Genomic DNA, 68,367 nt, shown 5'->3' with positions numbered 1-68,367 from the left:
GACAGTGTCAGTGTGACCCCCCAGAAGGTTCTGTGCCTAGAAGAGCATGTCTGCAGGGCCATGATGGAGGTGGCAGGTGCTGGGGGAGCAGGAGCTCTGCTCTGGTGTCCCCAGGTCAGACCTCGCCCCTGCTATTTACTATGGGACTCTGGGAGGGATGATTGCCTCTAGGCCTCAATTTCCTCATCTGTGAAATGGTGATGAAAACCATCAAGTGAGTCAGTATTTGTCAGGGACTCAGTGCTTGGAACATTTCACACGTGTCAGTGCTCATTGAAAAATAAACATTTTCTTCTCTGTTTTAACTTACATGTATAAATAACTTGCATTATTTTGCCTTTTCAACATAAAAAAGTTTAGAAATCTTTCTGTGTCAGGCCCCATAGATTCACCTGACTTTCTAATGGCAGAAAATTAGTGCAGTGTCTGAGTGTCTCAAGATTTTTAGTCCAATGTCTTTTGTTTTTTTAAATATATTTCAAAGACTTTGGAATGACATGGAAAATGTTCGCAACATAGTGTTAAAGGGAAAAACACCCCAAAGATACGTAACTGCATACACAATTAGCCTACTGTTTTTTAATTGATTTTAGAGAGAGCCAGGAAAGGGGAGAGGGAGAGAGAGAAAGAGAGGGACAGAGAAACATGGATTGGTTGATTTCTGTGTGCCCTGACCTGGGAACGAACCCCAAACCTTGGTCCATTGGCGTGATGTTCCAACCAACCGAACCACTGGGCCAGGGCAGCTCAGTTTTTAAAAATGCGTGGCGTGTACTCCTGGTGACTTGGTTTTTCTTTAGTGCCAACCAAGCGGAGACACTGCCTGACCCCACGGTACTTCGATGACAGCCATGGAGCTAATAAATCTATGGCTGTTTTTTTGTTTTGTTTTTTCAGTGCCTAGTTTTAACTTTTTACTATTAATATTTTAAAGTAAAATTCACATAACAGAGTTTTTGATTTAATTCTTTTAATCGGTGGGTTTAAGTGTATATATTTATAGTGTGCAACCATCAGCACTAATTGTAAAACATTTCCTTCGGCCCAACAAGAAAGCCCGCACCCATCAGCAGTCACCCCCAAGCACCCTTTCCCCAGCCGCTTCACAGCCCCGATCTGCTGTCTCCGTGGATTTGCCTGTGCTGGGTCATTGTGTCTTCCACTCAGCTTCAGGTTTTCCAGGTTCCCCGGGTGGTAGCATGCATGGGCGTTCCTCTCAGTGGCAGTCACGGTTCCCGGTGGTTGTGCACGTCTGGTTCACTCCCTGTGCTGAAGGTGGCTGGCATTAAGCTTCCGATTGTATTGTAAATGCCTGCCGTTAAGCCGAGTCGTCATATCAAAGGCACCCATCTACAGGAAACAAACTGCCAGAAGAATGACACAGCTACTAGCAAAACGAGCAGATAAGGAAACAATAGCTCACACCCATCACTTTTCCCTCTAGAAAGTCCCAGGGAGCCTAGATAACTGACAGCTTGGTGCCCCGTGCGTCCCCTTTCTGCACTGATTCCTGCTCTTATGCTTTAAATTCGCCAATAAAGAGTGAACCCTCCAAACCCTAGACACCCACCCCTGGACTCTAATAAAGGCTGAACCCCAGGTCCACGCCTCCCCCCGCACTCGCTGTGTGGCCTCTGGCATGCCGTGCACCCTCCAGGACCTGTGAGTAATCCATCTTGTTCTTAACAGTTCTCTAATGGTTTTTGCTGAGCCGTAACCTGCAATCATAACTCGAAGGGGGGGGGGGGGGAACAACATGACTGCAGTGGAGGAAATGTCTACGGCGGTCGCCACAAGGAACAGTGGCCCAGGCGAGGGCCCCAGCATTCCCACCAACAGCGGAGGCCCACACACTGCCACTCAGCAGTGGACAGACGTTTGGGTCACTGCCCATTTTAGCCCATTAGGAATAACTGAGCTATGAACGCCGTGTACAGGTGGGTGTGAAGAGGCCTGTGGTTTCCACTCCCCTCCCCTAATGACTCAGCATGTCCATCATCTTTTCATGGCCTTGGTGGCTGCGTGTATATCATCTTTGGAGAAATGTTTAAATACTTCTCACCAAGAAAACCCCAGACCCCATTGGCATCGTTGATTAACTCTTAGAAAAGTTTAAGCATAAAACTGAGATGGGCAGGCCCCTCCCCCTAACGCCTGCCCTAGGCCTTAGGGCGAGCAGCCAATCAGCGGCGAGGCTGACGGACCCTGCCCTCCACAGGATTTACTCCGGGGGGCTTAGTTCCCCCCCCAGCAATGAGCACTATCCTTTGGGTGACCCTCTCACATTTAAATACTAGAACACACACCCTTGGGTGGGTACTTAATATGCTAATAAGACAAGCCTGGCGAGAAGCCTGTGGTTACATTGAGGAAGCGCCCGAAGCCCCTGCCTCTACATGCTTAGGTGGGAACTTTTCCCGCCTAAACTTCTTTAAATTCTCCCCAAAGGTTAGAGGGCCTCTGACGGGAAGCAGCCAGTCTCCTTTCCCTTTTGGCACTGGCTTCCCTGTGCAGGAGCTTAAATAAACCTTTGTCTCTATGGGTTTCAGGTGATCTCCCTTGGTCTCTATCCTGGAAGATTGCAGGAACTCAGGGCACCTGTACCCAAAGCAACACTCTTATACAAACTGGAGCAGAAAATGGGACGTGAAGGAATGCGCCAAACATGAACCTGATGCTTCCCAGCACCCTCACCTGCCTCCTGCCCACACCCACCCCGTTCCTCAAGCCTATCCCGCAGTCCCTCAGACACCCACCTCTTTCCATGGACCCACAGGTCCTCCCCATCACCTACCATGGCTCCCATATTCTGCTTCCCACGGCTCTCCCATCCCTTCACTGACACCCAGCCGCTCTCCTCCTCCAGGGCACCCACAGTAGCTGGCAATTTTTTTTAGAATGGAAAGTGAATGAGTATCCTGGAAGCACCGAGGTTTCTAAAAGCGATCCAGCTCCTGTGGGAGGCTGAAGGCAGGCCTGGCACCCAGCCTGGCTGTCTCTGCTGGGAAGAGGGTGAGGTGGAGCAGGGAGCCAGGGTCAGAGAGAGGAGCAGGAGTTGAGCTAGAGTTTCTGAGAGGACCCAGCCCATTCTCCTGGCCTGCAGCCCGGTCTCCCAGAACAGCTGAGTCAGGCCCAGGGGCAGGCCAGGGCGGGTGGCCTGGGAGGCTGGGAGGGTTGGAGGGCAGCGGCTGGTCCCGGGGGGTGTGGGCACCGAGAGCCTGTAACTCAGCAGCTTGAGGCTTTGGGGTCGGAGGGCCCAGGTTTGAGTCCTACCTCTGTCTCCCCCGAAGGTGTCAAAAAATACGTGCCTGATATTTTCACCATAGTCATCTTGCTGCAAGCATTTTTGCTGCAAATATTTTTGCCCCATAACTAATTGGCCTTAAGGCAATTTTGCTGTAAAAAAGATAAAAGTCGCCCAGCTGGTGTGGCTCAGCGGTTGAGCATCGACTTAGGATCCAGAAGGTTGCAGTTCAATTCCCGGTTAGGACACATGTCTGGGTTGTGGGCTCGATCTCCAGTCGGGGGCGTGCAGGAGGCAGCCGATCAACGACTCTCTCATCATTGATGTTTCTCCCTCTCTCTCCCCCTCCCCTTCCTCTCTCTGAAATCAATAAAGACATATTAATATATATATATAAAATCATGAAAAATAAAAGAGGGACATTAAAAGGGACATGAATTTAAATAAACTTTATTTCAAAATACAAAATATTTGAATACAGTTCAAATATGTGTAGGTTCCTGGCAATACTGAGCGAATAACTGATTTTATTTTGTGGCTTGTACCTACACAGTTGTCTTGGCCCCATGGGAAATGTGGGTTCAACTCTGGGCCCTCAAAGAGGACATGGCCTCGCTTCTTCCTCCCAGTGTGTAGGTTACAAAACAAGAAATCAGGGAAGATTTGAGATTTTGGTCCCTGGCATCTGTTGTCAGTTTGTCTCAAATAAACTCTCATAAAAAAATTAAGAAGAGATCGACTCTTGGGAGACAAATCATTGCTGCCTGAAAGAAATGCTAACTATCTAAAGACCACATCACGTCTATATGTCCATGTAGACCATTATGAGGGCTAGCTAAGCTTTATTAGTAATATAAAAATGGGAGCACCTGCAGGAACTTCATCAATGGAGAAATGAAACCAAAGAAACAGACCTCCTTTACAGAGCCCTGTTCAACGCCCTGTAATCAAGAGGAAGACTCCCTTTTTGCTGTTCCATTGAGAGCTTTCAAGGCCCATGAGCCCTCCTTCAGCACCACATCTGGGTCAGCCTCCCCTCACCCCTAAGGGAAGTTCCAACCATAAAAAGCAAGATCTGCCCCAACTCCTAGTCAGAATAAAAGCCATGGCAACCGCCCTGCTTCCCCTCACTTCACTCGGATGAAACCTGAGTCCTCCTTGGGTAATCCCAACCCCAACATTGTCTCCTGTGTGTATAATAAACTTTATTGCATATAAATTAGTGCTGTGTGATTCTTCCTAATATCCATAGAAATTCCCTCCTGAGGGGTTGTCCTGTATCCAGATAGGTCCCTAAAGACCCAAAACCACCACCAACAACAACAAAACTCCAATACCCAGCCTCCTCTGCACTGCCCAGTCTCATGGTCACTGTCTGGGGCCAATCGGCCTCCTCTACTGGACTTAAAGCTCTGTGATGTCGGGGACCAGAGCTGCCATGGCCACAGACAAGTGCCCAGTTGTTGGGGACACTGTATCTTCCAAAGACCAGAGGACACTCAGGTTCTCATGGGAAACAAGAGCTACTGAAACGCCTTTCATTTCATTCCCTCCGCCCAGTTCCCTTTATGTGAGGAGGAGCCCACCACGAGTCCCCTCTGCAGGTTACAGACGCGGCTTGGGCTGGACTCACACACCCAGCACCAGCCAGGGGGCTCCCCCAGTCCGAGGCCCAGCCCCTCGGGAAGGGCAAGCAGGCCTGGTGTCAAAACCCAGGTGGGACATCCCCCAGCTCCCAGGTGCTTCCAGCAGATCTGTGTTTCTGGAAACTGAAACAGAAAAGGAGATGGGGTTTCCTCCTGTCACAGGTTTCCCCTGGCTTCCCCGGTGACCCAGCAGCTAAAGAGGCTGAACCTCCCTCCTGGCAGCATTGGGGTGTTATTTCCACCTGCCTGGGGACAGGAGAGACCTTGGAGGAATTTCCTGTGCTCCAGGAATGTCAGGTATGCAGGCGGGGTCTGCCCAGTGCCACAGGCCCGTCCTACGTGCTGACTGCATGGGGAGGTGGCTCTTTAGCCCCACCTGCATTCTTCAGGGAGTCAGGCCTCATGCCAGTTACCGGCAGCAGGGCTCTCAACGGTCACCACCTGGATAACACACCACATCCTTTCCCTGCTTCAAATGCTCGGCCGCAGGAAACAGAAACCACTGAACCCAACACAAGAGGGGGTGATGGGGCTGATAAACTCTCTGGCGGGCTGGACATGCTCCATGCTGAGCCTCCAGACATGCCCAGGTATGACACTGTTGAACTGAAAAGATTTAACATTTTCCATTTAAAAAAGTGGACTCTATCCAGCAAAGGCATGGAGAAGTACCCAAGGAATGAGTCATCCCACCTTCCCAGTTACATACCAGGCGTGGTAGAGGATTCCCCAGGTGGGGACACTGGGGTGAAGGGGTGTCCCATCCTTAGGCACGTCTTGGAGGTGGCCACATTATGCAGATTCAGCTGATGTCCACCGTCCCTATAACCTGAACTCAGCCCCAGGTCTGTGCAAAGAGAGATCCCAAGCCCCTCCTCCTAGATGGACATAGGGAAATACAACTAGGAGGTGACAGTGATACAGAAGAACCCGGGTAGACAATGACCTTGAGTGTTTCACCCCAAATCCTCCGCCCTTTGCTAGGTGGCTCAGATGGTTGGAGAGTCATCCCATACAATGAAAGGTTGTGGGTTCGATCCCCAGTTGGGGCACGTACCGGAGGCAACCAATGGACATTTCTCTCTCCCCCTTTCTCTCTCTCTCTAAAGTCAATAAGAACACATCCTAGGTGAGTATTTAAAAAAATAAATGGTGAAGGACACAAACAGTCCTTTAAAGAAAATATAGAAATGACCAATCAGAGCACGAGAGCTCATTTTTAGTCACTAGGGGGAGGCAACCAGTCAATGTGTCTCCCTCACATCAATGTTTCTCTCTCTCTCTTTCCCTCCCTCTCTGCCACACTCTCTGAAAAACAATCGGGGGGGAGAGGGGGGCTGGAAATCCTAGGCTGAGGATTAAAAAAATTTTTTTTAAATGGCCAAAGAGTGAAAGATATATGTGTGTAAGTTTAAAACAAACAAAAACCATTTATGTTTCAATAAACACACAATGTTTCATATACTCCAGGCATTGGTCGAAATCCTTTACAATTATGGATTAATTTTATCTGGTTTTCATCATTTTCCAATTCAGGAAACTGAGGCACAAAAGCAACCATCACTCCCAGCATCACCCAATTAAACAGCAGGGGCAGGGTCTGAGCTGGGGGCCCCAGAGCAGAGTCCCTGCGTCCTGGTCACCTGTTGCCGCCCACCTCGTCAGTGCAGACATGCCCGTCTCAGCACAGGGCCTTCTGGAAGGTCACACTAGGCACGGTCCACTGTGTGTTTTTTGAGAGGAAGACAAGGGCCGAGGATGGGGAGGAGCTTTGCTTTAGATGTTATTTATTCCGAGCTGCCTATAGTTACAATGTGTCCTTTGTATATATAAAATCAATATAAATCCAAAACAAAGTAATGGAAATTATCAGCTATGCCAATATAAAAAATGGAAACATTCGAAGATTAAAAATAAAACTTTATATCTAGTATTTACATTAATTACTAACAATTACAAACAAAAAATAAACAGATCCTTAAACCAAATATCGCATTTCCCATCCTCGATGCAGAGAACTCTGAGTCGGCCAGGTTGAATAAAATATCCAACCTTCATATTGTTTGATGGAGGCCAAAGGTCAGTCTCTCTGAGCACCTGTCAGGATGAGGGACACTTGCTGGGGTGACCCTGTACCCTCGTCACCTGATTCCTTATGTGACTCAGTCCTGAGTGACAGAGGTGGGAGCTGAAGACCAGGACTTTCACGAATTTACAGAGTCACCACCTGCCCTGGGCTCCCAGACCCAGACCTCAGCCAGGCCCATGGGGCCCCAGGCTGGGGACCATCCCTGTCTCCTCCACCCACTGTCCTAAGAAGAAGAGGCTCCCAAACGGGCTTAAATCCAGTGGGCAGATAGGAGACAGGACAGACCTAGCCTATGTGCTGGCTCCAATATCCGCTTCCTGCCCACTTGCCTGTGGGCCTAGTGGGATGTATTTGCAGAAGGTACACAGGCCTTATGTGCGGGACTTCAAGGCTTGCGCGCCGACTGCGGGTTGGTGGGGTATATGAGCCCACGTCAGGAAAACAGGGATGTTCTGGGCAAAGGGTAAGGGTGATGTTTATATATATTTAGTTTAGGATGTTATTTCTTTTTTTTAATCCTCACTCAAGGATAAGTTTATTGATTTTAGAGAGAGAGAGAGAGAGAAACATCAATCAGTTCCCTCCCATACTGGCCCCATCAGGAATTGAACCTGCAACACGTGGTTACCTGGGTGTGGCTGTGCTGCTATTTTTGGAAGAGAAGAATTAGCATTTGAATCAGTGGACTGCCCTCAGGAATGCAGGCGGACAGAATCCAATTAGTTGAGGGGCTGAGTTGGTTAGAAAGCAGAAGGGCTAGTTTGTTCCCTCTTTGTCTTCTTGGGCTGGAATGTTCATCTTCTGTGCTGGGACGTTGGAGCTCCTGATCCTCTCAGGCTTTCAAACTTAAACTGAATTCTACCCCTGGCTTTCCTGGCTCTCCAGCGTTCAGAGGGGAGATTGAGGACTGTCATCCAAAAAATATAAAGAACTCTTAAAACAACAGTAATGCAACTGATAGTCAACAGTAAACACGTTTAGGGTTTAGATCATGGAGTCAGGTGATACAGGTATAGGCTCTAACCAAATGTTTCAATTGCTTTGGTTGTCGAGTAGCTTATAGTCAAAGATTAAGAAAGCTTGTCAGTCACTCATAGTCCGAGATTATACAGTATGGCGGTCGTGTCCCGAAGGCCTGCCTAGGAAGCAAGTTCCAGGAAAAATGTTTAAAAGTACACCTTGCTTGAAATAAAAGAAAAATGTAGCAAGTTAAGGACAAAACAATAATAGCTTATATAATAACAAAGGTCACGAGGTGTTTAGTTTCTGCCTGTTTAAAAATTGTTTTTATAATTGATTGAGTTTGAGAGAGAGAGAAATGCCGATTTGCAATTCCACTTATTTATGCACTCATTGGTCGCTTCTTGTATGTGCCGCGAGCAGGGAAGAACCGAAGACATCAGCTTGTTGAGAGGACTGAGCTGCCCTGCCAGGGCCTAATTTCTGCCTTTGGCTTTAAAGATAACATCACTTGGGGGGGGGAGTGAGGAGAGGAGGTGATTGGGGGGGAAAAGGGGGACTTCTGTAATACTTTCAACATAAATTTAAAAAGTAAATAAATAAGTAAAATAAAATCAATAAAGATAACATCACTGATGCACAACCCTCAGATGTCCTGCAGAATCTTGGTTCTTCAGCCCAGTTAGATCACCTGTGACCACAGCGACAAAGACACCAGACAAGACGACTTCAGGAACTGATTTCATTGGCCTTTAATCTTCAAAAGTGTGAAGACTATGAAAGTTAAAGTTAGACCAGACAATGAAATGCCATGTGTGGTTCTGAATTTGGCCCTTTGCTTCTAAAGGCAGCTTTGGGAACAGTTGGTGAAAGCTGAATGAGCTCTGGGGAGGAGATGACGGTGATTATGTTAATTCCCCATCTGGGACTTGGTTGTATAGCGAGGTGCCCTTGTTTGCAGCAATCGCACAACTTATTCAAAGGTGAGCTGATGAGGCATTATGTTAGCCACTTACTTTTTAGGAAACAAAAGTGAGGTAATAATATTTATCTTATAGGATAGACGTGAGGATTAAATTATACGGTGTGACGTCTTACAACAGTTCTTGGCACATAATATTTCAATGAATTGAAGATGTTATGATGTAAAATCCAGACACTAAAAAGTGTAACCAATGTGACCTTTGTAAGTAGCTAGTTTTTCACAAGCAAATACACGCACACTTTCACTTGTGTATGTTTGTGTGCGTATCATTGCAACCATCCTAATTTGTACCACCAGAGGGCGTGTCAGGCTTAGGTTAGGGCTCGACTGGTTTTAGTTGAAATAGACCAGTGGTTCTCAAATGTTTTGGTATCAGAACTCCTTTATGGTCTTAAAAATTGTTGGGGACCCCCAAAGAATTTTTGGTTATGTGGGTTATATACAGTAAGGGGTACTGATAAATCAGCTCTCTGAGGGATAATTAACCCCAAGCTATAATGTTTCTGTGGTGAAAATAGTCCCACCATGGCCCATTTCAAGCTACCGAAGATTTAATAACTGGCTCACATGCTTAAACATTGAATATTTGGCTCTCTGCAGCCAGTAGGGGCCGGCACCAGAGCACCACTCAATAGCTATTCATATTTACCTTAAATAAATTCAAACTGAGAAAATTTAAAGATTATTTTTAAAATCCCAATAATAAATCCATTACATGTTAATATCAGAGCGATGACATCATCACATTCACCTGGCCTCTGGAAGACTTCACCTTACACCGGGAGAAAGATTAAGGCCAATAACCTCTCACTATTTTTATGAGACTATTTTGACCTTGTGGACCTCATGAAAGGATCTCATGACCCCCAGGGGTTGGCGACCATACTTTTGGAACCACTGGCTTTGAATTTCTGCCCTTAACTCTCTTCAACCTAGTATCTTCCCTTTAAAAAAAATAAATAAATGTTTTACAATATTCCCTTCATTGTTGTGAAATGAAATTCACACACAGCGTAACTTGCTTGCACTGTTATATAATTTCTAATCTCAAAATCATTGCAATATATTATCCATAATATAGAGGAGAAACAGGAGAAAAATACCATCTACAGTCCTTTACCAGATGTGCTCGCTGGGGCTTTGGAAAGGTGGCACGTGGGTGTGACACAGATGATAGGAAAGCCCAGCTGGACCCAGGGTGGCTCCTGGCCTCAAACGCTTCATGTTTCTGCGGGAAAGAGGAGCTCCTCACATCTAAAGCTAATATAATATTGAATGTGCACTGTAAGTTAAAAAACTTTAATAATTAAAAATGAGCAAATGAATGAATGAGTGAATGGTGTTCAATATTTTGAACTCCCCAGGTTCCAAGGGCTATACTAAGCACTCACATGCCTGATCTAATTAAATCCATACCACAGTCTCTAAAATGTAGGGAGTTTCATGACACCCACTGTACAGAAGAGGAAAACTGTATCACTGAGATACAATGTAACTTTCCCATGCCATACAACATGTAAATGGCAGAGCCTGGATTTGACCCAGGTCTCCCAAGCTTCAAAATGAGCATTCTTTTTTTTTTTTTAAAGCCCGTTGTGGATATATATATATATATTTTTAAAATATATCTTTATTGATTTCAGAGAGAGGAAAGGAGGGGGAGGGAGAGAGACAGAAACATCAATGATGAGAGAGCCATTGATCGGCTGCCTAGCCCGCAACCCGGGCATGTGCCCCAACCGGGAATTGAACCCTGATCTCCTGGATCCTAGATCGGCGCTCAACTGCTGAGCCACGCCCAGCTGGGCAAAAATGAGCATTCTTAACACAAAGAGAGTGGAGATTTGGAAACAATAACCCAACATACTACAGGGGATAGTATCTTTTATCAAATGCATTTGTCAGAAATGACTCTGTGAGTCACAGAAGTTAAGTAACGTGCCCATGGTCACACAATCAACGAGTGATGGAGCCAAGATCTGAGCCCCAGCAAGCTGGCTCCAGGGCCCTGGATCAGAACTGCTGCACTACAGGACAATAGTGGAGCTCACCCAACAGGGCCATCATGATGTCCCAGTAAGAGCAGGAATGCAAAGGGCTTAGGACAGCACTTGGCACACGACCCATGCAAGCTGCTCAGGGCTCGAGCTGTTTATTTCCATCACCTAATTCCAGGTTGGCCTTGGCTTGAGTTTGGAGGGATTTTCTGCCCTTGGCAGTGCTCCAGGAATGCCAGCTGGCCCTTGTAAATGCATATTATGAGCAGTCAGGGGAAGAGAGAGCAGAGATAAAATCAGATCAGAAGAGGTAGCCGTAGATAGGTTTGGAGAAATTCCCCCCAACCTTTGGCAGGAGGGAGGGCGAGTCATACAGAGGTGAACATCAGCAGGTAAAACGTCTGAGCAGATGTCCAGGAGACAATAACCAGAGCCAGTGACCTATCAGAACTGGGTGTGTGCATGGTTCTGGGTTTTTTTTTTTTGCTGAACTCTCTTTCCTGTTGATAAGTGTTTCTTCTTCAGTATCCCAAGGCCAAAGATCCACCTCCACGGTACTGCTCATAGGCAGAGCTCCAAGACATTGTCCTATTAAGGGTGTGGCAGATAGTTCTCCAAAATGGCCACAGTAATAGTTCTGGTCTCGCCTGTGCTTCCTCTGGAAACTAGCCTCCCCCTGGAAGCTGGGCAGGATGTTGTGATTGCCTTTTACAAAAAGAATGGAAGTGACACTGCATGACTTCCAAGGCTAGGTCGCAAAGGAGACACGGCTTCTGCCTGTCTCCCTGCTCCCTTCCCCTCTCCCTTGGGACCCAGCCACCATGATGTGAGGAAGCCCAAGCAGCCACACAAAAGGTCCCAGGCAAATGTTACAGCCACAGCCTCCAGGTGAGGTCCCAGCTGACAGGCAGCATTGACTGCCAGGCAGGTGAGTGAGGATGCTCCAGATTATCCCAGGCCGCAGCCTTTAAGCTGCTCCAGCTGATGCTGAGCAGAGATGAGCTGTCACCACTGAGCCCTGCCCAGATTGCAGGTTCATGAACAAGATAAATCTTCTCGTTGGGGTGGTTTGTTTTGTAAGCTAGAGACCTTCCTGTTCTTTCCCACCTGAGGGGGCAGAGGACTTCATTTAAACTCAACTCAGATGTTACTTTCTTGCTCAAAAGCCTCCCGTGCTCCCATCTCCTTCAGGGTGGAGTCTAATGCTAACCCAGATCATAGATGTCTGGTGCATTCGTGTGTGTGTGTGTGTATATATATGTCTTAGTCCTGCTTTAATGTGTGTGTACCAAGCGCCAGTTTTCCTTGGGCACTGCAAATCCCTCAGGTTGGCTACCTGCCATGACTGGATAGCCCCTGCTTCCCAGAATAGCGCACCGCTTCCCCTGCAGCCCTTTCTAATTTGGGCCTCTCATTTTCTCACACTCCACATGCCCCACACAGAGGCTTGGGAGAGATTTTCTCTGTTTATCTCTTGGTTCTTTTGGGTGCAAGCAGATGAAATAGGCTGAAACTAACCTAAGCACACAGTAAATAAGTAAGGCAACATTTATAAGAAGAACAACAAAAACAAACAAAACAAAATATCATAAAGGTTCTAAGAATTAAATCGGAGTTCAGGTATGGCTCAATCCAGGCTCCCCAGTGCTGGTGTCAAGAACGTCCTGCACACACTTTCATTTCTGCTTTCCTCTGTATTGACTTTCATCTCATAAATCCTCTCCCTTCTTGGTGGCAGGGGAGCCCCATCAGCTCTGGCTCGCTTCCCACCAGCTTGGCAACCCCCGCAGAAATTGGAAACCTCTTTTCTGATAGTTGCATCAGATGTCTCAGGGTCGGTTCTCGCTGGGCTGGGTTAGGGCACATGCCTTCCCTGAACCGGTCACTGTACCCAGGGAGAAAGAATAAACTGATCGGCTGGGTCAGGATCCTATGGCCCTGGAGCTGGTGGGGCTGTGGCCCTATTCCAATTACACAGACTGACGGGGAGGGAACGGGTTCCCCAGAAGAACACCGGGTAGGAGGCTGGGTGGGCAGAATCTACAGATTTCTGCTATAGTGTCCCCTTCCCTGCCGCAAGCTGCATCCAGAATATTGGTCAGCCTCAGATCACACACACACACACACACACACACACACACACACACACACAGGCGAGCCCCAACACCCTGCTTCCTACCCAATTGCAGTTCTTTCCCCGCTCCTTGGTGACCTTGCACCCTCTCCCTCCTTATTTCACTGGCAGAAAGATACCATTTCTCTGCTCTCTTAAAAAGTGGGTGTGATTGCATTTTACATATTTCCTTGCCGTGAACTTGACACTGAGCACTGGGAACCTGACAAGGGAGGTAGAGGGGCAAGCGGGCAGGGCTGGGGCTGCAGAGGAGGCCGGCCGGAGGAGGGGGCGGGATGGAGGGGTGAGGGCGGAAGGCAGAGACGGGACGAAGGCGCAGTGGTGAGGCACAGACGGAGAGTCTGCAGAACCGGGGTGCGGTGGGGGTGGCGGGGAGAAGTGGGGGCTCCCCAGTGCTGGTGGGTAAGGAAGGGGAGACAGGAGGCAGAGCGGGGGCCACTGGAGGGGGTGGCATTGGAGATCGAAGGGGCCCAACCGGGGGTAGGAAATGGAGGGGTGAGCGGGGGTGGGGGTTGGAGGGTGGGGACTGGGGTATGAGGAACAGAATTAACTGGGTGGATCTGAACGTCGCGAGAGAGGCCGGCCAGCGGCCAGGCTGGCGACACTGCTGAGAAAGCAGGCGGCAAGGGGCGTGGCTGGGAGGGGGGGGGTGTTCCACGGTATCCCCCCTCCCCCCCGGCCTTCCAAGTCTTCGTCTCTGGTCCCGCCTCTCTCTCGGAAGTGGCAGACGGATAGGCCAATAAGAGCCGCGGACCGGGTTCAGAGCAGCCAATGGCGCGGCGGGGGAGGAGCTGGGGAGGGGGCTCGCCAGGCCGGGGAGGGGGCTCGGGGCCTCCGAGGGCTCCCGAGCCGCGACGCGCGAGCCATGGCGCTGGGGTTGCAGCGCGCAAGGTACTGGGGTTCAGGGGCAGGAATGATGAAAATGGGGGGGTTCTCTTTCTAGGAACCCCTGACCCGGGCGGGGGATGCTTGGGTGCAAGTCAAGGACGCCCCGGGACGGGCGTTTGGAGGCACGTCTCTGCCGCACCCTCCACTTTAGAGAGGTGTCAGGGGTGCAGGGTTTCCCCAAGTCCCCGGCTGCCCCACCTCTCTTGCCAGGAGCGACTGCAGAGTCGCGATCCTCGATTTCTCGCTGCTCCGGATTCGCTTCCCCTCCTGGTTGGGCATGAAACTCGGGGTCCCCAAGGAATTGGGAGTGTTGCGTTTGAGCTGCCCCTGGGCTTCTCGGGAGGCGTTCTCCCTCCACATGTTGACGTTGCTGGCCGCTGGACCCCCAACGCTGAGGTTGTTCTTAGCCACCAGACCCCTGAGATCCTAAGAGCTGTGGGATACACCCAAGCCGAGTGTTCCCAGATATAGGGAGTCCCTTAGAACAGGGAGCCAGCTCCTGAGTCCAAGAGAAGAGAGATCCCCTTTCATCGGACCCTCTCTGGCACAGTCTCCCAAACTTGGGATCCCTAGAAATACTCAGAGGAAGTCACCTTTCCAAAGCTACCCACGACCCTCCCCAGGGGCCTTTCTGTATCCTTTTGAAAGGCAGGGAAGCCCCCTTCGTTACCAGGGGAACAGCCTCACCCACTTGCCAAAGTCTAGGACCTTATGTCTCTCTCCACTTCACCCAGTCCCTGTGACCATGGGCATGGGGGCACCAAGACTTTTGGGGGGAAGATCCCAAGGAGGGTGCTGTGTCTGATTTAGGAAGCCGTGATGGGTGCACCCTTGCTGCAGTGCCCAGCCAGTCATCCTGGGCAGAAGGAGGTTTCTGTGTTCAGCTCCCGGCAGGTGCAGATGTGTTGGGGCTTTGGGAGACTGTGCTCTGGGTCCGCTGCCAAGGGTTCTATCTGGCTATGTTTGCGCGGGGACCCCAGAAAGTGTCCCAGGCCCTTGGTTTCCCCTATCCAATCTGAGGCATCCAGGAAGCCTCACCCCCTCCCTCCTCCCTGGTTTCCCAGGTTTGACTGGATCCGTCCACACTCCCATGTTTTTCACCCCCCCCCCAATCTATTCCAGTCTCTGGCTCTGGGCCCACCAGGGAACTCCATTCCATCCCTTCTGGGCCGCCTGGGCCCAACCCCTCCCAGCGCCCCCTCCTGACTGGGTGGGGGCCCCTCCTGGCTTAGCAGGAGTGCTCTCCCCTCCCCACCCAAGGCCAACCCTTTCCTGTGGTGTCATCCCAGCGCCGCACACCACCCACTCAGAACTCGTACCCAGATCCGGGCCACGCTCCATCCCCTCCTGCACCCCTAGGATGGCACTTGGGGCAAAGAAGGCCTAGGCGATGGTGAGTGGGCCCCCTTCCTCTCTTCCAGCTTGGGCTTGCTGCCACCTCACCCTGATCAGGGGTGTTCTTGGGAAGTCCCTGATGGACACAATGCCCCCAAAGTCCTATCTTCTTCTGGAACTCAGGTCAGAGGGTTCCCAAAGAAGATAGGACTTGGTATGAACACCCAACTGGATGACCGTGTCCCTGAGAATGAGTGAGTTGGGGAGCAGGGAGACTCCTCTCGGCCCACACCCCAAATCCCTTCTCAAATCCAAACCCTGACTCTGGCCTCTCAGGCCACCTCTGGGCAGTGCCAAGAGGGTCCCTGCCCAGATGCAGCCTAAACCTCCCAAATCCTCTACACTTCTTGCAAGACCCCCCAGTACCCAGTTTGGTGTCAGAAGAGAGGCCTTGGAGCAGCCCTGAAAGTGGGCCAGGGTCCCCCCATTTTCTCTGGGCCTTTGCTCACAGGTGGCCAGCTAGCTCTTCAGGACAGGGAAGGAAGTGGGCTACCCCCTCTCCTGGTTGGGGGGGGGTACTGGGCTCTAGTCCCCGTTTTCAGGCCTCACCCTGGGGCCTCCAGGCCTTGGCCCCGCCCCCTGTTCTCTGCTGGAACAGAGGAAAGGTGGCAGGGTTCCAGCTGCACGTCCTGAGCTGGGCAGAGTGCCAGGAGGCTGGAGCAGGGCTGGGCACCGGGCCAGCTGGGGAGACTGTCCAGCTGGGGAAATCCAGAGGCAGCAGGGATGGGACAAGGGGAAGAGACTGAGGCCACTGGGCAAAGGAGGGGCAAGGCAGGGGTCCCTTGGGTGGGCACACCTGCCAAAGCATGGCATTTAAGAGCACAGGCCCCTAAGTCAGGGCTCAAATCCCAGTTCACCCGCTTCCTGGCTGTGTGGCCTTCTGCCAGTGACTGCCTCTCTGAGCCTGTTTCATATCCTGGAAAAATAGCGGCCATGCCTTCCCTCCCCCACCGACATCAAGTTGAAGAGCAGTGAGGGAACAGACCTTTGGGGGCAGGACACCCCATTGGTATGTAATAAACCATGTTCAACTCAGACAGGGCTCCAGGCGCAAATAGACAGACCTGGTTTTTAACTTGGCGCTGCTGTTAAAAGCCATGTGGCCTCAGGCAAGTTCCATCACCGCCTCTGCTTTCTTTTCAGGAAAACAGGGAAAATACTAGTAGCTACATTGTCAGACTAAGTGAGATGCCTTGAACATGGTTGGGTGTTGGTGGGTGACCTGGGATTTGCAGCTGGTCACCTAGGCCGGTGATGCCACCATAACAGGGAGATCACTCTGCCTGCTTCACAGGGTTGTTGAAAGGATTTCATGGGGTCCTTAGCTCCATGAGTGTTCACTACAGTGACGCTATCATTATTATTACTATAGCTATTATTTAGTTTTCTTCCCAAAGTGCTTGTATAAAAGTAGTGTAATTGCACATACACCTCACCACAGAATGAACACCAGAGCCCCCAGTTTCTCCAGTGCCCAACAGGCTCTTAACCCTTCCATCCCTGATGTGGGCAAAGGGGGGGGGGGGTAATAAATATATATATATATATAACCTTTATAGAGCACTCACCAATTGCCAGGTCCTCTTCTAAGCCTTTGATATATATTAACTCATTTAATCTTTAAAAGAACCCTGTGAGGCCCTGGCTGGTGTGGCTCAGTTGGTTGAGGAGTCCCATGCACCCAGGTAGCCAGTTCAGGGCACATGTGCGTGTTGCGGGCTCCATCCCCAGTAGGGGGCGTGGAGGAGGCAGCTATAGATGTTTCTCTCTCTCCCTCTCCCTATCTTTCTTAAATCAATAAAAACATAAATAGATAAATAAATAAATAAATAAATAAATAAATAAATAAATAAAGAAAGAAAGAAAGAAAGAAAGAAAGAAAGAACCCTGTGAGGTAGGTGTTTTTATTATGCTCAGGGAGGCTGTGCAACTTATCCAAAGTCACACAGCAGATTAGTAAAGGAGTCGAGGCTGGAACCCTGAACCAGAGGAACTAGCCCCCACTCTGTTTAATGGTAAAGGCCGGAGACCCAACTGTTTGTGAAGCCAGCGAGAGGCCCACACTTCCTGTCAGGGAACAAGTTGGGAACTGGAAGGAGGGTCTGCAGGAGCCACCAGCTGGTTCCTTCTATGGAGGGAGAAGCCTGCCACAGAGAAGATTACAGAGCCCAGCTGCCTGGGAGGTGGGGGCCCCACCCCTGTTCTTGTTCCCACTCCCTGTTCCCTCTGCCCAGGCCTCCAGCTCAGTGGGGCCCGCCCACCCCTACCCTCTGGGCAGGATGACAAACAGGGCTGGAACACAACCAGAACAGGACAGGACGGAATGTCCTCTGGGCAGAGCTGGACTGGAGGCCCCTGCTCCCTCCAACCCTCCAGCCAGGAGGGAAGGGATAGGGGCGATCTCTAGCTCCCTCCACCCTCCACCCAGCCCAGTCGAGGAGTCTTTTTTCCTCTGCAGCCTGACAGGACAGTCTCCTTCCCCTCCCCTGTTGTGTCTGTGGGTGGGGCTGCAGGTCTCCTGCTGGGGAGTGAGGTCAATGCCACCCCCAGAAGTGGCCTCTGGTTTCTAGAAAGGGACAGCTTCCCCTCTTAGAGTCCTGCTTCCCTGGGGTGGGTCACAAGGCAGGAATTAAAAGCATGAAGGCTTTGGAACCTCACTGCCTGAGTTCAAATCCCAGCTCAGCCAGTTACTGACTTTGTGACTTCTTGAGGGGAGGACTTCACCTCTCAGAGCCTCAGTTTCCCCACTGTGAAGTAGAGGTTTAAACTGCCTCCTGCCTAGAGCTCCCCTAGGATTGAATAAGTGCTCACAGACAGAGTACTTAGTAGAGTGCCAGGCACATAAATGCCTAGCAAATTATAGCTGCTTATTACTAATGGTTTTATCAATAGTATAAGTATAGATAAAATTATAGATGCTATGGGTAATATACTCTACGACTTAAAAGAAACCACAACTATAGAGTTTGGATTCAGACAGACCTGGAGTTTGACTTTTAAGACAGTGGAGTGTCGTCCCCCACACCAAAAGGTGGCGGGTTCGATCCCTGGCTGGGGCCCACGGGGAGGCAACTGATCCATGTGTCTCTCTTGCATCCATGTTTCTCTCTCTCTCTCCTTTCCTCTCTAAAAATCAATAAAAACATATCCTCGAGTGAGGATTTTTTTAAAAGTGCTAGAAACAGGGGGAAGCACTAAAACCTGGAGATAAACCCAGAGCCAGAGAAACAGAAAAAATAAGTGTTCGAACCCTGGCTTCACTGCCGACGGGCAACCGCTGCACGGCTCCATGGGGTTGTCTGAGCTCTAAGTGGGCTGATGTGACTCGCATAGGGACCGGCGTCGTAGTAAAAGCTGAATAAGTGGCATATAGTTCTGACAAAATGATACTCATCCCTCTGCCCCCAACCTGACCCACAGAACTCAGGCATTTGAAGCGCATGAAAAGCCGGGTGAGTGTTCAGCTGTTGGTTGGCTGGACGGGTTGGTTTGTTGTGTCACCCTGGTGGGGCCCCTGTTGGTGGCTCCTTGGACTTTGAGATCTGTGCTGGAAGATTCTGAGGACTCAGCGCAGCTAAGGAGGGGGAAGGTCAGGAGAGGGGACTCCGGGGGGGCTGTAGGGCAGGGGTCCGGGAGGCTGCAGGCGTCTTCTTCAGGCCCCTTCCTTCCCTGGCTCCGGGCCAGCTCGGCCCGGCCCCTCCCAGCAGGAGGCTCCCTGTCGCCCTGGCCAGGAAATAAACAGCAGGTAAGTCAGGGAGGGGACCAAGAGGGCAGACAAAACGCGAGGCTAGGAGCGGCTCCGGAGTATGACCCTTCCAGGCCCCGAGTGCTTCTAGAACCGGCGCCGGCCACACTGCGAGCCCGGGCCCCACATGGCCGCGCCCCGCGTGCTTGTCCCGTCCACCGCTCCCCCTTCCCGGGGGCCGCCCGTGAACGCTGCCCCTGCCCGCAGGTCGAGCACCGAGCTGCGCAAGGAGAAGTCCCGGGATGCGGCGCGCAGCCGGCGCAGCCAGGAGACCGAGGTGCTGTACCAGCTGGCGCACACGCTGCCCTTCGCGCGCGGGGTCAGCGCGCACCTCGACAAGGCGTCCATCATGCGCCTCACCATCAGCTACCTGCGCATGCACCGCCTCTGCGCCGCAGGTGAGCCCGCCCCTGGGCCCGCCCCCCGCGAGGGCCCGCCCTCGGAAACCTACACCCCAGGGAGGCCCCGCCCCCGGGAATCCGGGTCCCGACAAGGCCCCGCCCCTGCCGGCTTCCCCGCGGAGCCCCGGCGCCCCCGGAACCCCCTTCCCAGGTGAGGGCCCGCCCCTTGGAGCGCACCCCGGGGAACCTCTGGAGTAGGAGGCCGGCTCCCCCCTAAAGCGCCTCCACGCTTAGCATGTGGTCCCGCGGGAGAGCTTCTCGGCCAGGCCTCCTCCCCTCGTGATAAATATCACGGGGAGGCTTCTCTGCCCAATTTTTAATTACTTGAGAAAGTCCCCCTGCCCCTGCCCAGCTCCCTAGCTCTATTTCTTGTCCCCTTAAGTAGCCATCCCTTTGAATTCCCACGCAGAATCCCACCCTGCAGGAGGCTTACACACACACACCCCTTGGAATCCTAGGACCCTTGAAAAGATTGTATTATATGGAAAGTGGAGTCATCCTCTCTCTGGCTCTGCTCGTTAAACTTCCCAGTCTCAAAGAATTTTACTTCTCTGGGAGGCTCTGCCCCTTAGAATTCTGTCACCTGGGGCTCTGTTTCTTTAGAATTCTGCCCATCTGGAAGGTCCTGACCAAGAATTCGGAACCCCTGGGAGGCTTGGCCCCCTTAGAATGCTGACTGCCCCTAAGCCCTGGCCCCTTAGAATTTTGACCACTGCAGAATTTCATCTCCTTAGAATTCTGTCCTAAGAGTTCAAGTCCCTTGGGAGACCCCTTCCACCTTAGAATTCTGTGGCCCTGGGAGGCCCTGCTCCCTCAGAATTCCAATCCTTGGTGGCCCTGCCCTCTTCCGGGGATTCCAAGGCACTAGGATGTATCCCCCTCACCTGGGGTACCTATAATTTCCTCTGAGTGAGGGAAGGCCAAAGGGAGCCAGCCAGTGGGGCCATGGCTGACTAGAGATGCCCCACCCTCGCTGGCCTGGACACCAGGGGAGTGGAACCAGGTGGGAACAGGGGGCGAACAACTGGATGCCTGCTACCTGAAGGCCCTGGAGGGTTTCGTGATGGTGCTCACCGCCGAGGGAGACATGGCTTACCTGTCGGAGAATGTCAGCAAGCACCTGGGCCTTAGTCAGGTGAGAAGAGCTGCCTGCTTTGTGCCTGGTCTGTGCGGGTGATGCTGGGATACAGAGGTGACCAGGACCGCCTTAGCCCTGCCTTTACGGGGTTCACGGTACAGAGGGCCCCAGGCGTGTTGCCAGACAGGAAGACCCAGAGGGCTCAGGGCTGGGATGGGGCAGCCTAGGGGGCTGCGCAAGCCCGGGGAGGGTGGCCCAACCTGGGGGGGAATTGAAGGTTTCCAGGAGGAGAAGACATCTAAGCTGAAACCTGAAGGGCTTAGCCAGTCAAAAGGTATGGAGAATGGATGGGACCAGCAAAGACTAGGAATGTAGATAACTGCGGGAACAGAATATCCAAAGACCCAGAGGTGAGGTAAAACAGCATTTTGGGAAAATAAAGACATTTATCCTGGTTGGGTGCAGAGTACAATGGGAGAAGGTGAGAGAAAAAAAGCTAGAGAGGCCAGCAGGGGCTAGAGAATTAGGGCCAAATTAGAAGGTCTATCTCTAGGGCACTGGAAAGCCATGGAAGGATTTTAAGCAAAAGAGAGGTTGTGTTGGAGAGAGGAGATCAGATTTACATTTTGAAAGATCCCTCTAAGTGCTGCACAGAGATAGAATTAAAGGGAGTGAAAACTAGAGGCTGGGAGATCCTCAAGGAGATGGATGCAGGGCCTCAGGTGGCAGAAGAAGAGTTGGAGTAGGGAAGACAAATAAGAGACATGTAGAGAGTAGAACTAATTTCAGCTAATCCTTATAGCAAGCCCCATGAGAGAGTTACCATTATTTTTCCCAGTTCACATAAATGGGGTCCAAGTTGACCTCTGTTCCTTTTCCCTGCCTCGTTACTCCGCTCTGGGTACCAATTTGTCCTTCAGCTTGAGCTCTTGGACTCAGAGAGGTGAATGTCCCAAGGTCCCAAAGTTACAAAGTGGCAGAGTCAGGATTTGAATCCAGCAACAAGGGGTGCTGTCAGAGGAGGGAGATCTCACCCTTCCCCTGTTCACCATCACCACTGGACTGTGAGCTATGTGGGTCCCCTTTCATCTGTGCCCCTTCCTGCCAGTACCAGGCTCATTGCCTGAACTGAAAAAAGGAGTTGAGTCCTTGGCTTGTGGGCTTTGAATGGGGTATCACCTCAGGGCCTTTGCACTTGCTGTTCTGCTTCCCAGAACACTTTACTCCAGAGAGCCACACTTCCACCTCACTAGCTTTGTTCAACAATTTGTTTAAATGTCACCTCCTCAAAGAAACTGTCCCTGACCACTGCCTCTAAAATAGCATCCCTTCATTGCACCACCTTACCCTGCTTTAGTTTTCTTCATACATGTTACTATATTATTTTATAAATATGTGTTTTGTTTTGTTTTGTTTTGTTTACTGGCCACCTTCCCTCACTAACCAGTAAGCTCTGAGAGACAGGGGCTTTGTCTTGTGGTCACTGCTGTGCCCATACTATCTGGACAAGGGCCTGCTAACTAGTATGCTGGGGAAGGAAGGAAGGAAGGAAGGAAGGAAGGAAGGAAGGAAGGGAGGGAGGGAGGGAGGGAGGGAGGGAGGGAGGGAGGGAGGGAGGAAGGAAGGAAGAGACTGGTAACAACCAAGGCTCCTGAATTAGGGCTGGGTGATGAAGCTGGGATGGAGGAGATGGACCAGAGGCCTTGGTCAAATGCTTTCCCTCCAAGACACCCCCTGCTTCCCTCTCTCACAGCTTGAGCTCATTGGACACAGTATCTTTGATTTCATCCATCCCTGTGACCAAGAGGAGCTTCAGGATGCCCTGACCCCCTGGCAGAGTGAGTTCCCTGGATGCCCCTGTCCCCAAATTACCAAAACCGAGGCTTTGCCCTGCCCTCAGCATAGCCCACCTTCCTCTGGAATATTGGATTGAAAACAATGGGAAGAGAAGGCTGCGGCCCTGCCCGGGGGTGTCTGCAGGAGCATCCCCTGCCCCATGGGAGAGCCTCTCTGGGTCCAGGTCTCAATCCTGGGGATGAGGCTGGGGAGATGTTAGTAACCGGGATGCTGGAGGGAACTGGGCCCCATCCCAAGCTGCCCGGTGACCTGCTTCTCCCCCCGCCCACCCCTGGCCCTCCCCAGGCTTGTCCAAAAGAAAGCCGGAGGCCCCCACTGAGCGGTGCTTCTCCCTGCGTATGAAGAGCACTCTCACCAGCCGGGGGCGCACCCTCAACCTCAAGGCGGCCACCTGGAAGGTGGGCAGGGCCTGGCCTGGAGGGGGGCCTGAGCCTGAAAATTCTTGCTATGGGTTGGAGTCCAGAGGTCTCCTAGGCTGGGGATCCTGTGGGGCTTTCTCAGGGTGGGTCTGGTGGGTCCCTTGGGTACCTAGGAGGTTGGGTGTCTGTGGAGATGGGGGGCTGGGAGTCCTTGTATCCTTTCTTAGCCCAGATCTCTGTGGGCCTGTGGGGTCCCAGCCTCCTGGGCCTAGAGTCTCCCTGGGGTTGAAATCTGGGGTCCTCAAACCTCCCGGAGTCTTAAAATCTGGAGATCTCAGAACCTCCTTAGGTTGGGTCTCTGTGGGGTTGGGCTGGGGGTCCTCAGAGCTCTCTGAGCTGGGTCCCTGCAGTCCTCAGAGATTTCTTCATCTCAGCTCCCTGTGGGGCCCACGGAGACCGCCCTGGCAGCCCCATGGTTTCCCCAGGCCCGCCCCTCCTCCATCACGCCCTGCCCTTCCTCCATCAGGTGCTACACTGCTCTGGACACATGAGGGTCTACAAGCCCCCTGCACAGACTTCCCCAGCCGGAAGCCCCAACTTAGAGCCCCCCTTGCAGTGCCTGGTGCTCATCTGTGAAGCCATCCCCCACCCGGACAGCCTGGAGCCCCCTCTGGGCCGGGGCGCCTTCCTCAGCCGCCACAGCCTGGACATGAAGTTCACCTACTGTGACGAGAGGTGGGCAGGGGCCCCGCTCTTCCTTTCCTCCCAAGTTACTGAATTTTCTGTGGGGCTTTTTATCTTGGACTCTCTCTCTTCCCCTCTCTCTCCGTTTCTCTCTCTGTGTCCTGCGGGGTGATGACAGCCCGCTGTGAGCAGGTGTTCTGAGCACTCAGGGAGTTGCCTGGTACAAAGCACCACAGACATATGTATTTTTAAAAAAATCATTAACATCATTCTTACTTTTTATGTCTTCTCTCTTTCTGATCTTTCTTTTTGTGATTTCCTTTTGTCCCTGCTCTTCCCCCTCCTATTCCTTTCACGTTCTTCCCCCCCCATCTTTTCTTCGCTCTTCCCATTTCCACCCTCTCTCCCCCCCTTTGTATCAGTTCCCTGTGGCTGCTGTAACAGCACCATGAACACAGTGTCTCCAAACAACACACATCCCTTCTCTCGAGTTCTGAGATGAGGAGTCGGAACTGAGTCTCGTGGAGCTAAAATCAAGGGCTGCCTTCCTACTAGAGGCTCCGGGGGAGTCTGCCTCCTCGCCTTTTCCAGTTTCTGAAGACATTCTGTCCTCCTTGGCTCGTGGCCCCTTTCTCCATCCTCAAAGCAGACTCCCTCCACCTTCACATCTCCCGTTCTCAGGCCGATCTCCTGCCTCCCTCCTCTAAGGCCCCCTGTGGCCATGTCAGGTCCACCCAGATAGCCCGGGGTAATCTCCCCATCTCAAGACCCTTCGCTTCACACCTGCAAAGTCCCTTTTGCCGTGTCGCAGGTTCGGGAACTAGGTCGGGCAGCCTACCACACTCTTTTTCTGTTTCTTACTCTCTCCCTTTCTCTCCTTTACAACCCTGCCCCTGTCTGTCTTGCCGGCTTGGTCCCTGGGTCCCCCTGCCCCTTCCCTCCACCCACCCTCGCCTCCTCGGGTTGAGCTGACCAGGCTCCACTGTCCCCGCCCAGGATTGCCGATGTCGCCGGCTACAGCCCCGACGACCTGATTGGCTGTTCGGCCTATGAGTACATCCACGCGCTGGACTCGGACGCGGTTGGCCAGAGCATCCACACCCGTATGTGTCCCAGCTGCCTCCCCGGCCCGAGCCTGCCCACCAGCTAGCTCCCTGCTCCCAGACCCCCAAGGACCCCACCTTCCCTGGCCCCTTCACACCTAACCCCCTGCCCCCGGAGCCTTCTCTCCCCAGTTGCCCCTTCTGTGGTCCTGAGCCCTCGCCGTCCCCCTCCCCAGTGCTGAGCAAGGGACAGGCGGTGACGGGGCGGTATCGCTTCCTGGCGCGGAGTGGTGGCTACCTGTGGACCCAGACCCAGGCCACAGTGGTGTCAGGGGGCCGGGGCCCCCAGGCTGAGAGTATCGTCTGCGTCCACTTCCTGATCAGGTGAGCGGGAGGGGCTGCGGTGACTGTACCCGGGTCTGGTCAGCATGTGTGTGGACAGGTGTGTGTGTGTGTGTGTGTGTGCATGCACAAGTACAGATGTATATTGTGCACACATGGGTGAGAGTATGTACATATATCCATGTGGAACATCTGTGACTGAACACACATGTGTGCATACGAATGTCATCAGTATGTATGCTGTTCATTTACATTAGAAGGACTACGTATATTCAAATTAAAATAAGAAATCTAGCAGATTTATGGGGACTTGTTTTGATTTTTTAAAAAATTGAGGTGCCATTTACACTTAGAACATGCATTCTTTTTGGAAAATGGGTCTATGAGTTTTGACAAATGCATGGAATTGTGTAACCATTACCACAATCTTCACCCCCAAAAATTCATGGTAAACCCCACCCCTAAGCCCTGGCAACCACTGCCCTGTAATCTGACCCTACAATGTTGCCTTGCCGAATGTCGTGTGCGTGGAATTGTGCAGTAGCCTTTGGCGCCTGGCTTCCTGACTTAGCGTAACGTATTTACGGTTTCCGTTGTGGCTGTATGACTAGCCCCTTGCAAATGCTGAGTCGTATTCTGCAGCTTGGTTCCCAATGGACCCCAGTTTGTTTATCCGTTCACCAGTTGGAGGACACTGGCTGTTTCCTATTTTGGGTGATGACCAGAAAAGCTACTGTAAACGTCCTCACACAAGACTTTGGGAAGACTGTGTTTTCATTTCTCTTCGGTAAACACCTAGGAGTGAATGAATGGGCCGTGTGGTCAGTGTATATTTAACCTCCTAAGAAACCACCCAGCTCTTTTTCAGCAGTGTCTGAGGGTTCCGGCTTTATCCTTGACAGCAGATTGTACTGTTTCTTTTTGTCTTATTTAGTTTTATTTATTTACTTTTAAAATATGTTTTTATTGATTTGAGAGAGAGGAAGGGAGAGGGAGAGAGAAACATCGATTGGTTGCCTCCCAGACACACCCTGACCAGGGACTGATCCCGAAACCCAGGCCTGTGCCCTGACCAGGAATCTAACTGGCAAACTCTCGGTGCACGGGACGGCACCCAACCAACCGAGCCACCCTGGCCAGGGCTTGTTTGGTTTTAATTTTAGCCATTCTAATGGAAGTGTAATGTTAAACCATAGGCTCCCCACCACCCTCTGTAACAACATGGTGACAAAGACAACAAATTATCCCATAAGACAGAGTGACAGCTTTTCTTTGGCGATTACCTTCTAGGACATGGCACCAATTTCTAAAGCCAGGAATTTTCCCAGATCTTTTTGTCCAAGGAGAGATTCTATTAGAAAATAGAAATTGGTAACAGGAGTATTTGCACACGTCTTGATATTGCACAAAAGACCAAATCGATCACCTTTTGAATGTTCTCACTTCAACACCTTTTCGAATCAGAATCTTTGAATAACTTTTAGACAATGGAAGTGAGGGCGCCTGTCTCCGTCTCTTCCAGAAACTGCTTTTATTCATTGTGAAGATTTGCCTTTTTATGTCCAGTAATTCTTTGTACTCTAAGCAAGGAGTAGATTTCAGTTTTACTGGCAGAAAATGGGTGAGGAACGATAGGAGTTGCTTAGTAACAGTGAGTGGAGGAGCATATGGTCTTAATCATCCATAGTGCTGTGTACATATTGTGCAGTGTGGGGCTGTGGGGCTCTTGGTGTGTGTTCAGGTGCTTATACTTTGTAGAGTCTACTCCCCTCCCCTTGTACATATATTAACTCATTAAACCTCATGGCAACCTGAGGAGGAGGTACTATTATTATTCTTTCTTTACAAAGGAAAAAACTGAGGCCCAGAGAGGTTTAGCCACATGCTCAAGGTCACACAGCTCATAAGTGGCAGAGCTGGGATTTGCACCGGGGCCACACTGGCTGCAGAGCCCTTGCTCTTAACTAGAAAATGTCTGTGGAATGAATGAACTAGTGAACTCCACGCGCCAGCCGAGTGCAGGGAGCACGTGCACTTCTGTGTCCCGCATATTCACGGGTATACATGAGTGTTGCCGTCTGTGCCTTGTGCACCGAGTGTGTGTGCATGCGTACTGTGTATGCCTGTGTTTTTCAAAGGGGATCGGGTGGCTTTGGTCCAGCCTAAATTGGGAAGTTTCCAGCCCAAAGGGGGTTTGGTAAGGGTGGGAAAGGATCATAGCATCTCTAAGAGCTGGCAGGAGGACCACCCACATTCTGTCCTGGAGGGTGTTATGCAAATGAGATGCAAATGAGGGCCTGGTCCTCAGTCCCAGACCAATTCTCCAAAAGCCAGTTGGCTCAGGAACGTTTGGGTTGTCTCTATAGCCAGAGACTTCGGGAGGGGAGGCGGGGGACGCAGGAAGGATGTATTTATAGACCCATTCCCTTGAATGTCTATGAATAGAATCTTCATAAATAAAATGTTATTCGTTAAAACATATCCCTATGAGTTCATATTTGGTAACATAGGAATGTTAAATATATATTCTTTATTAATACATTTTTATGAATATTTATGAGTATCTATAAAGAGAATATTTTGTTTTCACACCTTTTACTCTCCCCACTCTGCCCCTCAGCTCCCCACCCCTCAGCCTCCCCTCTCCACCCAAGCTGTGCTAAACGCCAACTCTTTTTTCTGTCTTTCCTTCCACAGAGGGAGCTTGGGAAGACACACTTAACTTTCTTTTAAATGCTATTCTAATCAAAAGCATTCAAGAAAAATTAAATCCTTAAAAGAAACAAGTAAACGTGGCAAATTATTTTCTGCACGGTGTCCTGCTGGCCCTGGATGGGATTGCCTCCTAGGACAGGACATCATCTGAGGGGGCTGCCTGGGCCAGGGCCAGGGCCAAGGACCCTTCCTGACTCCCACTCCTCTTTCTGCCCTGTACCCCAGCCGGGTGGAAGAGACTGGAGTGGTGCTGTCCCTGGAGCAAACGGAGCGACACTCTCGCAGACCCGTTCAGCGGGCCACCCCCTCTCAGAAGGACACCCCTAATCCTGGGGACAGACTTGGTATGGGGCAGGGCTGGGGTTGGGAGGGGTTGTGTCCCCAGGATGCTTAAAGGAAAGCCCAGTGCCCTAACATGGCTCACCCTCCATGACCTGCCTCCTGCCTCCTTCCTTTTCTGAATCACTCTGAGCCACACCAGCTTCCTTGGTGCTCTTGGAACGTGCCACCTTCATGCCTCAGGGCCTTTGCACATGCAATTTCCTCTGCCCAGAAAGCTCTCCTCTCTTCTGTGCTCCCTCTTTTCCTGTGTCTCTGGGATGATTGCTTTAGTCTTGCTCTCTGCTCTGAATCCTTCTGTGGCTCCCCATTGCCCCACCCTTCAGTTTGCTCCCTCCTCCTGCCTCACTGCTCTTTGGCTTCCAGTAATCTTGACCCTCCCAGATCCAGTTCCTTTCTGCCTCTTACTTCTCCCCACCCCATGTTCCCCAGTCCTGGACAAGCTTCCCTCACTGCTCTTCAAAGCCTCACCTTCTCCGAGCTGTTGCTGGCTATGTTCCTGGGTATGGTGTGGGGTTAACAGTATCCTTTCCTTTTCTGGTTCAGAACCGGCTTGGGCCATGTCTTGACCTGCAGGGACTTTAGAACCTCTTTGAGGGCCATGGGCCAGTCTTTTCCCCCCAGAGCCAAATGGCTGGATGCTGTTCTGTGCTGCTGGACAATAGGGTCAGTCATGTGCCCTGGTCCAGCCATGTCGATTTTAAATATTAAAATATTTCCCCACCACTGGGCAACTGCTACTGTCTCAATCCTACTATGTGCTCCCCTCCCCATGTTGTCCTCTCCCATAGGACCCTCCAGGATGGCACCTGGCACAGCTGGGGTTCTCCAGGTTCTCCCCAACACTGTGAATGGTGCCCACCCTGACTGGCTATGGAAGATGCCCACCCTGGGATTGGCATGCAGGGCTCTGCCCCTCAGCCCTGGGTGACCATCCTGTGTCCTCCCCATCTCCATGTGTCCTGCAGATGTCTCTGTTCCCAGGATCCTGGCCTTCCTACACCCCCCTGCCCTGAGCGAGGCCACCCTGGCCGCTGACCCCCGCCGTTTCTGTAGTCCTGACCTCCGTCGCCTCCTGGCACCTATCCTAGATGGGACTTCAGTAGCTGCCACCCCCAGCGCACCCCCAGCCACAAGGCACCCCCAGAGCCCCCTTCCGGTAAGCAGTCCCTCACACTGGAGCCCTCAGGATCCAGGCTGCTTCGCCCTTTGGCTTGACTCTTGCTGTTCTCTGGGCCTCAGTTACTCCATCTATGTAGTGGAAAGGTTGGGATGAGTCGGGGCCTAGAGTTCCTTTAAGACTTAGATTCCAGATTGTTCAACTGTTATCTGGACCAAAACCTGGGGTGTTTGAGATTGGCATGGGTGACCCCCTCCTGGCTTGTGACCAAGCACCCAGACTCTGAACTCTGACCTTAAAGAGTCAAGAACATCTAATGCCTTAAATTACACAAACCTGCATTCATATCCTGACTCTGCCACTTACTAGCTGTGTTATCCTGGACAAGTGTGGCCTCAGTTTCTTCACCTATAAAGTTAGGATAATAGCAAATAGCCACCTCATTGGTTATTGTGAAGGTTCAATGAGATTGTTCACAAGAAGACCTTAGTAGGAGCCTGACACATAGTGGGTGCTCAATAGACTGTAGCGGTTACTATTTTTACATAAGAGTCCAGATAGTCTGACCTTTGACTCAAGGGTCCATATTATCTGCTATTGACTTTCCTCATCCAGACCCTATGCCCCCCTCCAATATCTTCTCTCCACCAGAGAACTAGGCTGTGACCTTTGACCTCACCCTTTACTCCTGGGATATCTGGACTCTGCATGGTTTTTCCCCAGACTCCAAGACCTTTAACCCCAGAGGGCCTGAATGTCTTGGCCTCGAGCTCTGGTCTTTCAAACCTTTGATGTTTTTTCCTATCGCTCTATACCCTGGCACTCTTTGAACACAAGTTCAGAACTCATTTGCATTTGCTATTTGACCCCATTGGTGTCCAGCTGTTTGACATTTGACCCTCGCCTCTACTCCTGAGCTCAAATGTCTAGACTGTCTTACTGTTGACATCTCCCAGGTTCAAGATTTCCTTAAGCCTCTACTCTGTCTCCTCACAGGCTGATCTCCCAGATGAGCTACTTGTGAACATGGAGAATGCACACAAAGTCTTGGCTTCTGGGAAAGACCTTGAAGCAGTGGAGACAGATCTAGATATAGCTCAGGTAACTGCTGCATGGGGGCTACATATCTGGGCTTTAGTGAAACGTAGGGGGATGGTTAAAGGAATGAGTGAATGGACAGATAGACGGACCATTGTATTCATTACATGGATGGATAGATGGGTGGGTGACATTTAGATAGATATTTGGATGGATGGAAGGATGGATGGGATGTTCAGATGGGTAGTTGAATAGATAGACCATTGGTCCATTGGATGGGTCATATAAGAATGGATAATGTTTGAATTATTGATTGAGTGTATAGATAAATGACAGTGGCATGATGTGTTAATTACCTATTGCTGTATAACAAATTATCCAAATACTCAGCACCATTACAGCATCAGCTTGAATTCCAGAATCTGCTCACCTAAATCAGGTCTGGGTGCAGTGAAGCTCTTCAAGTACAGTCCATCTCAATCAGTTGGCTTGTGTACTGAAGAAACAAATTATCTGCCACCCACATACCCAACATACAGCATGGGAGAGGCATAGAATAACTGCTATATGTACTCCTATTCAAAAAAGGTGAAAAGAGGATACACGTGTGTCACTGGTCCACAGCAGTTTTGAAATCCAGTTGAGAAAATACTGGAAGTTCCTTGATCAGAACTCATTTCTACTACTTCCCAGGAGTTTTTCTCCATGGTTCTTGGCTCTGTCCTTTGGGCCCTTGGTTCCTCACTCTCGCCATCTTTCCTTTTTCATAAAATGCAACATGTGTTCGCAGCTAAGTGATTTTCACAACTGGCTTCCTGCTTATAGATCTTTGGTGAACAGCAAAGACACACTATCACTCAGGAAATTCCATTGGTTTAGGTGGTACCTCCCAGGAGCCAGGTCAAAGGCCAAACTTCTTTTGGGGTAGGGTTAATTCTTCAGTACACAGAGAGATTGAAAATTCTCAAGACTTTCACGTTAATTCCCTCCTGCCCTCTGCAGGATGTCGATGCCCTGGATTTGGAGATGCTGGCCCCCTACATCTCTATGGATGATGACTTCCAGCTGAACTCCAGCGAGCACCTACCCAGGGCCTACCACAGACCTCTGGGGGCTGTCCCCAGGCCCCGCGCTCGGAGCTTCCATGGCCTGTCCCCCCCAACTCCTGAGCCCTCCCTTATGCCCCGCTGGGGTAGTGACCCCCGGCTGAGCAGCTCCAGCCCTTCCAGAAGGGACACCTCAGCCCCATCCATGGCTGGGGCTCGGAAGAGGTGAGCCACAGTAAGGGAAGGGTATCAAGGGAGTGTGGAGAGGGTCCCTCACCCCCTGTCTTGCTCTTGCCTCCCATTCCAGCCTCATTCTCACCATCCCTCTCACACTGACTGCTGTTGTAGCTGTACCCTCAGTGTCCCCCACATGGCATGTTTGTTCCAACCTCTATGTCTGTGCCTAAGCCATGCCTCCTTCTGGAGTGCCCTTCACTGTTCTCACTGTTTAATCAAATCCCACCAACCAGGGCCCTCTGCTTTGGAACTATTTATATCTGGCCTAGCGACAGTTTTGGTCATAGTTAAGAGGACATTGCCATAATATCAGAGAAACTGTCTAGAGCTAAGTTTCCTAATACCTTTGAGAATCTGTTGAAAGCTATGGATCCTTTCCCAAGAAAACTTACACACACATAGAAACACACATTTTGCATGTATTTTCAGATGGCCCGTGTCCCTCTTCCAAAGATGTTAGATTCCTAATACTTAAGTTTTTGCTCTCCAACTTGTGGGCACGTGCCTATTCAGAGTGATCTCTTTACTGTCCGTGTGAGGCTTTTATGCAGACATCTCTGTATTCTCCAAGGCTCCCAGCTTGGTGCTGGGTATAGAGTGGGTGCCCAGTAAAGACTTGTTAAATGAGAGAGGGAGGAAACTAATGAATATAGTAGGTGGAGGGGTGGACAGATGATAGATGGATGGCAGGTGGGTGGAGGTTGTATGGGCGGGTGGGTGATGGATCATTGGATAGATGAAGGGAAGACAGATTGTTGGGTGGATGGATGGATGGATGGATGGACTGGTGGATAGATGAGTAGGTACCTAGATGCTTGGGGGAGTGAATGACTGCTCATCAGCTACTCACACTGGTGCCCCCACCTGCCCACATTTGCTGTGTTCTGAGGTTCTTGTCTGTTTTCCTCCAGGACCCTGGCCCAGAGATCTGAGGATGAGTCTGAGAGGGTGGAGCTACTGGGGATGAGACCCCCCAAACGGCCCCCTAGCCCAAGACCCGCAAGCTTCCTACTGCCTCCTCTCAGCCTGGTACGTGTGGAGACTTGTGGGGTTCTCTGACCCTCAGAACCCAGCAGACTTAAGCTCACTGTTTAATGGATGGGAAAACCAGAGGGGACAGGGGATGGCTGACGGTCAGATGGAAGGTCAGTAATCCAGCCGAAGCTAGGACCTTGATATTCTAGCTCAGGTAAAAGGTGTGAAAGGGCTTTGGGAATGTATGTAAGTTGGTGGGAAGTCAAAGAAGAAATTTAAGCTGGGGAAGGGGAGAAATGACAAGGGTTAGGATCTGCTCCCGTGGGCCCCCTTCCAAACCTAGAACAGGTCTTGGCCTTGGATAATTAGTGTAGTGTTAAGAGTACAGATACTAGAGTCAGATTGACTTGGGTTCAAGTCCAAGGTCGGCCACCTAGTAACTGTGACTTTGGGCAGGTGATGTCACCACTCTGAGCCTCAGTTTCTTCATCTGGAAAGTGGGATAGTTATGTCTCACGTGACTGCCATGAGAAGCAAATGAAATCAGGCCCTTTGCTGATCCTCAGCGGGCTGTAGATAAATGAGGTATAAAAACAGACCAAACTAGAGCAGCATCCCTTCCCCCACAGCCTCCCGGCCCCTAGTCTTGCCCCAGTTGTCAATTCTGCACAATAGCAGCCAGAACACCCTTTCTAAAAGCCAGCCTAGACTGTGCGACTTCCACAGGCCTCCCTCCAGGACCTTCCGTAGTTCCTTATTGCCCATAGAGGAGCTCTCTGGCTCCTCACCCAACATATTTGAACATGAGGAGTGTGATTGATAATATCAATAGCTTACATTTATGAGGGCCTACCATGTGCCAGACACTGACTGCGCTAATTCCCTGCATGATTAAATTATTCAATCCCCAGGACCATTCTTGAAATATCACCATCATCATCCACGCTTACACAGGAGAGTTTAGGTAACTGTATCAGAGTCTGGGCCGGAAACAGCACTCTCAGAGGGGGTATTGAGGAAAATTTAATAACAGGACTGTTGGAAAAGGTGTGTGCAGCATGTAAGGGATTAGCAAGGGCTGGTGCAATGCCCCGGGGGCCTGCAATGTGGGGAGCAGACACCAGCGCTAGCCTGAAGGCACAGGGCAGGGCATGGTCACTGGATTTTGGAGAAAGGAGGGTCTACCTCGTAAGAGCTAAAACCTTCCGTGGAGGGACACAGCCAACCTATGATGACCCAGAGGCTGGAAGATCTAACACCTCTCCTCTCCCTCCTCGCACCTGCTGTCATCTCCCATCACATGAGCCCAACAGGAGCACTCGGCAAGGTTGCGCATTAAAGGAGTCCACACACAGAGCCTGCTGGGGCGCGGAAAGGGAGAATGTGGCTCTGGAGGGACATGCGGAGGATGTCTGGGACAGTGTCTTAGCCAAAGTCACACAGCTGATAAGCAGCCACCGAAACCCCCAGTACCCCTAACCACTGCACCATCCTGCCTCCTTGGATATTGATCATGATGATGATGATGATTTTGTCTCTGCCCTGCAGAGTTTCCTTCTGACAGGAGGACCAGCCCCAGTGAGGCAGCAGGATCCCAGCACCCACCTCCTGGAACTGAATGAGCCCCTGGGTGAGTGGCAGTCTAGGTATGAAGAGGCCCTGGGCCCGCTCTCCCCTGGGAGGTGCCCGATGGTTGAGAAAGGGGTGGGCAGAAGGTGGTGGGCAGCTGTCAGTGCCCAGAGGTGACCTTGGTGGAAATGTACAGCCCCTCCCTCCTCTCAGGGGCACTGTGGGGGGCAGGGGGAGGCCCTGAGGGAGACATGGAAGCTGGGCCCAGCCCCAAGCCTAGATCTGATTAAGCTTTGGGGCTGAGTCACACCTTGGTCATTACCAGCTGTGTGACTTTGGGAAATAGTTTTTGCTTCTGAGTCCCCCTACCCGACCCCCCACCCCGTCAATTAGGACCTATTGTAATCAGACTTACCTTAAGGAGGTGTTTGAGGCCCTGTGAAGAACTTGCTCAGGAAGAGCTTAGCACGAGACCTGTTTTATAGTAAACGCTGTAGAAGCACCTGTCTTGGTGCCATGCGGGATCCACGGCTCCTTGCAGAGTGTGAGACAAGCTGCTCTCTTGTCTCTGTTACTATCATCTTCCGGCACAGCTGCCAATAGCTGTAGCTCCACTTGAAACCTCCAGGCATCAGCCAGAGGGGTCTTTTCAAAGCACGAATCTGACCCTGGCCTGCCTCTGCTCAAAATCCTTCCGTGGCTCCCTGGTGCCCTTCAGAGAGAGATCAAGCTCTTCCTTGGACTCAAGCCTCTGGGGTCTGACTGCTACCTCAGCTCAGACCACACTGTGCTTCACATCCTCTGTTTCAGCCACAGTCAGTCTTCTGAGTCATTCTGGCCTTTATACAATTAACAAATATATATGTAGAACACTCGGTAAATGGCAGACACTGTCCTAGGAGCTGGAGACACAACTGTGAACTAACACAGAAATCCCTGCCCTTGCAGAGCTGACATTCTAGTGAGGGAGACTGTCGAGGACACAGAAACAAATACAGTAAGGAGTGCAGGCGACAGAGTGCTACTGGAGGAAATAATGCATACAAAGGGGGAGGGGTGCTGGGGTGGGGGATTCCTAGTTTAAGTATGATTAGGCATGGTCTCACTGAGAAGGGGGCATTTGGGCCATGACAGTTTCTGGGGGAAGAGCACTCCAGGTGGAGGAAACAGTGACTACAGTCCTGGGGGTGGGGGTGTCTGTCTTGTTTGGGGGAAAATAAGGCCAGTGTGCTGGAGCAGAGGGGGGGGGAGAGAGGTGTAGGGCAGATTACAGAGGGCCTCTGTACGGCATTGCAGTGGCTTTGAAATCATCTTGCTTGAGGAGGCTGCCTCAGGGCCTTTGCATATGCTGGTCCATGTACCTGCAGTACTTTCCCATTTATTCTTTGCCTAATGACTGCATCCTTTAGATCTCTGATCCAATATTATTCCTTCCATGAAGCCCTCCCTAACTTCCTAAGCTCTGAGCTCATAGTACTCGTCACAGAGCATATTTACATAGGTGTTTGCATAGTTATTTGATAAATGTCTGTCTTCTCTCTGTGGGCATGAGCCCTGTGAAGGCAGGGGCCAGGCCTGTCTTGGTCACAGCTGTACTCTGCTTTGGGGGGTGGGGAGGAGGCTGGCCAGTGGCTGGGCACAGTGCAGATCCTCAGTATATGTTTGTAAAGGAAGAGCTAACATTTATCTAACTCTCACTTTGCCAAGCTTTGTGCTAAATTTATGTTCATGACCTAATTGACTCCCCTAACTGGAATGCCAGCTCCACAAGGTCATGGAATTTCATCTGTCCTGTTCACTGCTGTGTCCCCAGTGCCTGGCACACAGTAGGTGCTCTATAAATGAAGTAGATGTAAGTATGTTTGTTTTCCAGGTAGCAACAGCACTAGTTCAAAGCACTTTACATGGATTCATTCATTTACTCCTCACAACAGTCCTGGGAGAGAGGCACTGTTATTAGCCCATTTTACAGATGAGGTAACTGAGATACAGAAAGGTGAAGTCACTTGCCCCAGGTCACACAGCAAATAAAAGCAGAGCCTGCATTCAAACTCAGGTAGTCTGGCTCCAGGCTTCTTACCTACTGCCCTAAACATCTGGACACCTGGGTTCAGAGAGCAGAACATGTCGCTGCTGTTTGAATCCAGGTGTGCCTGCCCATCACCCACTTTTAACCATCAAGAAGGGCAGGCAGGTTGGGTGATAATTCCCCACTGGTTTACCTTCTGTTCTTCCCCACAGGCCTGGGCCCTTCACTGCTCTGTGTCTACCCACATGAGGATGCCACCCAACCCAAGAGCCACTTCCAGCCAGCGACAAGTTTGACCCAGGCCCACTGAGCCGGCCCCTCTTCCCATCTCTCTCCTTCCCAGAAAGGACCTCAACCATACTGCAAGCTGGCAGCCAATGCACAGTGGCCCCTGCCCACCTCGGGCCTACCTCAGTCGTCACCCCTCTGCCCCTCCCCCATCTGGGGGCTCTTTGGGGTGGTCTCAGCTCAGTGACCTCTGGGAGGGGGTCCCTGGCCCCCTCCTCCTCCTTCTCTCAGGACTTTTCTTGGGGTTCTTGATACTGGTTACCTCATCTCTTCCTCCAACTCTCTTGGTTTTATCTTGGGTAATTAGTGATGGGGAGGTTGGGGTTCAGATCTGTGTTTCTAGGCTCTGGGGTGTATTGATAACCATAATCATATTTCTTCCCATTTATCTTTTATTCTTATTTTTATTTTTGTTGTGTTCATGATATGTTTTTAATTGCTATGAATTGCCTGGAGTCCATAAGAATGTGGGACTCCAATCTTTACCCCACCCCCACTCAAGTGTCAGTGGGGAGGGGAGCCTCTGAGCCAGACCTCCCCGCTACCCAGTGACTTCTGATTGAGCCCTTAGCCTCCCAAGCAGCGCCCAGTTCTGGCTACCTACCTACCCCTTCCACTCTGGATTTCTGCTGCCCCAGCCTTGCCTGGACACTGACTGCATTTGTGGATCTCCTATTCCAGGTGTAGCCTCCAACTTCCTCTGCTTCCAGACAATACAATCTCCAACTATCTCAGTTCTAGATCACAGAACTTCAGGCCACCTTCCTGGTTCTGGACTGCACAACTCCCCACCTTCTCCATTTCTAGACTGCACAACATCCAACCTGGTCTGGTGTAAACATAGCATTCTCCAAACCCCTCTCATTCTAGATCTCACCATCTTCAGCTCTTTCTCATTGGGGACCTCACAACCTTCAACTCTATTTTTATACTCCATGGTCTCCAAAGTTGTCTGGTTCTAAACCTCACAACCTCCAACTTCCTATGGCTCTAGAGCCTCTGAGCATCAGAATCTTCTGGTTCTAGAACTCACTCTCTGTCTTTCTCTAGTTCTAGACCTCTCCTTGTGAACTCCTTTGTTCTAGATGTCACACTCTCCAATTCCTGCTGTTTCCAGATCTTACAACTTATTTTTTTCTCTGATTCTGGACCTCACAACCCCAAGCTTTCTACTGGCTTTAGTCTTCCCAATCTGTAACACATTTGGTTCCAAATCCAGACTTCCTAATTTCTAAATCTTACAATTCCCAGCTCATTCCTTTCAACTTTTTACATTCAAGATTTGCTTTTCCCATCAAAAAGAAGTAAAATGAATTTTATGTCTTGATCTTATAACCAGTACCTCCAGAATCAGACACCATGCTCCAGGTTTTTTTTATTCTAGGCCTCATGACTTCTATCATTCACTGGTTCTAAACCACACAACCTCTAGACTTTGCAACTTCCAGGGCCCTCTCCTCCTAAATCTGATTATCTCCCTTTTCTCTGGTTCTAGAACTTGGCCTCAAATTTATCTGATTCCAGACTTCATACCATAAATTCTCTTGGTCCTAGACACAGTCACTAATTTCCCCTCCAAATTACCCTGGGTTTAGAACCCATCCTTCAAACATCTTATTATAGACCTTGCCTTATAAATTTCTCTGGCTCTAGACCTTACAATTCCCTGTTCTTGATTATAGATCTTATGACTCCAAAATCCCTCTAGAACTCGGTCTTCATTTTTTTTCTATTTCTGGTTCTCACTCTATAAATACCTCTGGTTCTAGATCTCACAGCTGCCAACTGCCTCTGATTTCAGATCCAAATTCTTCTGGTTCTAGAACTTAGCCTCCAAATGCTTCTGATTCTAGAATCTGAACCTCACCCTATAGATTCCTCTGGTTCTGAATCTTACAACTCCTGACTCCCTGATTCCAGACTCCAACTTCCTAACTTTATTCTGACCTTCCCACTCCACTCAACTTGCCCCAATTCCTACTTTCTTTCTTAAGTCTTCCCACTCAAGATCCCTATCTACCAAGCTTCTCTGCTCATGGACTTCATGCTCAATCTCCATTCTCAATCTCATATCCTTGAAATTTCTCTGTCCTAGGACCCCTTCCACTCCCCACCTCAGCCCTATAGATATGCACTTAGCTTTACTTTACCCCAGGTATCTGGGGAACCTGGGGCTCCCTCACCCCTTTGGGGGTTCACAATCCAAGAGACTTCCCCAGCCGCACAGGTACACGCACAGCTCTATCCACATATCACAAGGTGGGGAGAGAGGCTAAGACTCCTCAGTTCTCTGCCACCACCCATGTGTCCCAAGCTCCCTTTCTACAATGGTGTTATCTTGGTCTTCCACAGGAAAAGGCCTTCCTCTCTCAGCCCAATTCACCTCCTTTCTGAAGGGCACTTTTCACTGTGTTTTCAGGGAATTGCCTGTCCAGATTGGTGCTACAGGGGGAAAAGGGTCTCACTCCTCCTTCCCTCAGGGGTTGACCTGGGCTCTCAATAAAGAAAATTGTGCTAGGGTGGGGGATGGGAAGGGACTGGACCAGCCATGCTGGCTCTGAAACCCACTAATCTCTATACCACCATAAAGACCTCGCCTTGGTAGGCACCAGAACTTTGTGTGTTGACTCATCTGTGGGGTTGCTTCAGGGAGTGTGGGTGCACTGGGTGACAGGTTTCCATGTCACTTTGTGATTCTATGTGTATGTATGTGACTCCATGTTCCTATGTAGGTCTCTGTAACACGTGTGTCTGGTAGTGTCATTCTGTGTATATGTGTGTCTTTGTGACATAACTCTATGAACCTGGGGTGGGGGTTTTAATTCCTTCTACATGTGTATGTTAGTATCTGAGTGAAATGCTTCTGCCTAATGTGTGTTTCTAGTTAGTTTGGGTTTGTGTTCCTGAGTGTGTGAGGTATTGTGGTGTGTTTGGTTTTTGTTTATTGTTTGGTTCTTGTGTGTGTCTGTGTGGTGTTGAGATTCTGTAGACATGCATAGAACTTTGACACTATAATTCTATGCACTGATGTAACATTCTCTGTACTTGAGAGAGAGGGAGAGAGATAGAGAGGGAGAACATCTACAGATTCATGTGCTGATGGCTGTGCCTCTTCTGTCATATCTCTGTGTATCACCCTCATAACTGCTCTCCTGTGTTCCACAAAGAAATCTTTTTAAAGGACAAAAACCACTTTCAAGGCTTGGCATTTGCTGCACCCTCTGCCTTAAATGTCTTTCTCTCTTTTTCCCTCTCTTCACTTGTTTAGCTCCTACTCATATTTCAGATGTAGGTTCAGACATTTCCTCCAGAGAGTCTTTCCTGCTTGCCCCAGCTGAGTGAGATCTTCCCACAGCCTCCTGAGAGTCCTCCCATCCCCATCACAGCTCTAGCTACTCTGTCTCAAAAAGTAGACTGTGTCAGGCCCTCTGCCAAACATTTTACTCATGTGACCTTATCAAACTTTCCTCTAATCCTATCTATATAATAGGCATGATTATTATCTCCATTTCACAGAGGATAAAGCTGAGGTTCAAAGATGGTGATAACTTGCCCAAGGTCATAACACAGGAAAGGGCTGAGCTGGACTTGAATCCAGAATTCAAATCCATCAAGCAGCCTTCCCACACACACACCAAAATAATCTCAAAAATCTACCCCACAAGGTGGGCTCTGGAGCACACAGAGACAGTAGAGTAGGAATTAAGAGCCCAGGGCCCGGCCGGGTGTGGCTCAGCGGTTGAGCATCGACCTAGGATCCAGGAGATCACTGTTCAATTCCCAGTCAGGGCACATGGGGGGTTTCGGGCTGGATCCCCAGTTGGGGGCATGCAGGAAGCAGCTGATCAATGACAGCTCATCATTGATGTTTCTATCTCTCTCTCCCTCTCCCTTCCTCTCTCTGAAATCAATAAAGATATGTTTAAAAAAAAAAAAAAAAAAAGCCCAGGAATTAGGTGGGACAGGCTCAAGTCCTGGATCTGCCACTTTCTTGTATAACCTTGGGCAAGGACATTGACCTCTGCAAATCTGTGTCCTCATTTGTAAAATGGAGATGATACTAGTATCTTCTAGGGTGACTGTTGGCTGTGGTTGGTGGGGAGAGTGTGTGTCAGACTCTCACAAGATTTGAAGGTGGGGTGGCTTGTGCTTTCAGGAGGGAGCCAGAGCAGAACCCTAAAGAATTTAACGCCACAGTTCCACATGAGTAGCGGTTGAAGACTTGGAAAGCATGGTCTGGAAGTGTGTACCGTGTCTGGGGATGGTATCTGGACATGTTGGGTGAAGCTAGACTATTCAGGGTCTCTTAGGTCGCCAGAAAGTCCTTGGATTTTTCTCCTAAAGGCATGAGGAGCTATGGAAGGCTGCGGAGTGGGAGGATGAGGAATAAAGGGGTTGGTGCCTTGTTCAGGGCAAGGGGATCCAGGGGGCCTTCAGTTAATAAGTTAGAAACACTGACCCTGAAGGTTGGAACTTTATTCTAGTTTGAGAAACCACCAAATTTTCAGAGAGGAGAGGAAGATATGCTCAAGGTCATACAGGTAATTGCCCGTAGGGCTAGACTCCCAGCTCGGGTTCCGCGCTGGGCTTGGTGCTGCCTTGCATAAGAGCCACACGTACCAGCGACATCACCCACCAGCCCCAGAAGACAGCGGGTAAATCCCTCTTTAAGCCCGGAGAATCTTCGGTCTCGGAACCTGGCAACTTTGGGAGCAGGGGCCACGCCGGGCCTTTTTTGCCCGCGCGCCCCTTTTCGCCTTCCCCATTGGCTCATTCTAGGAAGGGGTCTGAGGGCCCTCTGGTCACCTTGTCCTCCACGAGCTCTATGGCGAAGAGACCTGCGCAGGCGCATGAAGGAAGCCTTCGGGACCCGCGCTTTACGACACTTGTGCAGCAGCAGCAACTGTAACTCGGCACACCTTCGCGACGTTTAGGCCGGGTGCCGCTGGCGGCCGTTGCCAGGGTGGGGGTCGCTTTGCGGCATGGCGATGGCGGAGGGCGACCGGGCTGAGTGTGCTGAGCCCCCCCAAGAGGAACCCCCGGCTGATTCCTCTCTGAAGCGGGCAGAGGAGCTTAAGACGCAGGCCAACGATTACTTCAAAGGTGCGCCCGGCCCGGAGGGGGCGAGGGAGTTGGACAGCTGCCCAGGTCGAGGGGCGCCGGGCCCGCGCGGAACCATGGCAACGCGGAGCTGCAGCCTGGGCGCGGGCCCGGCAGTACCAAGTGACCAGGCGTGGGGAGGCCCGGGGAAGCCCAGGATGGCGCTGCCCAGGGGCGACAGGGGCGGCTTCTGAGAGAAAAGGTGATACCTAAAAGTGGCGGTCGGAGCGGATGCTACTAACTGGGGAGACTGAGAAGGACGCTACCATGTGTGGGGCGGGAGGGGGGAGGGGAATGAGGGCTCTACCAAATGTGAGACCCCGAGAGGTGCTAGTTCATGGTAAGGCCTGAAGAGGGCGCTACCAAGTTTTGACATGAGGTAGGGGAGTGATGGCGCTGTCCAGTGGGGAGACCTGGGGTGGGTGGCATTAAGTGGGGGTTAGAGGGGACAGTCTCAATAGAGTAGGTAATCGTGGGGGTGAGGAGTAGATCATTTGAATGGAGGGCAAGGAAGTAGGAGACATAGGGTTACACTAGCAAAAGAGATGTGTGGGCGGCCCTGGGAGTAGAGGTGGGGGAATCCCAAGAATAGTATGATTTAGGTTCTTGAGAAAGAGAAAGGTGTGAGGGCTCATTCATTCATTCAGCATGTTTGCTGAGCACCTGCTGTGTGCTAAGAACGGTGCTAGAGTCTGGGGATGTAGCAGCGAATGAGATAGATGCAGCCCTGCCCTTATACAGCTTGTAATTTAGCAGGAGAATCAAACAGTGAGTACACAAATTAATAAAATACTTAGAAGTTGTGATGAGTGCTTTGGGGGGAAAAAGCACCAACCGAGTGTGAAGTAGACAATAAGCGTTGCAGGGGTTGGAGCTACATTAGGTAGGTGATCAGGGTGGATCTTACAGAGGAGAAGGCACTTAAATGTTGAGCAGAAGAATTGGAGAGGAGTGCTCCAGGAGGGTGGAGCCTCATGTGCAAAGACCCTGAGGTAGGAAATGAAAGGAGACTGGTGGACCTGAACTTTTGCAGGTTAGCGGGGAGACTGATACAAATGAGGTTAGGGCAGGAGCCAGATCATGTAGGGTTTCATAAGTCATTGCAAGGACTAGTTTGGATTTTACTCAGCCATCCAAGAGGAGACTTTGAGTGGATGGATAGGCCAGTGTGGAGATCTGAGGAGAGGAATTGGGGCATGATTGCCTATGGATGGAATAGAACACACTGGGAATGGATGAGGTCATCTAGGAAGAGAAGGGGTCTAGGATGGAACCTTGAGGGAGTCTAATGTTTAGAACCGAAGAGGAAAAGGCAGAGGAGGGGGTGGTCAGCGAAGTAGAAAGAAAGTCAGGAAAGGTGTCAGGAAAGATGAGAGAAGAGAGTGCTTCCAGAAGGAGTGGGCTGTGCCCTGGGTCAGGTGCTACCAAGGTGAGCACGGATCATGACCATTGGATTTGGCTCCGTGAATGTTAATGGTAGTCTGGGGAATGATGGGGGTGGTGGCCAGCTAGGAGGGCACTGAAGAGTGAAGAGGAGGTGTGGAAGTGGAGGCAGCAAATGTTAACAGTGTTTTGAGTATTTTGGTTCTGAAGCGGAGTGGAGAAATGGGAGAGGAAGCTGCTTTTTTTAGGGATGGAAGAGACTGGAGTTGGTGCATGTGAGGGAGAATCAATCATATTGGAGAGAGGGGAGACTTTCAGCAACAAAGCCCTGGAGAAGGGGGTGGGGAGTGGAATGAATCTAGAGCCCTAGGGGAGAATTGGCCTTCAGTGGGAGCACAGAAGAGTGGGAAAATTTGATGGGGCTGGGGTGACAAGGAGGAGGTGGGACTGGTGAGAGATGGGAAGGTAGAGCCCTGAAGCCGGGTCATGGAGAATGGATGTCATCCTGGAGTGGTAGGGAGCCATGGAATATTTTAAGAGCTGAGCATAATGGTCTGATTAGTATTTGAAAAAGATCCCCCAGCTGCCTTGTGGAGATTGGATGCAAGGGTCAGACTTGAGACCAGGAAGGAGACTAGAATAGTGGACAGGTGAAAGGTGGTGATGCTGCTGGCCAGGCTGGAGAGATGAAACTGACTCAAGAAATGTTTCAGAGTGGCTGCCCGGAGGAGGCAAGAGGGAGCTCCAGGCAGGAAGAGCAGATGGCAAAGGCCCAAAGGCCTGGCACTGAGCTAGGGAGTGGGGCTGGAGTGGGAGTGTAGGAGGCAGGAGGAGTTAGTTTTGGTGAAGCTGCAGGAAGGAGCCTGAGCTTCCTGCTGGGGACTCTGGGGAGCCATGACTGGTTCTGAGTACGGAAAGGACAAGGTTAGGTGTGCTTTAGAAATCCCTCTGGAGGGGCAGGACTGGAGACTAGGGCAGGAACCTGGGCAGGAGAGGATGAAGGCCAGAGCAGGGCAGGGGGCACTGAAGGGGTGGAAAAGAAGAGATTTGAGTCAGGAGGCTGACTTGACAGAACATGGGGACCATCTGGCTTTGGGGGCTGAGGGATCAGGAGGTGTCCAGGATAAAGCCCAGTCTAGAAGCTGGGGTTATCCCTGAAATGGGGCTTGGAAGGAGCAGCAAGTACGGGGGTTGATCCTGAGGCAAAGTAAGAATTCTGGGAAACAGTGAGCAATTGGGAGGTGCCCTGTGCCCCCCAGGACTTGGGATCTGAGTTGTCAGGAGCCCTGGGGCTGGGCAAGCAGCCAGAGGTCCTGGCATGGAGAACGCCCCTCCTGGTCCAGGCCCCTCTCTGTATAGCAGGCAGTGGCAGGCAGAGTCCTAGCCTCTGAATAACAATAAAAAGAATAATTACAGCTCCCTTAACTGAGCCCCTGTGGTGACAGGTACACCACTTTGTTTAATCCTCCCTGGAGCACTGAGAGGGAGGGAGGAGCAGCCCTGTTTGTTTTATAGAGGAAGCTGAGGCTCAGAAATGAAACCACATGCCCAAGGACAGAGTGAGCAGCAGAGCCCGGATATCCCCCTTGCTCACCACATGCTTGGCTCCCACATTCAGAGTCTTTACGCTGACCATCCTGGCCCCCTGCTGGGTGAAGAGGGACACCAGGGGGGGGTTCAGAAGGTCCACCGCCCATGCCCACCTTTCCTCCAACAAGGCTGGATCACCTCTGGGCTCAGGCATATTCCAGAGGCCTTGGCAGCAGAGCCTGTTCCCCGATGTTCAGCTTTCGTCCCTTCTTTCTGGGCCTCATCAGCCACCTTCTGTAAAATGGGAGAGGTTGTATTTAACCAGCAAGGAGGCCTTTGGGTCTAAGAGTTTATAGACATGGTTAAGAGCTCAGGCTGCCTGGATTCAAATCTTGTTTCTTCCTCTTCCTGCTGTGTGACTCCTAGGCAAGTGACTTAACCTCCCTGTGCCTCAGTTTCCTCATCTCTACACTGGGACTGTCTTGATGATTAAATGTACTCTATTTGTAAAACACATAGAACAGGGCCAGGATGCAGCAGATGTTGAAGTGGGGGCCCCTCCCATTTCCTCTGCTCCATTCTCTTCTTTGTTTCGCTTAGTCACTCATTTGCTTCTTTTACAAGTGTCTGCTGTAGCCACATTTCATATATGAGTTTTTTTAGCCAACCACCCATGAGACAGGGCTGTTTGTGATTCCACATTTCAGATAATCAACCTGAGGCTCAGAGAGGTGAGGTTATTTGCCCAATGTCTCATGGTCAGGATCTGCAGAGCTAGGTGCCAGGCTCAGACACCAGCTTTCTGCCCCATGGCAGACGGCCATTCAAGTAACACCTCACCCGACAAGAGAGCTGGCCAGACTGCCCCTGGAACACCGCCAGGAGGCTGGAAGGAGTCCTCGAAGGCACTGGCATTCCAGGGAGGGTCGGTCAGACTTGGGCTGCCTGGTTCTGCCCCTGCTTGTTTTGGGAAGTCCTGGGCCTGCCCTGGGGCTCACAGTCCTGGGGGACACACACTCACCACTTAACAGTGACAATCCAGAGTGGGCAGGGCTGGAATAGGTAAGACCTGAGGGGTACCTGACCCAGCCTGGGGGGTCAAGGAGGGCTTCCTGAAGGAGGGGACATGAGCATTTGAAAGATCACTAGGTGTTAGCCTACAAAAAGAACCATTGTTTTATTGCTCCTGGCCATCTCCCTAGGACTTGGCCTTTTCTTTCTCTAGTGTTGGTTATTCAGTTGGTTTGTCTGTCTGTCTCCCCTCCCTCCCTCCCTCCCTCCCTCCCTGCTTTCCTGCCTTCCTCCTGCCTTCCTTCTGGAACAATTAATGGAGTTTGGAGCCCTGTTCCATTCTGTTTCTTTACCTGACTCACTCCTTCTCACCCTACAGGTCTCGGCTCCAACATCCCCTCTAGTTCCCCCAGGCTTCAGCACACTCTATTATTCCTTTATGGGGATGGATCTGTGTGTTGTTCCCCACCCCTCCAGCCCACACTGGACTGTGATCCCCGGGAGGGCAGGACTGAGGGGTGCTGTGTCCTCAGACAGGGCAAGGACTCAGAAAGAAGTAAGACAGACAAGGCCCCTGCCCTCCTGGGGCTTAGATTGAAATTGGGGAGATGGATTATAAGCAAACAAACAAAACAAGAAATCTGATGGTTTATCAGATGGCTGGAGAAAAGTAAAGCAGGAGTTAGGGCAGGAATTCCCATTTTAAGCTGGGTATTAAGAGGACTCTCTGAAACTCAAATCTAGAGGGGATATGTAAATTCCCCAGGAACTCCCAGCTAGTAAGAGGCAGAGTCAGGGAGAGAGCCTAGGCCACCTGCCCCTGTGTCTGTTCCTGCCCCTGTGCCAGGCTCCCCGAGAGGCTTCCAGGTATGGAGGGTGAGTGGGGGCATGTGGGTCTTGGCCTGGCTCAGAATCCCTGCTTGCCACTTGTGGTGTGACTTCAACTATGGGCTTTGCGTCTCTGAGCCTCAGTCCCCTCATCTGGAAAATGGGGCTACTGTAGTTGTCCTCTGTGTTGTTGTGAGGGTTCAGTGAAGGGACTCGTGTACCAAGAGCCCTACCTGGCACATAGTACATCTTGGTTCCACAATTCTGACAAGCCTTGGCCTTCTGCCTGTCAAATGGCTGCATGGGAGGGGTTTAAGCCTGGCTCTGTGAATATAGACTGGGTGTTTGACCTTGAACAAGACCTAATGACTCATCTGGAAAGTGAGTACCAGATGGTGCTTGTGCCATGGAGATGCGAGGATTCCACGGGTCAAGACGTAGAGTGCAGGGCACAGCCATAGCTCATTTTAAATAAAATTGATCTTTTTCCGTTGGTCAGATGTCACATCTTGTCGTTAAACACTTAGAACATCAATGTCCAGACCCTGCTGTGGCTATAGCCTTCAGGCTCTGTCCTGCCAGCCTCCGTGCCCTCATCTGCACCCCCCCACACACTCTGCCCCAGCTTCTCGCTGTGCCCCCTCCCCCCCCGGCCTTTGCACCTGCTGCTCCTGTCAGGAATGCTCTTCTTCAGTCTGGTTTGTCACTTTCTTTGGGTTTTGGCTGATATGTCCCCTTCTTATTGAGGCCTAAGTAGCTTCCCCACTTCCTGTTCTAGACCCCCTCTTTGGGCTTGTGTCCTTGTTTTAGGGGCTGGACAATTGAGGGGCTCAGGGCAGACTCACATTTGCTGGTTTACATCTCAGTAACATGTCCTCTGTAGGCCGTAAGGAGGATTCAGTGAGACCCTGCTGAAGTCCTGGAAGACATTTCACCTGGTCTGAGGCTTGGAGGACTGATGGTTGCATGGGGGTGTGTGGAAATGACCTTGGGTCTTGGGAATTTGGTCCTGAGGAGACAAGGCCTGTGCTAGGGTGGGCCAGGAAAGAGGGGCAGGCTGAAGACACATTTCTGAGCTTAGCTTTGAACCTCAGTTTCCCCGTCTATAAATGGGGAGACTGGGCCTGTTCCCAGCCTAGGGCCTGTTCTTGCTAGGTGGCGGCAGCCCTGCCTCATGCCTCCTCCTCTCTCTCTCTCTACAGCCAAGGACTACGAGAACGCAATCAAGTTCTACAGCCAGGCCATCGAGCTGAACCCCAGCAATGCCATCTACTATGGCAACCGCAGCCTGGCCTACCTGCGCACTGAGTGCTACGGCTACGCGCTGGCTGATGCCACACGGGCCATCGAGATCGACAAGAAGTACATTAAGGGCTACTACCGCCGGGCTGCCAGCAACATGGCACTGTGCAAGTTCCGAGCCGCCCTGCGCGACTACGAGACGGTGAGCCGGGCCTCTGGGAGTAGGCCAGCTTCCTGAGCCAGGTGGATGCTGAGGGCCGATGGGGCAGCTGGGGAAGGACAGCCTGGGTGTGCATGCCCGGAGGGGGAGGGCGGGTGGAGGCCATTCACAAGTTACTCAGCACCCACTCACCCAGCAGATGCCCTGGAGGCCCCTCGTCCTGGAGCAGACTGCCCAGGTTCGCACCCCGGCTCTACCTTTATTCTCTTGGTTTCCTCGACAAGTTGCCTGGCCCTCTGTGCCTTCTTTTACACACCTGTGAAGTGGGAGAGCAGCAAGACCTGCCTCTGGGGGTTGCTGTGAAGAATAAATGAGGTTCTGCTTTTTGAGTGTTTAGAACAGCTCCTGGCACAGTCGGTGTTCTGTAACAGTGAGCTGTTACTATTGTTGTTGTCGTTGGTGAACGAGAGCCACAGCTGTCTTCCAGTGGAGCTAATAGTTCAGAGGAGGGCAAAACACAGACCCGTGTCATTGAACATGAAACAGAATCCATGCAGATGAGGACACACGCTGGGAGGAAACCGAGTAAGGTGATGTACTCTAGAGAGACAGCAAATGGGGGCTGTTGTAATGAGGTGACCCCCTCAGTCATCTGCCGCTCCCAGCGCTGTAATTGTTCTGATAGTGGTAATGAGGATAGTTGGAAGGACTCACAGAGTGCACACCCTCATGCCAGGCACCTTCAGCCTTCATGTCAGCTGGCTGAATGAATTGTGGTAGGAACTGTGAGGTAGGAACTGTGGTCATCCCCACTGTACAGATGAGACTGCATCCCAGAGGGGTTAAGTCACCTGCCCACCAACATGCAGCTGGCAAGTTGGAAGGATGGCAGAGCTGGGATTTGAACCCAGGCAGCCCTCCTGTCAGTCCCTGTCTCCCTACTTCAGAGAGTTAGCTTCCTGAGAATCAGGGGTCATTTGTTCTGTTCTGCCCTCAATATACACACATTTCATTCCTGCATACCCCGAGCAGCTTCTGCTGTGTGGGGAGGGGTGGCCAAGGGAGGCTGGGCCACAGGCTGCAGTTGGAGGGATCCAGGTGAGACTTCCTGGGCTGGCTGCTGGCCACTGGCCTCGGGTAGAGGGTGGACTTTAGGCCCAGTGAAAGCTTGAACCAAGCCTTGGGCCAGAGGACACCTGTGTCAGCATGGGGGCAGAGGTGTGCAGGAGAGGTAATTTAGAGACTGAGGGGCAAAATGGAGGAGGGTGCTGGGGTAACACCCAGGAGGATGGGGAAGGAACAGCAGAGCAGAGTCCTTGTCAGCTTGGGCTTCCACACCATTCCTCAGTCAGACCTCTCCCTGTCCCTGGTACCCTCAGCCTGGAGAGTGGTGAGAGGAGTGGCCGTGGGCTCTGGTGAAGTGGTGTGAGTAAAGGTCATTGGGGCTCGAGGGCTCAGTAATGAGTAACTCAGAAGGACAGTGGGGTGGGATGGGGGCAGGGCTTTTCTAGGGCTCCAGATTGGGGTGGGGGGGTCCTAGATGGGTGCTGGGCCTGGAGGGGGGCATTTGAAAATGAGAAGAGATCTGACCAGGGTCTTCACCACTCCCAGGGTTGCAGGAAAGGAAGCCTTTTCCTGGGATAGGGAGCAGGGCTTCTCATGGCTCGTTGGGGCCCAGCCCTGCCACTCCACGAGGCTGAGGTGGTCAGTGCCAGCCATCCTGTGTGTGTGCCAAGTCTAAACTTTATCCCCAGCCTCGTGAGTGTCATTGGGGGTGGGGGAGTCCACATCCTTTTTCAAATCAACCTGAGGTGGGGCCACACCCAGCATTTAATTGTGGGGGCTCTGCCAGCAGCTTTGGGGAGTCCCCATGTGAGCCTGGGATCCTTGCTTGCCTGGGCCTGGGTCTGGCCCACCATCAGCCAGTCACCCACATGCATGCAGGCTGGTCAGCCTTCTCCATTATGACATATTTCATCAGGCTCTCTAGGTTTAGGGCAGAGGAGCCAGGCCCTGGGGCAGCTCCCCATCCAGAGTCTCTACCTCCTACCCTCCAGAGCTGCCTGTGATATGCCAATTTCATGGAGGGTGTTCCCAGGGCCCCTCTCTTAGATCTAGGCATCCTTAGAGGCGGAGCTAAGATGTGACCTTGGTTGAACAAGCCCAAGTTCAGCTTTTCAGCAACCTGGGCTCTCGGGTGAAGCGCTTTTCCTTTCTCAACCTCAGTTTCCTCATCTGCATACTTACTGTGGGCCTGACTGTTGTGAGCTCTTTTCATGCATGAGTTCGGTCTTTTTTACAGAAAGGAAACAGGTCTAGAGAGGGGGAGCCCCTCCTCCAAGGTCATACCACACAGAAGTGGCAGAGTTGGGACTTGAACTTTCTAGAACCTGAGGGAGGCCTGACCCCAGAGTGGGTGCTCATGACCACTACCCCACATTGCCTCCCGGGAGGACATACAGGGTGCTGTGGGGACAGGTGGCATTGGGCAGGGAAGGGGAACTATCTCAGTGTGTGTGGTGGAAGTCAGGAATCTACACAGGGAGAGAACGGAATCCTGGCGTCTTGGATTGGTTACACCCCTCTGGGCCTCAGTTTCCTCATCCATCAAATGGGATTGTGATAACACCACAGAGAGCTACTTTGAGGATAAAATGAGCAAGTTAATTCCTTACAGCAATGTCAGGCACATAGTAAATGCTCAGAAAATTAGCCGTGTTTTTGCTTCTGCTTCTATTACTGCTCCCACTCCTCTTCTGTTGTCAGGGTTTGTCCCCATCTCCACCCCAGCCTCTGAGCCTGCTGAGAACAGGAGACTGGCTCAGAGGAAAAGCTGAGTGGTTCATCTATTCACCGCTGGGATACAGCCTCAGCACTGCCCTCATAGGCCATCTTCCAGTGGGGAGACAGCCACTGTCCAGCAGCGCTCAGGGCTGGCCAGGAGGTCCAGGGGATTGTGGGAGCCCAGAGAGGGTGTCTGACCCAGCCTGAGTGATGGGGGAAAGGGATACCTGGAAGAGGAGGAGCTAGAAATGACTTAGAGGTGGGAATGAGGTGTTCTGGGCCACGGGTAGCCTGTACAGGGCCCGGGGATGAGAGGAGGTGGTGCATGCAGGGACTTGGGAGTTTGGTCTGGCTGGGCAGTGCTGGGCAAACAGAAAGCAGATTCTCGCGACCCAGGCCAGGTGTTGGTTTGGACTTTGTCCCGGGGTGTGGACTCATAACCTCTCTCCGTTGGGAAGGACTCCAGGGATGTCTGATTTTGCCTCTTTCCCAAGCCTTGCACCACACCCATACCCCAGGTGGAGCTGCCTGGCAGGGTGCCCTAGCCTGAGCCTGTCCAGACAGGGAGGAAGCCAGCCGCAACCTAGCTTTCTGCCACATGCCTGGTCTCCACAGCCATTCCCGGGGTGGATGAGCTGCACTGACCCTCAGGGGTTCGTCAGTGAGCCTTTGCACTGGCTTCTGATTTACTCTGCCAGGCCTTCCACCAGGGAGCATCACTGCCCCTCTCTGCCCCCCACACAGGAGCTGTGGGGGCCACTCATAATAGTGACAGTAACACAGATAACTAACTGTCCTAGACTCAGAGGGGTGAAGTCACTTGTCCGAGGTCACACAGCAAGCAAGTGGCAGAGCAGGGATTTGAATCCAGCCCTCTCTGCTTCTGAGCTTGGATTATCAGAGTTTGTAGGAAGGCGGGTAGAAGGTGGAGAGAGGAGGGGATGGATGGGCTCTTTTACTGAGAACTTACTGCATCCCAAAGCAAAGGCATGTTCTTTTTGCAACTGAGCTGGTTTAATCAGCACAGCAGCCTGTGAAAGGGGCCCTGAGGAGTAGCTAACACTTATTCAGGGTTGATTCTGGCTTAGCACCCTGCGCACACTGCAGTGTTCGCTCATTCAGTCCTCACAGTAGCTCTCGGAGGTAGGTACTCCTACCACTCCCACCTAACCACAGAGAAGCACACTCACTTGCCTAAGGTTGCTCAACTGATGATTGGCGGAGCTGGGGTTTGAACCCAGGCAGCCTGGATCTGTGGCCTGCTTCCCTTCAGAAGAGGAACTGAGGGAACTCATTTGTCCTGGGTCTCTCCAACAGCCCAAGGTCGACCAAGAAACATGATACCACTCAGCACTGGCTGTGCCTGCCAAGTCCTGGATTCATTACTTATTCCCAGCAGCCCTGGCAGGTGGAGCCTGTTATCTCCCTTGTTTTATAGATGAAGAAACTGAGGTTCAGGGAATCTGGGTCATCCAGCAAGTCATTGGCCCTTCGGAGGAGTCTGGGTCATTAATCATGACTTTAGACCCAGCACATCCTTTCCTCTCAGTCCCATCCACCTTGACATTGACAATAATAATAGCAGTAAAATGTGCCTCGGCCAGCTCTGGTTCCGATGAGGAACCCGAAGCTGAACACGTGCTCCTCAGATGGGGCGGTTTTAACAACAGAGTGAAGATTTATTAAGAGCACCCATGCAGATTACCATTTACCCCTCACAGCAGCCCTGTGTGGTCTAGTTTGGGGATGCAGAAATCAAGGCCTGGAGGGGAGAGGTGTCCAGGGTTGCACCACCAGTACATTATGGCCTGGGCAGTCTGGCTTTGTCATTCATGGAGCCCAAGGCCAGGCAGACTGTGGGCAGCTGTGGTGTCCCCGCCTCCTGACTGCTCTCTGCCCCTGTCTTGATCTGAGCCTTGATGCCCGCTCCCTCCCTCCCTCTCCCCTTCTCCCTTCTTTCCCTCCCTCCCTCTGCCCCCTGCCTGCCCAGGTGGTGAAGGTGAAGCCCCACGACAAAGATGCCAAAATGAAATACCAGGAGTGCAACAAGATCGTGAAGCAGAAGGCCTTTGAACGGGCCATCGCTGGCGACGAGCATAAGCGCTCAGTCGTGGACTCACTGGACATTGAGAGCATGAGTGAGTCGGGCCCGGGTTTCTGCCATATCCAGCCCAGAACATTCCACATTTTTGCATGGGCCTCTCCATTCCCTGTGCACACTGGGGTGGGGAGATGGGGTTCAGGTGTAGCCTCTGATCCCTGTCCCCGGGTTGCTCTCTATTGCTTCCCTACCTGCCTTCCTGGGGATTCCATAGTCCAGATTCGGGGCTTGAGTTCCCCAGTTTGGGAGATGTGGCTGAGCCTCTCCTCCTGCCTGGGCCTAGCTCCCTGGCAGTAGCACTCACCCCTCATGGGCCTCCTGTGTCTGGTTTGTCTCTAGGTCTTCTAGGCACTCAGATCATTCATTCATTCATGCTGCAGATAATTACTGAGCACCTACTATGTGCCAGACACTGTTCTAGGCACTGAGGTTACGGCTGCCTCATGGAGCTAATGTTCTAGTGAGGAGAGAGATGATTAGTCAACTAATGAATTAATAGTTTTAAGGCTATAAAATCAAGTAGGCAGAGGGGAGAGGGGGCACACTAGACAGGGAGGTCAGAGAAAGGGCCTCTGAGCTTACATGAATGGGAGGAGTGGACATGGGGGGACCTGGCTGGGAAGTGGAATCCTTTCTCACTCCATCGCATCTTAACCTGAGTGTCCAGAGCCATGTCTGCCCCATGCCTGGGAGCCAGGCCCCCTTCCATCCTCACCATGGCTCTCGCCACTGACTCATTCCCCCATTCACACACCAGCTATTGAGGACGAGTACAGCGGGCCCAAGCTTGAGGACGGCAAGGTGACAATCACCTTCATGAAGGAGCTCATGCAGTGGTACAAGGACCAGAAGAAATTGCACCGGAAATGCGCGTATCAGGTAACTCATCTATTAGGTGCCACACATACATGTGACCCCCGGATAGCATCGCAGCGCTGGCTGCTGAAACCCAGCCACAAAGGGCAGGTGGAGGAGAGGGATGGTAATAGTAGCTTAACACTTGCTGAGCTGGCCGTGTACCTGGCGTCATGAATTCTTTATTTCTGATACTGTATTTTATTTTTAGCATTTCCATTCAGTTCTTTTTAAAATAGTTTTTATCTCTCTGCCCCATATGTTTGCGCATGTTGTCTCCCTTTCCCACTAGGTGCTTTAACACATTTATCAGGGTTATTGTAAAGTCTGCCTGGTAATTCCACCAGCTGGGAGATCTCTGGGTCTGCTGCTGCTGTCTGTTCTTCATGTGTCAGTTTTTTACTGTGCCCGACATTCTGTGGAAGAGACTGAGGTGAACCTTCTCGGCAGAAATCAGCAGGACTGCCTCTGCCAGGCTGCTGGTGCGAGGGCTGTCAGTCTCACGTGCAGTCTGGGCAGCTGTGGCTGGATTAAGTTCACCGCTGGCTTTAAGTGTTTTCAGAGTGGAATCAGGGTCTCCTGCAGCCAGGCTTGGGATGGCAGCGATGTCATTATGTTGTAAGGTCTCCAGCTTTGGGAACTGGAGAGCTCCGATTCACAGACGCACTGCCAGAGTTTCGGGTTGCTGGGGAGTTCTATGCTCTCCAGTCTCGCCCCCTACTTTTGTGCCTCAGAAAGTCTCCACCATGCTGCCCTGTGCCTTGCCTATTGTGACAGCAGTGAGAGAGTTGGCAGGTGGGAGCAGAGGCCTGCAGCTGGAGCTCCTTGGGGCTCTCATCTGTCACACCAGCCCATGCCCGGCAGGAACATTCTGCCCCCCTCGCCCAGCTGTGGCGGACTTACCCTCCTGCCGCGCTGCCAGGAGACCAGGGTGAAAGTGGTCATGTCTCCTCTCCCAAGGAAGGGCCTGGCGCTGTCTGCAGTTGGGTTGATTTAGGTTTCTTTGTATCCTCGGCTCTCAGATGTTTCATTTTTTTAAATTTGATTTTGTTGGAATTTTGGCTTATTCTCCTCATTAGGGTGACCGTGACAGTCTTTTATAACTTAATAGGTTCTGACCAGAGGGGACATTTACTTTTAACACTTAATTTTCCCCCATCTTTTTATTTTGAAAATCGTCAAACCTGCCGAGAAGTCAGAAGAACAGTAAACACCCTTCACCAAGATTCACCAACTGTTAATGTTTTCTTTTCTGAACCATTCAAGGAGATGTTGCACCTGCATCTCCTAAAAACAGGACATCCTCCTGCATGACTAGTTTAGTGGTCGCACCTTAGAAATTTAGCATTGATACAATACTACTGACTAATGCACAGTCCACAGACCGTCAGTGAAGTCTGAAAACATTGTCAAGTATACATGACTTGTCAAGGTCATCTTCAGTTAGTAAAAACTAATGTTATCTGCATTTCTAGACAAATACTTAAATGTTCCCAGTTCCCCCCAAACATCCTTTTCAGCCGTTTCTTTAAAATCCAGAATGCATTGGAGGATTGAGTATTGCATATGCCTGCCTTTACTTTCATTTAGAACAGCCTTGCGCCTTTTGGGGGAGGCTCTTATGTGACACTAACATTTAGCCGCGTCCAAGCTAGTTGTTTTATAAAATGTGCCACATCTGGATTCATCCATGTGTTTCATGATGCTGATTATTTTAAGAGAAACCAAGAATCTCGATTTTCATGTGAAATACCTCTGATGTTTAAATGCCGTGATGTTTAAAGGCCACTTAGGTCACAGTTTGGGGGACACCTCTGGCCCCAGCCAGCATCCACTTGTCTGGGCCTCCCCTGCCTATTCCTCTCCTCTCCCCACCTCTCCCTCCACCTCAAGGCAGCAGGTCTCCTAGTCTAGTCCAGGCTGTCTGGAGGCTGGGGGCGTTGGAAGGGCAGGCCCCCCAGCCAGTCCCACTCACAGCCTGCCCTGCCTTCCAGATTCTGGTTCAGGTCAAAGAGGTCCTCTCCAAGCTGAGCACACTCGTGGAGACCACGCTTAAAGAGGTGCGCGCTGAGGGGCAGTGTGTGGGTGGGCCAGGGGTGGGGGCTCCCTGGCTGGGGAGAGGCCAAGGAGCTCAGAAACTCACAGACCCACCTGGCTTGGTCTGCCTTCCCTCTCCCTCCACCCCTTGTCTGTCCCCCTGGATGTCCCTCTTCTGTCCATCTCTGTTCTATACCTCTTCATGTCTGTGTCCCCTGCCTGTGTCTTTGCATGGTTCTTCTCGGTCTGCCATGACCTCTTGCCCCTGCCCTCCTCCCTGCCCCCCTCCCCACGTCTCTCTCTGGGCCCCTCCCTCTCCGGTGGCCTCTTTTCTTCCAGACAGAGAAGATTACAGTGTGCGGGGACACCCATGGCCAGTTCTATGACCTTCTCAACATATTTGAGCTCAACGGTTTACCCTCAGAGACCAACCCCTATGTATCCTTCCTCAGAAGAGCAAACCACCCCCCAACCTGGATTTGGGAGAGGAGCCCCCCGCAGAGAAAAAGGCCGGGCTCTGGGAAGGGAGACGCCTGCGAAGGGAGATACACTCCTCAGCACTGGAACCGGGATGTGGGTGGTGCACAGGCCAGGGCCAATCCCACATACTGTGTGACTGGGACATGTGGCTCCATCTCTCTGGGCCCCAGCTTCTTTTCATTTTGAAACGGGGCTTCGACAAGATCTTATACAACACCTGGCACTGCCCACGCTGGGTGCCCTCTTGGCTTTGTCACCTCTTAGCTGTGTGGCTGTAGCAACTTGCTTCCCCTGCCAGTGCCTCAGTTTCCTCATTGGCAAAGTGGGGGTGATAACAGGGCCCGCCTGGGGTTGTTGAGAGGAGTTACGGGGTTAGTGTGTATGAAGTACTCAGGGGCCCCCAGGCAGTGCTGTGTAAGTATTTACATGTAATGCTAACTGCTTGATAGATGGCCACTTTCTTAGGTCCACCGGGCCTGTGCATGTTGGGTGGAAGGGTCTGTGTCCCTTCTCCCTGTGGCTTTGGGTCTGTATTTGCAGAGAGTTGAAGCAGGCTGGACACCTAGTGTCTGCCTCTCCACCATCAGTTTCCCTGAGAAGCAGATGAGGTTGGGGACCTCAGTACATCCTACTAAGGCTCAGAGAGGCCAAGCTGCTGGGCCAGGGCCACACAGTGAGGAGAGACTAATGCCCAGATTCCCTGAGCCCTGCTGACCTCCTCGTTCCTAGGGAGGTGCTGATGAGCCATGAGCGTGGAGAGACGGGCAGGAGTGCCCCCCTCCTTGTTTTCCTTAGCAGGGCAGATATTTAATGGCGACTTTGTGGACCGCGGCTCTTTCTCCGTAGAAGTGATCCTCACCCTTTTCGGCTTTAAGCTCCTGTACCCAGATCACTTTCACCTACTTCGAGGTGAGCTGGGAGGCGGCAGGGTCGAATCAGTGTGGGCGCGGGCAAAACACTCACTTTCTCCTGTGTGAGCCTCCAGCGTCTCCTCTGTGAAGCAGGGAGGCTAGCAGCAGCTGTGTACGTTGTGTGTTGTGGAGATAACACACAGGGCTGCCCTGTAAGGTAGGGCAGGTTGTGTGCCACACGGTGGCATCACACAAATGGAGCTCTGTGAGCCTTGAGGAGGACTTGGTCATGGGAGGGCTCTGAGCAGAGGATGGTCAGGGGCTGACTCTGGTGTTAACAGGCTCCCTTGGGCCTCTGTGTGGTGAACAGACCAAGAACCAAGGGTGGGAGAAGGGAGACATGGCGCTGGGCCGTGGGTAGGGGTGGGGTAGCGCAGTGGTTTTGGCTGGAGGACCTGGAGGTCTGTGGCTGCCACTGACAGATGGGAGACTGAAAAGGCAGGGTGTGGGCCCGGAGATGAGCTCAGCTTTGGATGTGGCTGCAAGACTGAGAAGAGACATCAGCCACTCCCATGGCCATTACTACAGGCCTGGCCTCCTGGCCACGTGCTCAGGTGTGCTTCTCAGCCCGAGTGCCCCTCCAGAAAGTGGGTTAAGAGCGTCTACACCTCGTCAATTTCTATGAGGGGCCAAGGAGCTGATGCATGAGGGTCATTAGCTTGGGGCTATTACGAAAGCCTCCCTGGGCCCCTTAGCCTGAGGCTAAGGGCTCCTGGGTATGGGGCAGGGGCTGAGGTTTCTCTTTGTCCTGCAATTGGCCAGGCAACCATGAGACGGACAACATGAACCAGATCTATGGCTTTGAGGGCGAGGTGAAGGCCAAGTATACAGCCCAGATGTACGAGCTCTTCAGCGAGGTGTTTGAGTGGCTCCCTCTGGCCCAGTGCATCAATGGCAAAGTGCTGGTGAGGACGGCAGCCAGAACCCATGGGCTCCCTTCCCTACCCGCCACCCATAGCCACACATGGGCAGACGTGCTGGTGATGCGAGTTGGGGGTTGGGATATGTCTGGCACCTCCCTTCACACTGCTGTCCCCAACTTAAACCCCAGATCATGCATGGGGGCTTGTTCAGTGAAGACGGTGTCACCCTGGACGATATCAGGAAGATCGAGCGGAATCGGCAGCCCCCAGATTCAGGTGACTGGGCGGGCCGGGTGGCAGCCTTTTCCCTTGGGGGCCTCGGTGTCTGCAGCAGAGGAGCAGCCTGAGCTCAGATCAGAGCTGCTGTGACCAGGGCCCTGCCTCGGATGAGGTTTGTGCCCTTGGCAAGGACAGCAGGCCTGAGCTTCGTTTTCCTTAACTGCAGCTCGAGTCAGTGCACCTTCCTCATGGGGCCATGCTGGCGAGGGAGCATTAGTGACCAGGCCCAGAGCACACCTGAGTCATTTGTTTATTTGTGAGCTCAGCTCCCAGTCCCTGGAGTGATGTAGTGGGGCTCCTCTTCTAGTGACTGGGGCAGACAGCAGAGTATCCACCCCTGTACACATGCTCACACCCACACACCTCTGGGAAGTGTTATGGAGGGCATGGGTAGAGCGGTGTGCCAGCAGTCAGGAGGCCTCTCTGGGAATGCCACATTGCAGCTGACACGAAAGGAGAGGGGGGACCCGCCATGCAGAAGAACAAGCACAGGGGTCCCAAGGCAGGGGGAAGCTTGGTAGGTGGGAGGGACAGCCAGGAGGCCAGTTTTGTGGTGAGCAGGGAAGTGCTTTAAGGGGGTTGATGGGGCCATGGAGCCTCAGGCCTGGGTGAGGAGCTTGGTCTTTGTTCCCCAGACAGTGGGGTCATGGAAGGCCTTGAGCAGGAAAGGAACCGGATCTGAATTGCCATGTTAAGGCTCCTGGCTGTAAGGCCAAAATGGCTAGAAATGGGTCTGGAGGGGAGGGGAGGTCATCAGGGAAGCTTGCAACCGGCTCAGAACCACATCCTTCGAGTCCCACACCCACTTCTCAGTGGATACCCCCTGCCCAGCCCCACCATGCTGTGCCGTGGGCTGGGCTGGGAGGTGGTCTGTGAGTTCACACTCCAGACTGGAGGGCCAGCCCCTGATGTTCCTCTCTACCTCTTCTCCAGGTCCCATGTGTGACCTGCTCTGGTCAGACCCACAGCCACAGGTCAGTTTGCCCAGGGGCCATGGATGGTGGGTGTGGGCAGGGGCTTAGGGGGTGGATAGACCCTAAGCTTCCTGTATCCCCAGAATGGACGCTCGGTCAGTAAGCGGGGTGTGAGCTGCCAGTTTGGGCCCGATGTCACCAAGGCCTTCCTGGAGGAGAACCACCTGGACTACATCATCCGTAGCCACGAGGTCAAGGCTGAGGGCTATGAGGTGGCACACGGTGGCCGCTGTGTCACTGTCTTCTCTGCCCCCAACTACTGGTGCGTCCCCATCACCTTCACACATCCAAGCCTCTCTCCCCAGCCCACTGATTTTTACTTTTTATGATAGAAAATTCCAAAGGTACATAGGAATAGGTAAGATAGTATAATGAACGCCCACATGCCCATCACCCAGGTTCAACAGTACCAACTCAGGCCACTCTCTAGCACACACACCCCCCGCCATGCCCCCACCCGGGGCTGTTTTAAAGCAGCCCCCTCTTCTATCCATTGAAAGCCCAGTGTTTCTGGAAGCACTTTTCTACACAGAACCACAGTACCACTGTCAGACCTTAGAGGCCACTGACCCCCGCCAGTGCCCCTTGTCTCATAAACGTCTCTTTGCAGTTTATTTCTTCAAGCAGGACCCACACAAGGGCCATGTTTTCAGTCTCCTTCACATTCCCTGTCCCTTGCCATGTTTTAGTTGAAAACCAGGCCCCTTGTCCTGCCGAGTTGCCTGTGCGCTGGACTAGGCCAATTCCAACCTCGAGGGCCAGTCACCACATTCCTCTGTCCCCTGTCTCCTGGAGTGAGAGCCAGGCGTGGTCAGATGAGAGCCTAGGACTTGGCAAGAGTCCTGCCTCTGTGGGGCTGCAGTTGCCCCCTGCCCATCCTGCGTCCCTCCTCCTTGAGCCCCCTTCTTCTTTCGCCTGGATTCCTCTCTGTCTCCCACTCCTATCAGTCCTCTGTGTCCTTGACTCAACATCTCTGTGTCCATCAGTGTCTGCCATGGACTCTGCCTTCCATCTCCTGCTTTTCTCACCCTTTCTGCCACCCAGCTGCCTGGGTCTTCTCTCTGTCCCCCCACCTGTAGCTCCCTTGCTTTCCTCTCTACCCAGCCCTTCTCTATCACCCAGCCCCTGACTGTTCACTCTGCTCCTGTCCCCACAGTGACCAGATGGGGAACAAAGCCTCCTATATTCACCTCCGGGGCTCTGACCTGCGGCCCCAGTTCCACCAGTTCACAGCAGTGGTGAGTCACCCTGTCCTCCGCCAGCCTGGGAAGGAAGTGACTGAGGCTGGGTGGGGGGAGCAGAAAACTGCATGACAGCTGGGGGAACAGGTGGGTATCTGCATCTGGTGCTCAGAGGTGCCCCTAAAGCTGGCCCACCTCTGTCTCTACCCTGGCATTCACAGCCTCATCCCGACGTCAAGCCCATGGCCTATGCCAGCACGCTGCTGCAGCTGGGGATGATGTGAGGCCCGTGCAGCAGGGTCCCCGCCCCGCCGGACCCCAGGCCCTGCTCAGGGCAACATTGGACCCCCTTTTGCTTTTTAAAGTTTGTATTTATTCCCTTTTAGGTTTGCAGAGGGGGTGGGGGGGCTGGCCAGAGGGTCTGCTCCCTGGACAAAGGAGGAGGTGGAGAGGCTGGGTTGGGGCTCTGTCCGGGCATTTTGGAGGGAGGCCAGCAGTGGACAGGGGTGGGGCCCAGAGGCTTCCCCACTCCATTTGCATGGCCCCTCCCCCGCTAAAGCAATAGGGCCCCGCCATAGGAAGACCCTGGAAGGAGGGTCATCAGGGAGGCCTCGCCTACACCCCCTCCTGGCAGCCCTGGGGTGGGCTAGGCTGGGGCTCACCCCCTTCCCCAGCTATTTTATGTCTGTAATTAAATATGTTAAAATAAAGTCATTATTATAAGTCAGCTTGTCTCAAGATGGTGCCAAAGTTGCTAAGATTAGGGTGACCACTTCATTAGGGGATCCCAAAGTCCCACCCCATCCCCCTCTCATTTCCCATATCTCTGGGGAGCCCTGGAGCTGACCAGCCCCCGTGTCCACCTGTCACAGCAGGCTCATGAGGGAGAGTCCTGCTTGGGATGGAGAACTTCCATCAGAAACACTGTACACACAGAGACTAAGTGAAGGGTGGGCCAGCAAGGCCGGGTCAGAGCGGAAGCTGCAAGAAACTCCTTTCCTCTGCCGATCTGTCAGCAAGTACTTCCTGAGGCTCCTGCTGCCGCCCTGCCCTTGGCCTCACAGTCCAGGGGCAGGCAGGCCCCTTTCACAGTAGGCCTAACTTTGGATCTTACATCACACAACGACCCACCAAGGAAGATCAAAGGTATTCCCACCACTCCCTCTCTTCCCTCAGAGGTGAAGACTGAGTCCCATTCAGGCTGCCCTGCCTGGCCTGGGCCCTCTGGAGAGATTCCTCTTCTCACATCTGAGGTCTCCTGGGCCCACCTTTTCCCAGGAAGATGTAGACCTGGGAATTGTCTCCAGACAGATGACACCTGCCACCAGATGGAGGGTCGGGAGGGCAGAGATAGCTGTGTCCACTGTGGAGCGGGACAAACTGATACCTGGTGTTCTCTGCCAGCAGCAGCCAGAGGGCGCACGTGGGAGACTATCTCCAAAATGTCAACCTTCCTTCCCCTCCCTGTGTGCACCTGGAATGTCTCCGATCCAGAGGTGGAGCCTGCTTCCCCTCTGTTAGAATTTGGGCTGGCCTTGTGACTTGAACTTTGTTTGACTGAGAAGTCAAGTCCCAGCCAATCACTTACTTCCCAAACCCTCTGATGGCTTCCTATATCACTAAAGGTCAAAGCTTTATAATTGGTTAGATCTTCTTGGTCCAATACCACTGGCCAATTGAGACTATTTAAATTTAAATGTAATCAAATAAAATTGAACATTTTTTTCAGTTATACCAGCCACCTAACAGGTACTTAAGAGTCACACGTGGCCTGTGCAAGTGTAGGATATCTTCATCGTCACAGGAACTTCTCTTGGACAGCTCTGGTCTGCTCACTCTGTCTCCCTTTTAGCTCTGCCTCACTGCCCACCACTCATGACACTGCAGCCACCCAGGTCTTCCTGGTCAGGAAACATGTGGGATGTATTCCTGCCTCAGGGCCTTTGCACTTGCTGTTCCCACTGCCTGGAGTGCCCTTCCTAGGATATTTGCACGGGCCTGTCCTTCATGTGGGTCTTTCTTCAAATGTCACATTTCCAGGGAGGGCTTCCCTGACACCCTATTAAAAATGCCACCCTTCCTGCACATCCCCACCTTATTTTCCAGAGCTCTGCCAGCTGATACACTTGTTCATTTCTCAGTAGTGTGCTGAATGTATTTTCGAGGAGGGGGCAATAGAGGGAATTGGCGTGGGTTTTGCAGGCAGGCAGGTTGCCCAAAGATTGGATACAGCGAGCTGCTCCCTGCCCAGGGGAGTGCTGCTGCTGGAGCCCAGGTCGCTGGGCCAACGAGGTTCCACAGCAGAGCCCATTGGCATGAGGTCGGACCCAGGATCCCCAGCAGCCTCCAGGTAGCGTCCCCCTACCCGCTTCCAACTGCCACCAGCGCCCCTGGGCCAGCAGCACAGCTGGCAGAGGAATCAGGACGAGGCTGAGGCCGAGGGTCCACCTGGTGGGGGTTTGGGGCGGGGGAGCGGCGGGGGGAGGCGGGGGCAGCAGAGTGGGCAGGGCGGCTCCCAGGCCCTGAGCGTGCTGAGTGTGGTCCGCTCTGTCCCCGCCGCGTCCCCAGCGCCAGCTGGGTGCCCACACATGGCGTCTGCTGTCTCCAGTTGTCGAATGACTAACAGACCGAATGAACTGCGCGGGCTTGGCGAACCCAACCCAGATGCCTCGGCGAGGAAGGTGCTGGGACTCTCCGCGCAGGCGGGAGGGAGCCTGGGGGCGCGCGGAGCAGCGTCTCAGGTCCCAGGAGCAGCCGCGAAAAGGCCCCGCGACGAGCCCACCGAGGCCCCTTAGCAGCGGAATTTGTCCCTGCGGGGAGCCCGGAGGTGCCGAGGCCCCGGAGGTGGACGGAGCGGGGCGCGGGCGCCTCCGGTGGGGGAAGAAGGCAGTGTCCCGGGAGGAGGCCGGGGACCCACGCGAGCCTTAGGGGATGCGTATCCGGCCCCGGGGCTGGGGCTGGGGCTGGGGCTGGGGCTGGGGCTGGGGCTGGGGCTGGGGCTGGGGCTGCGGCGGGAGCAGCGCAGACCGATGCAGGCCCCTTGACTAATGGCGGGGGCGCGGGAGGGGCGCGGATACTAAGCCTCCTAGAGAAGGGCAGGGTCTTGCCTTAGACGCCGTGACTGCCGGAGAAAAACCCTGCGGGCGGGGCCTGAGGGTGCGGGGCAGGAGGGTTTGCAGTCATCACCTGTTTAAGGTTGTGCGGGGAAACCTCACCGAGAAGGTGACGTTTGAGCAGAACCCCGAAGGAGGTGAGGGTGAGGCAGCGGATGCCTGAGGGAAGCGCCCCCAGGGGCAGGAACAGCGGGTGCAGAAGCCGGGAGCCAGCGCCCTGATGCGAGGGGGTCATTCCCGTGTCATCACCGACTCCTGCAGGGCCAGGCTTCGGCGCTGGGCTTAGGGGAGACACTCTTTGCAAAACAGGCCACCAGCCTTCATGGGGTGGCTAACACTATTCCTCGTGCTTGGTGTTTAGATGTGAGCCAGACTTGAACGTGAGGAGTCACTGTGGCGCGGATGGGGGTCGGGGCGTGGAGAAAGGCCGGAGGTGTGCTCCCCCACCCCGGGCAAGGAACTCGCGGATGAACCTGTCCGGGCCCCTCTGCTGGCTGAAACGGAGACCGCGGCGCCCCGAGATCTCCGGGATGTGATGAGGTCCTAGAACGGTGCGGAGGGAGAAGTCAGGGTTCCGGGAACAGAAACGACACCTCTTCTCTTGCATCGGATTCTCCAAAGCCGGGTGCGGCAGGGCCCCGTCTTCCTTAGCGCAGGCTCCGCCCCATCACCGGACGCCCCGCCCCCTTCCTGGCCTGCGGAGTGTCCACTCACGAGAATTGCCTCGCCCTATTTTCCCACCAGGGGGCGCACTAAGACCACTCTCGGGGTGGGCGGGCCCCACTGGGAGGCGCCGCGCCCCGCTGGTTAAAGTCATTGGGAGGTGGTGCAGCCTGAGTGCTCAGAGGTGCCTGTGCCACTGGCCCTCGCCCTGCAGCTCCAAAGCCCGCCATGTGCTTTGAACGCTGGGCAGCGGTCTCTCAAGGCAAGATCAACTGCATCCACATCTGGGAATTTCTTAGGCGCCACAACAGAGCTATTGCATCAGGATCTCTATTTTACAAGGTACCTAGGTGCTCTGGAGACACACTGCCCTTTGCACATTACCATGTGACAAAAGAGGAAAATACGTGCAGATGAACAAAAGATCTCATTTGCATTGTGTTCCTGCAAAGAGAGAACTGCACAGTGGCCAAGAGTGTAATCTCTGGAGACTGGACCTGGGTTCAGGTCCTGACCTTCCCACTCACTGGTTGTGTGAGCTTCCGTGGGTCGCATCACCTCTGTGTGCCTCGCTTACACATCTGAAAACGGGGCGATGCTGGAAGTAGCCCCTCCCTTGCAGCGCCTCCCTGACGTGACATATTAAGCACAAAGGACTTCGAACAGCACCCAGCACTGGGCCAGGTCTGCCCAAGCTTAGCCGCCTATTTCTTGTGCCACTTACATTTTGCAATCATGTGCAAATAATTTTCCAAAGAGCGAAACGTCTGTAATAAAGAGGCTGATTCTCTTCTTTGAGGTTTAACCACGGACACCCACCCCAGATCTGGGAAAGGCCATAAAAACGTTACCGCGCTCCCGCCCTTGAGTGGGTGTGAAGGTCAAGCCTTGCAAACCTCCAGCCCTAGCCTCCAGCCTCTATAAAGGCCCAACCGCTCTCACGCTGATTTTGTTCAAGCTGCAGGTCCCTGCCCTGGTCCCCCAGAAAAATCCCAGGATGACAGCAAACCTTTTGGTTCTTTCTTGGTGTGTGGGGCATCATTAGTCTCGACATCTCAACCGATTCTGGGTGAGCGGTGGACCACCCAACCACCAACCTCTCTATTAAACGTGTGCGCTCACACAGCAATCCAGCCCTATTTGTACTAAGCAGAGACTCATAACTTCATAGGATATCACAGCAGGGAGAGAGTTAAGTCACCTCAAAGGCAGTGGTTTTCAAAGTGTGTTCTCCCAGCAGCAGCACCTACCAAGTGCCCCTTCCCTAGAGACTGCTGACTCAGAACCACAGGAGAGGATGGTGGTTCTCAACCTTGGCTATGTGTTCGAATCCCCTGGAGAGTGTTTAAAAACTTGGGATGCCCTGTGCGCACCCTCAGAGCTTGAAGCTTTTGGTCTGAGGTGGGGCCCAGGCATCCACCATTTCAAAGGCCCCGCAGCTGACTCTGACGCGCAGCCAGGGGTTCAGCCATTTTTGCCCCAATCCCCCCATTTCTCAGGCAAGGAACTGAGGCCAGATGGGGAAGGAACTTCCTAAGGTCTCAGGGCAAGTTGGTGACAGAGCAGAAGTAGAACCCAGGAGTCCATTCAAAGCTTCATTGTACAGTATATGATGGCCTTGGTGGTAGTAATAATAATAGATTTTCCTGGGAGGACTGATGTGACTTACTTTAAAGTTTTCCATATTATTTGAATTAAAACCAGTACTCTAACTTTATGAAGCAAACTCTTCTATAGTAACATGCTAATTGTATATATGTGGCAAAATGATGGGTGACTTTCTTTTCCACATTCACTGAGGTTTTCCTATCCTATTCATACATTACTTTTTTTTTTAAATCCTCACCTGATATTTTTTCCATTGCTTTTCAGGGAGAGTGGAAGGAAGAGAGGGAGGGGGGAGAGAGAGAGGGAAAGATCAATGTGAGAGAGACACATCCCCACACTTGCCCTGACGGGGGCGGGGAGCGAGCCTGAAACCCAGGGGCCCTTGCACTGGATCGAACCCGCCATCCTTTGGGGCGCAGGCCGGCGCTCTGACCACTGAGACACCGGCCAGGGCCTGCATTACTTTTATCTGATCAAGAATGCCTGTGTAACCAGCACCGGGGCGAAATGAAGACGCATGGACTAGGTAGGGTGGAAGGAACATGCAGCATTTAATGGAAATGCTAGTTCCAGCCAGAAAAAAAGTACAAATGATTCACTTTTTCCTTCAACCTCTGAGCTAAAATCCTTCCTGGAATGTGAGGGGGCGGCCTCAGGAGGCAGCCTTATTTTTGCATAAACCTTATTTCAGTTGGAATAAAATCCTGTTCTCCAGGGTCATACATATGTTTCTGTGTTAGGATGGCCCCTCTGCCTAATGTCCTGCACGTGCCACCTCCTTACACTCAGGGCCCACGAACATGTGATTCCTGTCCTTCCTGCACGACATCTTCCAGGTCCACAGGACAATAGCATCTCCCTTCGCCGCAAACGGTCGAGGGACCCTCTCCTCGTTTGTTTCCCGAGTCTGGTTTACCAGTTGTTTCTCTGTCGTGTTTCCATTTTCAAGTAGGTATCTGTAATTTTTGCCAAACCTGAATGTACATTTAGAATGGAAAAACTATCAAACACATCTTTTTTATCTGTTTATTTTTTGTTAATCCTCACTGGAGGATTTTTTCCCTCATTGATTTTTTAGAGAGTGGAAGGGAGGAAGGATTAACAACAACAACAAAAGGTCAGCTCAGAAGCCCCTCATCTGAAACTTCTCCCTCCCCCAGAGCAAATAATATTCTGTTTTGTGATAAACATTTCCTTGCTTTTCTATAGATACATATGTAAATATGTAAGAGTTTGGAAATAAACGTTTATATCTCTCAACACTGTAGATAGGACTCTTTTTGAACATTAGATGAATGCAATCTTCCCCTATGGATTTTTTTGCTGTGTGCCTGTTTTTTAGGAAAAATAAATTGAGCAAAGAAAAGCACGCGGGCCTCTCAGTTTCCTGGCCACATCTGCTCCCTTGGAAGCTCGCGGCCTCGCTGCAGAGCCTGGGGACAGCTGCTGGCCCCTTGTCTGCAGGAAGTTCAGGGCCAGCAGCTGGCAGCTGTAACCCGAGCCCAGCGCGGGGAACACGGCTCGGCTCCCGCACTTAACCCCCAGGTTTGCTCGGTTATTTTCACAGAGAAAGAGCGAGGGCTCGGCCGGCCCTGGGGGGACAGCTGCCAGGTCTGCGGCGCCGAAGCCTGAGGCTGTTTCAGATTCCTGTTCTGTGCAAAGAAAATGTACAGACCAGACACTGTGTCTTAAAAAACACCATCCTTTCAGACAAGCTGAGAAGTCACATCTGAACCCAAGCGACAGAGGAATCTATAGGGCGCCACCCACCAAGTCTCAGTCTTCATTTCAAATAGGAAAAGATCAGAAAAAGTCACGTATCCAGCTGGAGGGGACTAGCTGACAACCTATAACAGCAGCTGTCACACCATGATCCATGGTAAAAAAAAAAGAAAGAAAGAAAAGAAATAGATTTTACTGTGACCTAGTAGACACACACACACACACCCCCCATAACAAAGTTTCATAAAACACATCGCTACGTGAGATGAATTCAGATATTTTGCATTCTGTTGTTTCTGTAGGGAAAATTACGAAAGACCTTGACATGTGCCAAAAAGATGACTTGTCTTTGCAAGAGAGGTAGGTGTTGTCTGGCACCCTTTCCAGATTTTCTGATTCTGCGGGGTCTCTGAGTCTCTGAGCTCTTCCCACCCCTGCAAATTGTAGGTGACAAAGCAATGCAAATGGCCTTTGTCCGGAGAGACCTGGAAGGGATCGTCTGCTGGACAGTTGATTTCCTTGCCCGTGGGGGCGGGGAGGGGCAGCTTTCTACATGGAAGGAAATTCATTTTGCATTCCTAATGGCTCACATCTGTCTGCACTGTGGATTTTTCTTTGAACTGTTGTGCTGTTATACTGAGTTATTTGATGAGTTAAATAAAATGTTTGACATGTCCATTTTATAGTCGTAGGAGAGTCCTGATTTTGCCTTTAAAAAATGGTAAAAGGCTTTCCGTGCAACGTGAATTTTTGTGAGAGATTATAAAAATCTCCCACAAATTCACGTTGCATATAGATATATATTGCTTCATAATCAGGCACACAGGAAGCCAGGTAGATACAGGTTCGAATCCTGGCTCCCCTACAAATGGGATCTATGGTTTCTGAGCCTCAGAGTCCTCATCTATATAATGGGTTGATCATCTCAATTCCACATGCCTGTTGTGAGGTTTAAATACAGATCAGATCACACCTCTGCTCAGGACCCCAAAGTGTCTTCCATATTCCTCTGAGAAAAAGCCAAGTCCTCCCAAGGCCCTACAGAATCCAGCCGGGTTCCTCTCTGACCACACCTCCCCCACTCCCACCCTCCCTCCCTCTCACCAGCCACGCTGGTCTCCTTGCTGCTCTTCAAACTCACAGCCTCCAGCCCCTGGGCCTTTGCACAGGCTATTTCCCCTGCCTGGAAAGCCTTTACTCCACACATCTGCAAGCCCCATTCCCTCATTGCTTTCAGGTGTCCCTTTAAATGCCACCTCCACAGAGAGGGCGTCTCTGCCCACTGGATCAGAAACACACCCTCCCCGCATTTTCCTTCCTAGCACCTCTCTCCCCAAGG

At 52.0% G+C, this 68,367-nt stretch overlaps 2 protein-coding genes across 5 annotated transcripts; both read left to right on the top strand.

The window, feature by feature from the left end:
* The first annotated feature begins 13,856 nt into the window (after positions 1 to 13,856).
* On the top strand, positions 13,857 to 38,815 carry HIF3A (hypoxia inducible factor 3 subunit alpha). Of its 2 annotated transcripts, XM_081120057.1 has the most exons (15): positions 13,857 to 13,946; positions 19,291 to 19,481; positions 20,474 to 20,619; positions 22,316 to 22,400; positions 22,705 to 22,817; positions 23,305 to 23,513; positions 24,459 to 24,565; positions 24,742 to 24,889; positions 27,788 to 27,906; positions 28,870 to 29,060; positions 30,018 to 30,122; positions 31,062 to 31,330; positions 32,254 to 32,371; positions 33,866 to 33,947; positions 36,128 to 38,815. In XM_081120057.1, exons 1-15 carry the CDS (start codon positions 13,921 to 13,923, stop codon positions 36,223 to 36,225), a joined length of 2,007 nt encoding a protein of 668 aa, XP_080976183.1. In that variant the 5' UTR covers positions 13,857 to 13,920; the 3' UTR covers positions 36,226 to 38,815. The 2 variants fall into 2 exon arrangements, with proteins under 2 accessions (XP_080976183.1, XP_080976184.1); XM_081120058.1 differs by lacking the exons at positions 24,742 to 24,889; positions 27,788 to 27,906 and having other exon boundaries at positions 13,866 to 13,946; positions 36,128 to 38,813.
* A 2,278-nt stretch (positions 38,816 to 41,093) lies between these two features.
* PPP5C (protein phosphatase 5 catalytic subunit) lies at positions 41,094 to 60,649 on the top strand. Of its 3 annotated transcripts, none has more exons than XR_013997582.1 (14): positions 41,116 to 41,306; positions 47,258 to 47,499; positions 52,232 to 52,379; positions 53,100 to 53,221; positions 55,192 to 55,257; positions 55,574 to 55,672; positions 56,518 to 56,623; positions 57,388 to 57,530; positions 57,677 to 57,764; positions 58,701 to 58,741; positions 58,825 to 59,003; positions 59,898 to 59,979; positions 60,144 to 60,308; positions 60,597 to 60,649. XR_013997582.1 is itself a non-coding variant. In XM_081119330.1 (13 exons), exons 1-13 carry the CDS (start codon positions 41,186 to 41,188, stop codon positions 60,204 to 60,206), a joined length of 1,500 nt encoding a protein of 499 aa, XP_080975456.1. In that variant the 5' UTR covers positions 41,094 to 41,185; the 3' UTR covers positions 60,207 to 60,649. The 3 variants fall into 3 exon arrangements, 1 of the variants encoding a protein (XP_080975456.1); XR_013997583.1 differs by having other exon boundaries at positions 60,144 to 60,374; positions 60,442 to 60,649; XM_081119330.1 differs by having other exon boundaries at positions 41,094 to 41,306; positions 60,144 to 60,649.
* The last annotated feature ends 7,718 nt before the right edge of the window (positions 60,650 to 68,367 follow it).

The sequence above is a fragment of the Miniopterus schreibersii genome (genome assembly GCF_964146895.1).
Source record: "Miniopterus schreibersii genome assembly, chromosome: 18".
Classification (NCBI taxonomy): domain Eukaryota; kingdom Metazoa; phylum Chordata; class Mammalia; order Chiroptera; family Miniopteridae; genus Miniopterus; species Miniopterus schreibersii.
This window is presented reverse-complemented; position numbering and strand designations above follow the sequence as displayed.

Excerpts from the sequence above, each read along its gene's own strand:
- HIF3A (XM_081120057.1), top strand. The coding sequence starts at position 13,921 with ATGGCGCTGGGGTTGCAGCGCGCAAG. Across the intron at positions 19,482-20,473 it reads GCACCGCCTCTGCGCCGCAG|GGGAGTGGAACCAGGTGGGA; the intron begins GTGAGCCCGCCC and ends CCTGGACACCAG. Across the intron at positions 31,331-32,253 it reads ATGGCTGGGGCTCGGAAGAG|GACCCTGGCCCAGAGATCTG; the intron begins GTGAGCCACAGT and ends GTTTTCCTCCAG.
- PPP5C (XM_081119330.1), top strand. The coding sequence starts at position 41,186 with ATGGCGATGGCGGAGGGCGACCGGGCTGAGTGTGCTGAGCCCCCCCAA. Across the intron at positions 52,380-53,099 it reads ACTGGACATTGAGAGCATGA|CTATTGAGGACGAGTACAGC; the intron begins GTGAGTCGGGCC and ends TTCACACACCAG. Across the intron at positions 55,673-56,517 it reads CCTCAGAGACCAACCCCTAT|ATATTTAATGGCGACTTTGT; the intron begins GTATCCTTCCTC and ends TTAGCAGGGCAG.